Source organism: Fistularia commersonii, chromosome 35, assembly GCF_037954325.1.
Source record: "Fistularia commersonii isolate RoL2024-O1a breed Wild chromosome 35, RoL_Fcom_v1.0, whole genome shotgun sequence".
NCBI classification, from domain to species: Eukaryota; Metazoa; Chordata; class Actinopteri; order Syngnathiformes; family Fistulariidae; genus Fistularia; species Fistularia commersonii.
In genome coordinates, this window is record NC_141318.1 from 4,198,009 (window position 1) to 4,266,970 (window position 68,962).

Consider the following 68,962-nt stretch of genomic DNA (forward strand, 5'->3'; position numbering starts at 1 on the left):
TTGACAGCGGGCCCCGGGCCCCGGGACCCCGGAAAAAACAATCCCGAGATCGCCTGACAATTAAGACCTCAGCCTCGAGTGCCTCACGTGTGCGCGTCTCCCCTGCGTGCCGTCCTTTAAGCCGATCCGGGATGTTTGGGAGAAATGTTCCGATGGCTAGCGCCTTCCCTCGGCGGCCGGGGAGAGGAGGTCTGACTACGACCTTGATAACCATTCCAGAGATCCATAATCGGATAAGAAAGCACTTTACGGTTAATGAGTCGACATGCGAAAGATAAAACGAGACTAGCCTCTCGAGATGGACAGATGTTTTGTTTTGCCGGAGATGTTAAACTAGCGTACTACGCTAAAAGATTTAGCCCGCAAACGGCCAGGACAACGGTTCAATCCGTGGCATGTTTCAAGCAGCAGACAGGAAAATAGAAGAAGTCAAAATAAATTCTCCGGAGCGACGCGAGATCTGAGGGTAATTTTTTTTTTTCTATTTCCACGTCAGGAAAAATGGGTCGACTGTCTTCCAGGTTTTCCAGGACACGTGGGAACCCTGGAATAGGCGCGGACCAATCGAGGCCGCTGTGGGAGAATTGGGAATGACACAGCGGAGTGGAGGGGTGGGGGGGGGGGCGCAGACTGGTGTCAAGAAGTTTTTGTTGTGTTTCTGTTGTTTCCATCTGGAAGCGAACAAAGCGTAATGGCGAGAGACCTGTGGTTTTGTCTCTCGATCCCCCCACCCCACCCCACCCTCCAACCCCCCCTTTTTCGGTTTGGAAAAGTAGGGAAAAATGCATGGAATTAGGCGGATGAAAGAATCTCTTCAGACATATTTTCTTTTTTATTTTTTTTTTTCATTTTACTGCATTTATCCACCTCGGAGCAGAAAGTGAAGACGCTACAGATGTGAAACGCCGACACAACATTTGTGGACCGTTCGGGAAGAGGAGGGGTTTTGGGGTGGGGGAGGGGTTCCTTGCGACGGTCCGCGTTCACGTTCAGCTGGTGTCGGCGGAGTTCGAGCGTCGGAGCACCGAGTCGGAGGGCGAACCTCTTGGGATGGGGGGGGGCGGGGGGCAAACAGGCCCGCTCGGCCTCTGATGCTTCAGTAATGGCTTTCAGGGTGGCCCGCTACATGCAAGGAACATGAAGGTATTCACTCAGCACAAATGGGACGTGCTCGTAACGGTGACCCCGGAACCGACGGGGAACAGGGGGGGAAGGGGGGGGGGGTGCCTTTGTGTGTTTTGAGTGTTTTACAAGGACATCAGTGAAAGGAGGGTAGGGTGGGTTATGTGACCCCCATCGGAGGGGGGGGGGGGGCGTTAGCAGCTTTCTGAAGAAAGACAACGTGGAGCAAGAAGTCAAAACAGGTCTGGGGGGGGGGGGGGAGAGTTACATCTCAAAATATCTCCATCACCTGATATCTTTTCTTTTGTCTTTAATCTTGGCATCACAGCGGCCAACAAATGCAAGAATAATGCATGATTATTTCAGGGGGGAAGGCCTTTTCTTTATGATGCATGACACGTTCCTGTGAACAGTTCTGGAATTTTCAAGATGCCCGGGGTGGGGAGGGGGGCTGACTTGAGACATTTAATGCCAGTCAAACACCTTTTTTTTTCTCAAATCTAACGCCTCTCTTAACTTCAAGGATCTGAGGAAACCCAAAAATGCGGGATTTGTTTTGACTCCAAATCTATTTATCAGATGCAAGCGACAGGGTAAGGGGATAAAAACAAAAGAAAACAAAACAACAACATAGAAGTCACTCAGAAGGCACCGGGTTCTTCTCAAAGATGAAAAAAGGGGTTGGAGCGGGAGCTCACATGTGACTGGAATATGAGGTTCTGCTTTAAATGCGACGCGGAATTATTCTCCCGCTCCCACGGCCGGGATTCACTGGGTTCTGCAGTCGCCGTCCCCTCCGGCGGCCCCCTTCAGTCTCTTCAGCTCCTTCAGCAACTCCTGCTCAAGGGTTAAGATCTCTTTGGGTTTCTTGTACTGGACAGGAGGCAGGAAAAATAATCACTTCCACATCCATGTTGTCCGCCCCCACCTACCACCACCCACCCTGACCGCCCCCACCCCTCGCTGTAATATGCCAAAAGAATGCGCTCAATATAACATATATTAAAATACAATTGTGTAAAGTACGGGAAAAAAATTAAAAGTAATTTTTCAGGTTGCAGTATTACATACAAATATATAAATTGACAGATGTGTCATTTTTCATTACCCAGTGATGAGGACAGCTCTTTGGGGATCTCTTTGAACACTTTCTGTTGACAAATTTAAGGAAAAACTGCAAGACCCGCACAGCTGGACACTTCATGCCACCGAAGCACTCGACATCCTGTCATACTCTGAGGCGTGAACTGAAACGCAAAGCGGGTTTTTCTCCCGATCTTGATTTTGGACCCAGAGGACTGGACGGGGGAGTGACTTTTAGGGGACTTGAAGCGGTGGGTATTTCGGTCGGCTCTGGTTTCCGTAGCGACCGCCATCTTAGAGATCGTCATCTCGCAGTGAAGCGGAGGCTGCACAGACTGGGGGACAGAGACGCCCTGCTTCACGTAACCCTAAAAATGATGTCTTTTAGAATTCCAAAGAAATGTCCAGGCAGTTACATAAAAAAGATTAAAACCTTTGCAGCTGCAGACAAAACTATCTGTGTGTGTGTGTGTGTGTGTGTGTGTGTAGGCCACGGTTCTTATGGTGTGGGCTCGTCAGGAAGAACGTAACACTGTTCGGTCCTGCAGTTCCCTCATGGTCTCGTCTCGTCACGCTGTGAGAATGGCTAACGGTACATCTGAGGCTCCTGGTGCTCGGACTCTTAAGACCCTCTCGGGCCCTGAGACCGTCCCTTAAGCCCAGTGACCAGCAGTTCACGGAGGACGGGGCCTCGGCCCCAAATCAGAATACCATTTACAACTCAGAACCAAAAACTCACTTTCGCACACACAGACCCACACACACACACAGCAAAGGAGATCTTTGGCGAAGACTGTTCTTGGAAAGGCGCAGCCTCTCACTGACCAGTGGAAACTCGCATAAGGCCGATGAGCTGGATGCTCCTGTGCACCCGGTCCCTCTGGGTGGGGATTAGCATCCGTCCTGCTTCTGGACCACTTTTTTTTCTCTTCTTTTTAACAAGATTGAGCGAAAAGAAAGCCTTCCCGGCCACGCAGGTCGAAAAGAAGCCAGCGGGAATGCGTACTGCGTTCGCTGCATGATGGCGGTTAACCGTGACAGACCTGATGAGCTCCTTACCGACGGGGGGGATTCCTTTAGTGGTTCAGAAATCTGACACTCAAACGGGTTTCGTTCAACTCATCTAACACTGAGAAATTTTTTCCCGATTGTACAGAGTCCCCGCTCCCATCACCATTTAGCTACTGCGCATGAAGCGCCGAGACAGCGCGAGCGTGGTACAGAACTCCGGAAGGAGTTGAGGAGCTTCACCATCTTGGTCCTATCTCTGAAACCTCCATCACCACTGCTTGAACAACACTGGCTGCTTTCAATGGATTATTTGAAACGGATATCATGTTTGACTGTGACTGAATATAAGCATGAAATAATATAAAACAGGAGTTCATTAATTCATTCTTTCCTTAAATCCCAGCTATCATTACGCATTTAAACTTTAACCAGCCACCTGTCAATCATTGGGTCCTAACATATGAGACATCCAAGCATTCTCTCTCATTCACGCCAGCTGACATGTTGGTCTTCAATGAACCTGTTGAGTGATTTTTTTTTTTGGACAATGAGTGGAAGACCTTGAGAGGGGAGAACCTGAAGAGAACCCAGGGAAGGAGAACATGGAGAACCAACACAGGGAGAACCCAGTTGGCCACCGGGATGGAAACAAGGATGGCCTTGCGGGAGAGACAGTGCCGTGTCACTATGGCGCTCCAATCGTCCCAAGTTTTTGTTTATGCTAAAAGTGGGCAAAATTCAATACTACTGCATCGTCATGATGCCCCCTCCCACCGATACACACATATTTTAATTTATTCTTCACGTCCACTCGTTGTCACTGACTGTCCGGCCATACAGTCCCATCTTAGCTTGCAATCGTCCCCGTCCTGAATTATTCAAACTGCAGAAATGTGGAAAAAAATAAGCTAAATAGTCAGATGAGTCATCTTGCTCAACAAGTGGGCGTACACCCGGAGAACAGCCTAAACGCTTGACCTGTAAAGTTGGGGGGGGGGGGGGGGGGGGATCGGGTGACTCCTCTAAGCCGTGGGGGCTTTTTTTATTTTATTTTTTAACCAGCATTTCTCCACTTGGAGAGAGAAATGTCACAGCAAATCACTACTCTGATGGAGAGGGGGGGGCACAAAGGGTCGCCGAGGAAAATGATGCGAATCACATGCCGCGGGTTTGCAGTCATCAGATCCCGACCCAATAAAACACCTGTGGAAAATGTGAAATGAACTCTCCGCCACCATCGCCAAGATGACGGTACGTATCGAATGGCCTGCATTTGCAGCGACGCATTCATGATTACGACGCTTACGTCCACACCGAGAGAATAATTGACCATAATTTGGTGACTTTACACAAGTGTTGCCTAAAAATCTGAAAAAATTAAAATCATGAGGAAATTAAAAGCCGTTATTTTTTCCTCTACCTGTTAAGATTATCATTTAAATAAACTACGACGTAACCCGGAGACACAAATTCATTTTACTTGTGACGGCCTATTTAATGTATCACTATAAAATACACTCGTCGTCAAAACAACCAAAGTCCGGAAGCTCCTTTGGAGGAATGCTCTTCATCCCCCTGGCAGGGAACCGGACCATTGCAGAACCTGCAGAGCTCTGGGCCATTACATCCAATACATCTCACTCAGAGACTCAAAAATAGTTTTCCTTAAATTTGCCAACTGAAATCTCGAAACCTCTTGTGTCGCTCTGTTTTTACATTTCGAGCGAGAACAGTTATCGGCCATTTTCACTAAGGGAAATGTCGAAATCGACACCGCACAGTGTGGGACTTACGCTGACAATCAAGGTGTTGTTGGCATGGGTGAAGCCAAGGGCGGAGCCGTCCAGCGGCAGCCGGCTGCGATCTAAATCGGGGATAGTGAACTTCTTATAGTACCTGGGGAGGCACGGAGAGGAGTCACTGGTCTGTCCTGCTGCCGCGCAGACAATTGCATTGTAAACACTGCCATCTATAGGGAGAGCGCCAAGCTTACATGCAACAGAGGACATCAGAATGGCTTACAAAAAACTAGTGCATCCTTGAATTGGTGTGGGTGTGTAGCCAGTGTGTGAAACTCGCGTTTACTTTTTATTCGAAGTCTTTATGACAACGCATCTCTCGGACGGCTCCAGCGAAACGGTAAAGACGTCTTTAGGGAAGGGGAGGTTCCGAATCCTCCACTGAAAACTGGTCTTGGTGTCTTTACGCATAAACACGGGCTGTGGGAATAAATCGTCAACAAACTACTGATAAAACGTGCAAAGGAATTACTTTGAAAAAAAAATGGTCTAAAAATGACGAGTATGCAAGAGTGGAGTGGAATAATGCACAGATTTTTGTACATGTTTGCTGTAGACTTTTAGGTATCTAGATTAAACAAAACTCTTTTTGGGAGAGTCCCTATTGACTGAGCAAAGGTAGAGCCTACGTTGGAGCAGTTCTCCTTAATCAGCGTGGCGTCAGTGGAGGTGACCGGATCTGAGAGCGGCTCCCCGACTTCCACCTCCCACTGGCCCTGCGCCCCCAGCGTGCTCTTATGACGCCATTTCCGCACTGAAAAGTACAACGTGTGCCGTGAGACTCGTTCCGACCGCAGTGTTTCCGCACGTGAAGTGTGACCGTCTGCTTACCGATGAGCTCGTCCGTCACCACATCGTACTCTTCGGCCATTTCTCTTCCATCTGTAAAGAGGTAGTGGATCTTCCTCTTCCCTACGGAGGGAATACACAGGAAGTTAGCATACAATTTACAGAGAGAGCAATGACATCATTATGTTGCTCTATGAGGTCTCACCTCCATGTTAAATTTCTCAGTCATCTCTTGCAAATAACTCCTTACGTTTGAGAGAATTACTGTTTCTTTCTCATTGGAAAGTACCTTTGTGTGTTGCTCTTTAACGGTCGTTGTTCAATAGTGTCTAAAGTGCATGTGTGTTTTGGTTTCCTTTCAGTACAAGTTTATTTACAAGTATGGAGGAAAAATGTAGTTTCTTGGTGGTCTTTAACTGCAAAATAACATGAAAATGAAAGCAAAGTATGTGAAAGAAAAAAAAACAAAACACAGAATAAACATTGCGAGTACAGCTGACTGCACTGCTTGCATCAATTGCTGACTATCACCATAACACTGCATGGAACAGCAATGTCTTACACTTATGCACTAAAGATATATATCGTGGTTAATATGTAATTCCATACATCCTATACGTTATGAAATAAAGGTTACTTTATTTTTCACTTTAAAACAACGAGATCTTTAACGATCAAGATAGAACCACACTTCTAAAACAAGTCTTGCTTTCGCTTTAATTTTCCTTGTCTCTAAAACAACGCGACAGAGAGCGAGAGAGAGTGGGCTTAGTCACCTGCTGATGTTAGTTAGCTAGATTCTGACTAGGCTACCGTTAGCCACCAACGGACAGAAGAAAACTTATTAAGGCAAGTATTTCCTGAAGAAGAAAAGAGCAATTGTTTTAAAACATTGAGGGCTTCTCATTGTACTCACCATCGTATAGCAAAGCGGTTTTCTTTGACGATTTTAAATCGTCAATCCAGCTCTGCACGGCCATGTTTCTATTTCACGGTGCGACTTCCGACTACCGGGACTCGAGCCGTAACCACGGCAACTAAAATAAATAGTAAAAAGGAAAAGGGAAAACGAAAAAATCTTATTAATTATTGGATAAAAATAAAACCGTACACCTAAATTCGTACGATTTGATTTGGGATACAAAAATTTAATAAAAAAAAGGAGAAAAAAAAAAAGAAGAACACTATAATGACCCGGAAATGAAACCTGTTCAACCACTGTCCGTCATAAAGGGTCAGTCGCCTCCTTAGAGGCTCAATTAAGGAGCTCGTCGAATGGTTCTTCTTAGAGGTAAGCGCCAGAATATAACGTTTCCGTGACTATTCAGTTTTAATATCTGGGTTTTATTCCCCAAACTGATATTTGTCTAAAAATATGAGTACTAAACGGGGCATGGGAGCTCTCTGATAGATTACGTTACCTTGTCTTTAGCATTAGCATTAGCACAAGAAACAATAACAATCCCGAAAGTAAAGTTAGCTTATGGCAACCGTAAGCTGAATGGTTTTTATATCTGTTTTACATCGTATCATGTATTTTTAATAATCTGCTTGCTTCTTCGAATGAGTGCTGTGACTGATTCCTTTTAAATCCCTGATATTCGCATTTCTTCTATGTCACCGTTCCCCTTTTACAGTGTTTCCTGTTTGATGCTGTGGTTTCTTCTACATCTGTACGGTTACACGATCATTGAAAACGTAAACCTCGATTACATGCAATGAACAGTTAATATTCTCGTGTCTTTTTGGCGTAGTTACTGCAATTTCCTTCGGGATTGATGAAGTTGTTTTTATTCTTATTCTTATTATTCTAGTATTTGAGTCTTTTAAGGTAGATATATCACCAATAAATAGGAGGCTTGTACAGATCTGCACCCCCGTGAATTTATTCAATCTTATTATGAGATACCCTAAATCATATGCACATGGTTATTGTCATCTCTGTGAGTAAAAGGGATTTGTCCCAGGGCTTTTCAACATTTTCATGACTGAACATTAAATAAAGGATATCTTCTAAGGGGAAAGAGACTGACAGGAATGAATTGTCATTGGCGACAGTCTCACTCACGCGCTCTCTGCAAAATCTAGTTGAAATTGATCACATGGTGTTGCACAATTCTGTCCACAGACAAATAAACAGTGACATTCATGAAATCACAACCTTCTTGCTTGAAAGAAGTAATTACATAGTAATAAAATTCTGTTTTGTTAAGCAATAAAATTATAGTGTTTATTCTGTCTGTATTTGAATGTTAAAAACGTAAGTCCATGTTGCTGATAACTTTCATTCTTTTCAATCTACAAAAAATTGCATGTTTTATATGTAGATTCAGTAAATCATTTCTGGCGTGGTTCTGTTTTTTCTATTGCTATTTGATTTATACGCAAATATGCCTTCTCACCCTCATTACAACCAAGGCTACCCCCTCTAGCACTGAGCGATGGAGCCCGGTCATGGGATCGTGAAGGCTTTCCCTAAAGTTAAAAGGGCCAGAGTTCTTCAAGGCAAAGATGCGCCTCCTTCAAAGAAGAAGCCTGAAGAATACAAGGTCACAGGTTTGTAGTTGATCTAAAATTGTAGTTGATCTAAATATTCTTATTCTTAGATGGTTTCTCAGGTCATGTTGATATATAGCGAGATATGTTTAATATCCTATCAAGATTTTTTTCTCCACATGACCTAGCATGAAAGTGAAAGATAGGAGAAAAAGTGACTTAATAGCAGAGGGCAGATCATGTAGTATTTTTGTTCATCGTGTCTCCCTCAGGAAACATGTTCGACGGTGTCACTGTCTACCTCCTGGCCGCTGGCATAGGAAACACCAGGTGCCAGATCTTCCAAAGACAAATCCAGCAGAACGGGGGACGGCTTGAGAGTTCGCTGTGCCCCAGTGTAACTCATGTTGTTGTGGATGAGGGCATGGAGATTGTCAGGGCCCTGCGCCTGCTGAGGCTGGACCACATGCCCCCTGGGGTCCAGCTGGTAAAGTGCAGTTGGTTGAGCTCCTGCATCAGTGAGAAGAGACAGCTGGACGTGGCCAGTTTCAGCCTTCTTTCCCACCAGAGGTCAATAACACTGCCTCCATCTACATATTTTGTTTAAAATGTATATGTGTATTTTATCAAATATATACTAGAAAAATGAATCGCTATGTTTAAATGGATTCATCAGGAAATTCAATACACCGCTTAAGACTTTGACCTATTCACTTAGGGACTCCGACAAACCACTTAAAAATGTTGAAGAAGACGTGCAAGATGTCCAAGTTGCCGCAGAATCGCTTGTGGAGCCGGACTATAGTGAAACCAATGGGAAGGAGACCACAGACACAGTAGGTTGCCAGAGCACGTGTTGAAAACACAATATTAGAAGTAGCGTTTGATTTCAGCCGTCAGGCGTTCTCCCTTTGAGGGAGCTGCTCGGCAGTGGTCTGGGAAGTAAAAGCCCGAGCGGAGAATAATACTGTAAGGCAGAAGTGGTGTTTGGACTTTAGGTTAGAGGTTAGAATATAACCCATGCAAAAAAACACAGTGGAACAGTGAAAATGTGTAATGTTTAGTTTCAGAGTTTCATGTGTTTTGTCAATTTATAGATACAGGTTAATGTTAATCAAACTTGTCTGTGTGTGAGGCTCACTGTCTGGTAAGAAATGGGAAATATTCCAACATAGAAATGAATAACCATGCTGCTCTTCAAGGGGACCTGAGAAGCATGTCAGATTTGGGTTAACATTGCATACATAATAAAAATTTGAGGGGTTCGACTACACCTGGTGTGGACCCAGTGTTTTTTTTGAATTAGTATGCCTTTCTAGCAGCATCCACCTGGGGGTTCGGTGGGCGTTGAGCTAATATGGTGTTCTACTGCCTTTTCAGGAAGTCCCAGACAGCAACGAGGAAACGCAAGACGCTGGTGTCTCAAAGAGTCACCTAGAAGCTCTCATCACTGGCCAGCAGCCCAAGGGGGAAACACCTGGCTCCAGCCCAGGCACCCTTGATCAGAAGGCGGTCTCGGGAAAGTGGGTCTGCGCCCAGTCATCCCAGTCCAAAAGCAACAACTACAACAAGCACATCACGGACAAGCTGGAAGTGCTGGCCAAGGCCTACACACACCAGGGCGACAGGTGGAGGGCACTGAGCTACTCCAAGGCCGTTAATGCACTGAAGAGCTACCACAAGCCTGTGACCTCATATCAGGTGAAATGATGCTGACGGTGTTACGTGTTCATATACATACAAAACAGGGCTATTCTCCCTTAACTAGTTTGGAGTGTACCTTTTGTTTCAGTTATAGTTAGCATTGTCTATTTCGGGTATTTTTTTTTTACATTTTATTATTTTCATGTTATTTCCAGGTGTCGATTAAAAAGTGGTTTCTTGCGGATCTTTGTTCGATTTGTCGCATTTCCTTCTTATTACTAAGTACAACAAACCAAATTAGCTCTAAAGCCTCAATGACAAAAAAATACCTAATTGAATTGTACAAATAAAACTATTGGATAATGGGCTATTTTTAACAACATAATAATTCTTTTTTAATTTTGAAGAATCATCTCACAATCTTTTGTTCATATCATGTAACATCCCCACTCTTGGAAATCATGGAATATATCAGGATATTGTTTTTATAACCTTACAAACCTATTTTCTTTTCATTTTGATTTACCGGTCCCAGGAGGCTTGTCAAATACCAGGGATTGGCAATCGGATGGCCGACAAAATCGACGAAATCATGGAGAGTGGCCACCTGCGGAAGCTGGATCACATCGGGGAAGCCGTGCCGGTGCTGGAGCTTTTCACCAACATCTGGGGTGCGGGAGCGAAGACGGCCCAGCTTTGGTACCAACAGGTGAGGCCCCGCACTGTCAGAGAAAACACCTTAACATAAGACGATTTTTTTTTTTCTTTTTTTCAAGGACAGTGATACATGTTGAGTACAGTGTGTGTATCCCAATGAACCACTGTTTGGAAGGTGATGGATATGTGATCACTCTAATGTATTGTTATTTTCTTTTGTTTTTCTATCGAAGCCTTTGTTTTTTGCTTTTCTTTCTAAGGAGCAATGCCACATTTAAAGCCGCTGAAAATATCCTAAGTGACGATCTCAAAATAAAAATAAAAAGATCTTAGTTATGAAGGCACAAGATGACTGAGAAAGTATCCAAAAGTTACCAATAAAACATTGTGAAATTTCTCATCATTGAAATGAAGCACATAGAAGGCGACATCAGAGATATAAACAAATAAACTTATATACTAAACTTCGAATTGTTTTTTTCAGTTAAATCATTTATTCTGTGTATATGACATGTAATTGTTAAATATATTAATATGAATTTAATTAATTTTGAGGAACTTTTTGTTGTTTTCTTGCATATGAAATTTGCCCGTCAGGGATTTCGCACCTTGGAGGACCTCCAGCTGAAGGCCAACCTGAGCAGTACTCAAAAGATAGGGCTGAAGCACTACGACGACTTCCTGGACCGAATGCCCAGGGAAGAAGCAGCTGCCATTGAGAAAGTGGTAAACTGTGCTTTTTTTTTTTTCTTTTTTTTTTTTCTTCTTTTTTCTTTCCCAACATGTAATGTGGCGACGATCCAGATGTGTTTCATCGAGCTCAGGTGACCCGCAGAACAAGATTCCCCACTCGGCACTTGGATACTTGTGCTTTGGAAGCAGGAAAGCGTTAGTCATTGTGCCCCGACTGCTTGATGGGGAAACCAGGCTGCGTTCTCGAAAAAGTGGAGCGTCCCACAGTAGGGGGTGGGGGAGGGTTGGAGGAAAAAAGCAATTCCCCAAATTTGCTACCTTCCATGTTAGCCAGATACCTGTTCACACCAGGGCACCTGGCGTTACGCTAGTCGTTTTCGCCTAGTATTCCTTGGATGTTCTTTTCTCTCTTGCTCAGCTGCCAAGGAGAGCGTGCATGTGAGGTAGATGAAATCAAGCATGCGCACCCCCTGCTCCTCGCCCACCCCACACCTACATGGTTGTCAGTGTGATTTGTGATGCATCAGTAATCCAACCACAGGGTTTGGCTCGGTGGTTAGACGGCCTCTTGTTTGCCGTCAGGTAAACGTGCCAAAGCAACCAAACAAAGTGTTGTTTAATCGTTGATATTTACTTGAAAGGGGAATGTAATGCCAGAGTGTCCCAGTGTAGCCGTTTTGGATTCCGGCGCTGATGTTTATTAGCTTGTTTTGAGGTTGCGCTGCTAAATAAGTAGAACTTTTTTTAGCATCAACCTAATTTTTACGTTCTATTAAAATGTTACAGCTGTCTTAAGTTTAAATAGGCATTTAGCGCTGATAAGCTGACATGATTCCATCGGATAATCTGTTGTGATTCCAGTGTTAAAGGACGTATTTCTGAATTTTAATCCAAACACACACATAAGTATATATGTATATATATGGTGACATTCTGCTTTGGCACTTTTTATCATTTCAATATATTCCGACTTGCATGCATAATGCAAAAAGAATATCAGCTGGTTTGTCAATATTGGAATTTTTTTACCCTCCAAACAAATCTGTGATTGTATTTCTGAGAAGCCAAACTCAGACCTGCACAAGTGATCCGTCCTGCGGTGCAGCCCCTGGCTGAAAGCTGAAGATGTTGTTTTTTGGGGGTGCCTGCAGGTGAGAGATGCTGCCCTGGCCGTAGACACAGGTCTGGTCGCGATGGCGTGTGGGTCCTACCGCCGCGGGAAGACCACGTGTGGAGACGTCGACGTCCTCATCACTCACCCCGATGGAAAGTCCCACAAGGGCGTGTTCAGCAAAGTGTTGCAGACCCTCCATGACAGCGGTAAGATTGCACCGCTGGAAAATCAAAAGCATTTTAATACACATCTTCTTTATGTGAAATTTTCTTCTTTTTTTTTTTTTTTCTTCAGGTTTTCTGACGGATGACCTGGTGAGTCACAACGAGAACGGCGAGCAGAAGAAATACATGGGTGTGTGCCGTTTGGCCGGGCCGGGCCACCGTCACCGCAGGCTTGACATCATCGTGGTGCCCCACTGTGAGTTCGCCTGCGCCCTCATGTACTTTACCGGGTCGGCGCACTTCAACCGCTCCATGCGAGCCCTGGCCAAGACGAAAAACATGAGCCTATCGGAGCATTCGCTCAACCAGAACGTGGTGCGTAAAGGCAGCGTCAAGATGTTCACCGGGACTTCCCTCCCCACACCCAAGGAGGAGGATGTATTCAGTCTTTTGGGCATACCATACAGGAAGCCTGAAGAAAGGGACTGGTGACAACACCGCACTACAATCCTGCCTCATGTCCATTTGCGCAAAGTATCCCCCCCGACAGAGATGGGCTTTTCTTTTTGCTATTGACAGTTGCATGTTTGAGCTACACCGGGTTATTTGAAATGTTTTAAGTTGTCCGTAGGTGTGGAATTTCAGGCATTTTAACATATAAATGTTTTTTTTTTTTGTTCTCCACACACCATGCCAGACACATACATTATAATATATTTACTTCTTTTTATATGTATTGAAGGGATTTTTAAGAATTCTTTACTTTATTACACATTACTCTCACTTGAACTTCACCAGTAATGAATAATCTGTTTCTGACATTTCTGTCTCTAACTTTATGGAATAATTTACAAATCACTATGTAATGGAATTGAATTATTTTTTTTAAATAATTGTGGAAAAGGAGTTTTAGTAAATACCATCCAGAGTACGATTGCAGATTTGATCGGTAAGAGTGTCCATTCATCTTCTCATCATGAACTCAAATCCCTTTACAGCTTTACAGACTTTTCTAATGTCCTTACATTACCTTGTTTTTTTTCTGCTTGCCAGACCAGCACATGATTCACATTTTAAATATTTGTAATCTCTTGTACAGATCGATCTTATATTCCCTGCCTGAAAAATGTGCAATCCTGCAAGTCAAAACTTGATGGTCATTTTGGACATCTATATTTTTGACGAATGTATTTATGATCAATTATTTTTTAAAGAAGAAAGAAATGTTTGTCTTCATATACTCTGTGCTTCTTATGCTTTGGACTGACTTAAAAATATCATTTCATCTGTATCCCTGTAGATCATAACTATTTGACTAGAATATGCCTCTAATCATCCCACAATTAGGACATTGCAGTAAAGGTAGTCTAGAAACAATTATCATAAGTTAAAGCAGTGGCTTGCAAAAGTGTTGGAAAAAACTATAAACACTATAAATAGTATAACACTTAAAACACAAAAAAGCAGGAAATCAAATACATATTGGTTTTAGTCAGTGGAAGAGACAGGAAGAATAAAACCCACAGTGATAGAACTAGTAAAATGTGATGGAAAAAGATCACCTTGAGATTAGAATTGAAAATGCGATTGAAGTGAATATGATATGTATCATACTATATTTTAGAAACAGGTAAACGATCTAAGATTGAAAAGAAATATTGATTGTCTTTACCGTGTAAATACTACAACATCGAGGTGGATCACAAACACATACACATAATATTTTTAGATTGCAGGGATTACTTGGAGAAAGGCTTAAGTAGACACTTTCAATGTGTATGTCATTTGGTTAAAGGGCTTTTTAAATACTAGTGTGGCCATTGCTTTCTATGTCTATGGAAGCATATAATGATTATAATTCAACATCAAATGCATTGGCAGAAAGGCTTTTCATTGTCAGTATGTCTCAGCATATTTTGACTCATAACTAAAACGAGTAATAAGTAATCCAAATTGCATTTTAATTTTCTTCTTACAGACTGCTCATTCCGTGACTTAATCCAAATGGAAAAGCAAACCATAACCCAGAAAATCGTTATCAAATCTCCATGAGAAATGTCAAATTTGTAAATTAAACATGCATTAGCAGAAATGCTTTTTCATTGTCAGAATGTTGTAGCATATTTTGACCCAAAATTAAAATGAGTAATAACTAATCCAACCCGCATTTTCTTTGTCTTCCTGACTGCTCATTCCGTGACTCAATCCAAACGGAAAGGCAAAAGATGTTTAAGATTTCAATTTCGAGCAAACTCTCCCTCTGCGACGCAAACATTGCGCGGCTCACTTGTTGATATTCATGAGCTCGTCCCGGCACGAGCCGGAAAGGCGGTGATAATGTAATCTGATTGGTCGACAGTGAGGGTCGAGGCGGCCCAGGAGCCAGATGACGTCACGCATAATCAGCTTTGCCCCGCCCAGCGGAAAAGACGCACCGATCGACGATTGGTCGGCCGGCCGGCCGCCGCCGCGGGCTAGCCAATCGCGCGTCAGTGCGCAAAAAGCGAGGGGCCCGCCGCGCGCGGCGGAACGGCCCTTCACGTTGCGCACATGGATCGGGTCGAGGTGAACACGCCACACCCAGCGGAGCCGCGGCGGAGGAACATCTTGTGTAACAGCTGTAAACCAGCCGCCGCCGACAGCTACAGCGACCGCCACCGCCGTGCCTCCCCCCCGGCTTGCTCCCAATGCAGAGGAGGCGGCGCGTCCAACGGGCGCTCGGCGCGTCGCGGGCCGAGAAATAGCTGCTGATATTCGGACGCGGCGTCTGCGAGGGGTGGGGGGGGAGGCGGCGGGAGACAACAACGACAACAACAACAACAAAAAAAGAGAAAGAAAAACAGAGCTTGCGTGCGTCATGTTTTTGTGCCGTAGCTGGGGCAACTTTCCGGAGGAATGAGAGACGTGTATTGGGCGCTGAAAATGGGACTGTTTTTGCACAATGTTGGCTCTGTCACCCCCACCGAGTCCGCCGCAGACAGGGTAAGACTGAGCGGTCGCACACAAGCCCGTGTTTGTATTTTTATTCCTTTTATTTTCCATGTTTTGCTAGCACTGTTAGCTAGCTAGTAACTTGAGTAGTTAGCCAAGCGTTCGTGCGAGCTTTGTTTCATTCCAAGCTAGCAGCTGTCTTGTCAATGGGGGGGTTGAATGGGAGGGGGGGGCGTTAACACACTTGCTAGCGCTGCTAGCCGCTGTTGCTAGCAGCGCCTAGCATCGCTGGGCCCCAGCCGATGTCCCTGTGTTTATGGTTGGCGCTTGACATTCTAGCCAAGAGGGAGAGCATAAACAACAGAAGCGGGGGAAAGAGACAGAGAGAGACAGAGAAAGCCGTTTTTCAAGTGTGAATGTTTGAATGGAATTGTAATGTTTGCCGGTGAAACTCAGTGCAGCTCGGACGTGAGGCATTGTTATGACTGAGGTCACAGCCATTGGACAGGTGTAATTAAGGTTTAAGGAAGAAAAACACTGCGTTTACACAACTTCTTAAGTATCTAAAACTTCCTATTTTTATGGTTGACACATTGTGGAGAACCTTGTGTTTTTTCCGATAGCTCTCAAGTCTGTTAAATTCAGGTTGCTGTTCTGAGAAAAGTGAGTATCTGCTTTAAAATATGCACTTTTTTTATACAAGATGATGGTAAAGTTGGTGAGAGCCAACAGTGGATTTAGTGTAAGGCAAAGTTTCAGCTTAGCACAGCATCGCTGTACCCGTTGCCGTTGGCAGTCATTGTATTCACTTGGGGAAAGTACAGATAAAATGTGAGCCATTCTTAAAAAAAAATGAAATCTTTGTCTGACGAGGTGCGTTAGAAGCTGCTGAGGTTTAAAGTTCCCCTCATGTCCAAGAATGTCCCAAGATACCAAGGGTCAAAGGTCGGCCGTGTTCAGTAATTCCTGTTGCTGTTGTTTCACAAGTCATTATTTTATTGTACAATCAGTCCCATGTGTGTACAAACTACGGGAGATAATAGGTGCATCACATGGCTCATGCACTTTATCTGCTGTTACTCGCTCAGGCTGCCGCTCACACTTCAAATAACACAGTCAGCCATATTTTATCAGTGTCACAGCGCCGTCATAGCCACGGAGACGATGTCTCTATTGTACTGCATTGAGTGTACTGCACTGACCACACTGTGCCCCATAGAATGGCACAGTATGGAGGATGTTTTGACAGAGACAAATACAGCGTGATTAAGCTATAGCTGTCAGCTCACTTGACGCCAGTGACACACAGCATGAACTGTCCACCCCAGCATTATGGTAAATATTAGGATTAGAACCCCCTTTTGAATGCCAAAGTAGAGGAATTGAGGCTAAGTGCTAATGGCTAATCTGCAGATAATATTTACTCGTGGTAATCTTTTCATGTCAAATGCTGTGATAGACAATAACGAACACTGCCAACATGCATGGACTGTCATTGACAAGGCTCTGCTATTTTCATTTTTGTCTCCTTTTACTTTTTGTTCGGTAATTAATCTTCCAAAATGGTCCCATTTGAAAATAATAAATAGTGAAAATTACTTTCAAAAAATATAAGCTCTACATTCTCAGCAAATTCTTAAAAAAGCAGAAAAAACTATGTGTTGCCATGAATCAAGGTTGTGACTTGCAGAATAGTCTCAGATAGGGCTTTTTTCATCACCCCGTTTCTATGAACTTGTTTCTGCAATTTTTGAAATCTACCTATCTTTGAATGTTTTTTTCTCTCACATGCCAGCATAGCTAAGAGATGGTCAGTGTAAAAACAAAATAATGAAGTTTTTACTTTGTTTACACAGCAGTTTATGTCAGCAGTGAGAAACCGGAGACTACCAAAACGTTCCCCTCGCACAAAATGTTGACGGAGAGCATATAAAGCTGAGTTATCGCCTTCACTCATGTTACAGCTAGAGACGAATAATAGCCAGGCATCAGGCCAAGGACTCATGTCACACTCCACCACACTCACACACACACACACACACACACACACACACTTAGAGCACCAGAATTGTGTTTAGTTTCATTAAGAGAGTCTGAAGAACCACTGCACTGCCTTTACAAAGCCCCGGTGTCACGGCCTCTGGTCTGCCAAAGATGTTTTCTCCCTCTCGTCTTTATCGAGGTAAGCTGACAGGGGATCCGTACCAACCCTGCGCAAGGTCAAGGTCAGATCTTCCTTTTTCTGAAGCAGGGAGCGTAGAAACCTCGACCTCTGGCTAAATGCTGGGATAGAAAAGCTTGTAACCCGAGTGGATCTCATTGTCGCCTTTCGCCGTCAATATTATGAGCCTGGTTTTTGGATGGAACTTCACGGCGTCGAAGCTCGGCTTGAACGGAGGCCGTGGTGTTTTGTTCCATGTAGCCTCCACGTCCGTGAAAGGGCACCTTTCTCCTGCTCTGGACAGGATAATAAATAAGGGGTCAGCAAGGTCTCAACCGTGCATCGGCTAACTTGCCAAAGGCTCCGGCTAAGTGGATCAACTCCGACCATGTAGTCAAGAATGAAGTAATAACCGTCGCCACTTATCTCCAGGAGCAGTATTTCGATAGTCACGGGGGGTTGGGGTGGGGGGATTCTGAGCCGTATCGACTCTTCTTTTCAACAGCTTCTAATTTTTTTCCTTAAAAGTTGATTAGTTTGAAACATGGCAACCTGTTTTTTTCTAGAACAGAAACCAAATCCGCTTTTAATATAGTGGTATAGCATGTTAGGCAATGATTGATGTCCAATGTTGGCTGAATATGAGACCGATGAATCCAGTTTGTCTAGATTCTTTCCTCAGATGACATTTTAGTCTTAGCAATTAATGTAAAAATAAAAAAAACAAACTCAGAAATGCTCCCAGGTGACCTTTGACCCATCACATTGATCCATCAATCTCCGCCTGTGAAATAGTAACCTAGCAAGAGAGTGACCTAGATTATCAATTGTTTTGTTTCAGATTCTGAACAGTTGTGTTTTGAGCACTGGTAAAAGTCTTCTGCTCTGCGAGACATATTTTTTACCCGCCAGTTGAAAAACAGACTTTCACCCATCAGAAATAATCCGAACGATGCTTGGTTCCTAATTTTCTCACACCTTGCTATCAGGCTTTATCGCAGGGTTATTGCCACCCTTTCGATTTTGAGATGATTTTTCTCGCTCATTTCCCAGAGAGACAGATATTTGCATTCAAAATCATAAATTTTATCTTAAAGTTATGAAGGCATTCCGCACGATCCCCTTTTGAAAGATGAATGAAGCTGCGGTGGAATAGAAGACATTAGCACCGAATCGTCAAAAAAAATCAACTGTCGTCATGCAAATGTTAGCGATTTGACACAGCACTACCAGCGGGCCTGTGTGCCTCCCCTTATCGCCTGGCTGTCTTAATGCAACGCCGGCCCAAGACCCCGAACACAGTGGGTGGAGGGGTGGGGTATTGAATTGCAGGAAGGTCTCGGACTGGCCCTGCCAGCAGCGGGGCAAATGGAGAGCCGGCCAGCGAAAAAAACAGCTGAAGGTCTCAGGTACAAAGTGACATGGCGGAACGGCCGGCACATATGCGCGTATTTGAAAATGAGTAATGAGCCGGGTTTCAGTCTGCGGGAGCAAGTGTCAGCGGTTTGGCGTCCGCGCTGATCCGGGGCAACAAGTGTGTGCGCCTCGGCAAGGAGCTCCCTCGCTCAGCCAACACCGAACACTGCCATCGCCACCGCTTGGAAATTTCCGTAAAGCAATCCATGTCCGCTGTTCGGGGCTTGGATTGGAGTCGTGCATGTGAGTGTGAGCGTGTGTGCATGTGCCCGCGAGCGTGCATGTGTGTGTGCGGGAAGGGTGGACAGAGAGAGAGGCTGTGTGTGTGTGTGTGTGTGTGTGTGTGTGTGTGTGTGTGTGTGTGTGTGTGTGTGTGTGTTTGAGAGAGAGAGAGAGAGAGCGAGCTTGAGAACTGTTTGACTTTTTTTCCTGTGGGATAATGACCCGTGAGGTGGCGAGACTAGTCTGGATTTTTGGACCCAGGATCACCATGCCTTTCAATCTGGGACCCGCACTGGTAATCCAGAGAGACGCTCAGATTCTGCACGGCTCGGGGCTAGCTAATCATTAAGCTAATCAAGAAGAAAACATCTGAGGGACCTCCCTGGAAAAATCCATAGAACCTTTCCCGGGAGAGGATTTTGATCGGGGCTCTGTCGTATATCGGTACATGGGATTACCCTCTACGCCAGGGTACTTTTACTGCTTAGCTTTTCATTGATTAGTATGTGAAATACTAGCAGTACTGCGGTTTGCAGGTGGTGATGTCATGACTTCTTAAACGCTAAAAAAACAAAAAGGAAATCCTTAGATTCTCGATCAAAGTGTACTGGTTAAAACCTCGTTTCGTTTTTTCCTTTCTCAAACTCATATGTTTCACTGAGATAAAGGCTGCTAGTCAAAATTGTTTTTTTAGATATTGTGCAACACGCTAAGTGTTTCTTTTTTGTTGTGTGTCGCTGGCTGTATTTCAAAAATTTGCACTCGATACAGGCCCTCGAACGGTGATGAAACCCTAGCAGCTCACCAGCACTAGCGGTTAGCACTTGTTTACTCCACAGCTCAGTATAAAATGTCGAGCAGCGGGTACGCAGCACTGGGGCTGTGGGTTATTATTTTTAAATCAAAGATCGGCGCGCAGCGTGTAAAAATGGCTCTGTCCTCATTCCAGGCTACATGCTCGATGGCAAGCAACATTTTATGTCTTTGCCGAGGGAGGCGAGCGGCGAGTGTTACACTCGTCTGTCAGCTGCTTCACGCGGTGTAAAAAAAACAACTTGGACAATAAGAAGCTTCTTTCATCAAATCAATGTGCATCCTAAAATCTGCTCGCTTGTAGAAATGAGTCAGCTACAATTTTCATTTTGAAAGTAAAGGTGACTCAATTTGCACAAAAGTCACATTTACTTCTGAAAATAGTGGTGCTCATGTATGTGATTTCCTACTGGTTTTTAATTATTTAATCCGTGATCCAGGGCTGCACGGCTCAGCAGTCCACGGTTCGATTTCAACGATGGGGTTTTTTAGTGTGGCGTCTCCAGTGCTCTCCACACTCGTCATTCCACGTTCATTGGAGACAAACCTGGACGTGTGAATGAGAGGATGAATGGTTGTATGTCTCTATATGGCCCTGTAATTGACAGGTAATCGGTCCAGAGTGAACCCTGCTTTTCGCCCAGTGGCAGCAGGGATAGGCTTCAGCAGCCGGGCTTCTGCAGGATAAATGATATAGATAATAATTGAATTGATTTAGTTATTCAATATGCTGCAAACGTGCTCCTGATTTTTGCAGGATATGGCAGTCAGTGATTAACTGTTTCTTCATTTTATTTGAAAAAAATAGCACTACATGATGTCACAGTTTGACCATCTTAACAAATGTGATGCGACATGCAGGTTGCTGTCTGATGTAAAACTGATAAAAGCTGAACGAACGGATGGAGAAGTACCGCTTGCGTCGCCCAGTTGGAGAAAGAAACCCTCGGCGGCAGAGCGGTGCCGATGGGGCCGAGGCTGCAGTTCTCTGATATCCGAGGAAATCGGAGATCGGAATCGGAATCCAAATCTGTTTTGTACGTTAGAGAAGCGGGACGGCGGGCAGTTAATCATAAACTGCACACTCCGGCCGAAGTGACCCAAAGCGCCCCGAACGCATCACAGATTCTCCTAATGACTCACTTTGCCAAAGAAAAACAAACCCTTGCCACAGAAGTGAGCACTTTAAAAGTCATTTAGAGTTTTTGAATAACCAGACCACGGCCTTTTTTCCCCAATTTAATTTTGGACCTCCTGACCGAAAGTTAAGTGTATCATAGGTGTTGCAGCTCCCACCTGGTGTTGGTAAAGGGTCCCTTCTGGTGTCTCTAGATACATTTAAAAAATTGGGAAGTTTCACTCACTGTTGTTTAGAGGGCATGTTTTCAGTGGCAGCGCGGATTTCGTTTTTCTCATGTAAGGAGTTTAACCATGTTCTTTTGTTTTCCTGCCTGCTTGTGTTGCAGAGCCTCCTGCACTGCGAGGGTGTCAACAACCAGAGCTACATGTGCGAGTCGGGCCACTGCTGCGGCGAGTCGCAGTGCTGCAGCTACTACTATGAGCTCTGGTGTAAGTCCCCCGATCCGCTCATCCCTCGGAATAGGACCCTTCTTAAGTACTTTGTCGCGTCCTCGACGCTAGAAGAACAAAACAATCACATCTGTCACTGGTGTCGTCATCGGCGACTCAAATTGGCTGTGAGATACAAACGTACGTCCCGGCTGCAGGTGCTACCTTGCAGTGCTGTGAGACGCCGGCCCATTTGGAAACTTTTGCCTTTTCTGAAACGAGAGTTCTCCCGGTCGCATGACTCAGGTCTGAATTTATTTCATAAATGATAAATGAAGTTCAGGTCCCGTGAAAAAAATCAGACAAAACCCACTGTTGTAACACAGGTATAAAACATTTCTGTATCAAATTGTTCGGATGTATTCAATCTCCTGCCGCTTCTCGATGTCTGACCGAGCTCCACAGTCAACAACCGCTCCGCATGTGTGTGTGTGTGTGTTTGTTTTCCCCCTGTGACCGCAGGGTTTTGGTTGGTGTGGGCCATCATCTTCATCCTGAGCTGCTGCTGCGTGTGTCACCACCGCCGCACCAAACACCGGCTGCAGCAGCAGCAGCGGCAGCACGAGATCAACCTTATCGCCTACCGCGAAGCACACAACTACCCCTCCGTGCCCTTCTACTTCAGTAAGACCCACCGCCATGCGAATCCCCTCCCAAAAACACTCACACACACACACACACACCAGCAGAGCTCACCTTTGCTCTTCATAATGACGCTGAAAATACACAAAAGCACTAACACGGCTACGAGGAACCAGCGGTGACATTAGCCCTCCTCCGCTGTGTTTTTTGGAGTTTTCTTTTTCTCGTTCCCTTAAAAAGAGGCGAGTTCAAACCCAGGCAAAAGTAGCAGTGTCTTTCTTTAAAAGCGCTTTTTTTTTTTTTTTTCATGCCAGAGCCATCCCTGGGCCTCACGCAGCGCTGTGTCGCTCCCCTGTTTGCCTGCCCCAGTTTCAGGAAAGGGCCCGCGTTTCTCTCCTGGTGCCTTGCCAGCGTTGCAAAACTATCAGCCACGGACCTCAGCGTGGAATTGACCTAGAAAATTAGCTTGTTCTGACCTGGAAACACTCAAGCGGTGTTTTGGGAAGTTCAACAAGGTCGGTCCGATTAGGCGGGCAGCCGGTCAGACGGCGGCGTTTGCTAGGGAAAAAAAAAAAAAAAATTGAAATAGATAACATATCTCGCCTGAATTGAAGCCAAAATTGATACATGTATTGTTGAGAGCTGCGCCCTTTTCAGTCTGTGCATCACGTTTTTGTGCTTTTTCCTCCCAAGAGCTGTTTCTTTCTCCTCCTTCCCCCACAGGGTTTCTGCCCAACTACCTCCTGCCTGACTATGAAGAGGTAGTCAACCGGCCACCCACTCCCCCTCCTCCGTACAGTGCCTTGCACGCGGGCCCGGTGGTCTCGGTGGTCCCCGGTCCGCTGTCCCCTGAGCAGCAGGAGGGACACTCTCCGGCCGCGCCGCCCGCCCCGGTGCCCGCCATCGCCGACAGCCTGTGCTGCCGGCCCGGCCTGGAGGAGCCGCAGCCCCCCGCCTTAGATTTTGGCTCCAAGCCGGTGCAGACGGCGCCCGATCCGGCCGTGATCCCGCTGTCGGACGGCCTCGGAAGGGAGGGAATGCCCGGCCAGGAGAAACAAAGCAGAGACGGGGAAGAGTCCTGCAAGGATCCCCTGCTGAGGGACATCTCGGAAGGTTTCCCCGAGGACAAAGATCGGCTCCCCAACGGGAGGAGGAGACGATTTACGGGGGACTCCGGGATCGAGGTGTGCGTCTGCGGCAACCGGGCGATCGGCGTCTGCAGCGGGGTGGGAGGCGGCGGCCAGGAAGGCAAGGAGCTGAGGGAGCTGGAGAGCCTGCTGGGGCGAGGCGGAGAGGAGGACGAGGCGGAGGAGGCCGGTGACTTCTGCGACAGCTGCATCCACCGCGTGTCCTTCGCCGTGGAGGAGGAGCAAGCGCCGAGTGGGCAGGAGAGGCGGGCCGCACGCGGGCCGTCGGGAAACTCCCCGTCGGCGCAGCAGACGGGCGTCGCCTCGCTCCACCCTCCGGTGTGCCTCCTCCTCCACACCATCAGCGAGCAGGAGGTGCCGCACCACAGCGCCAGCACCGAGTCCCAGGGCTGAGACGGCGGCACGGAGGGAGGCCAGGAAGAGGAGGCTAATTTATCTGAGCATGTCTTTTGTGTCTGAATGCTTTCTTTGTCCAGTATTTTGTTGTGAACGTGTGCGTCGTATACACGGCAGGTATCGGGGCAGGAAGTGGAGGAAAGCTGCCCCCTCCCCCCTCACGCTTGCCGGAACCGTGGCCTTAGCCGGTGTGTTTTGGGTTCCTGTCGGGCACTGCCGGCCCTCGAAGCAGCCGGCGTACACGGAGGAGGCGGACTCGTTGTCCTTCTCACGCCACAGCAGACGCCGACACGCGTCAGGGACTCGGTAGCCGAAGCTGCGAGGGCGGGACGGGCTAGACGGGACGTTCACTGCCTTGGAGGATTGCTGTTTTCACCAGGTGCCTAGCATTTGCTAGGTAGTTTAAAAAAAAAAAAAAAAAAAAGACAAACAGCAGGAACCTTTTGAATGAGTGCTGTGCGTGCGTGTGTGTTTATATATGGTGATAACAACAGGGACACCAGAAACAAGTGGAACGTCCCGTCAACAGCGACGGGTTTTTCCATAAGTGTGTTCTGAAGAAGAATGTCTCTGACCGGCGCGTGTGTGTATGTGTCGGTCGCTATCGCTCTTACACACCAGTTATGTAAAAACTACAAGTGCTTTAATGAGTCTCCATGTGAACCCCCTCCTATTTTGCACAACGTGAACCAATGTTTTCTAACTGAAGGTTTCCGCGAAGAGGAAACCACCTCCGCGAACATGAGGTTTTTTTTCCCCCCGAACGCGACAAATTCTTTGGTTCGTATCCGACTTTTTGATGAATGTTTGTTGTATGTGCCTATCACCCCCTACAATCCCCCTGAAAATGTTAAGCTTGAGTGAGAGCAGGTTAGAAGTAAATGAAGAAAAACAGCAAAGAAACGGTTAAGATTCAGAGATTAGGACAGACTCGGGCAACATCAGACCTCAGTAGATCTTTCGCCGTCACTAGTACACTCTCTCTGCGTCGTTTTTCATCGTAGCAAGTTGTCCTACTGCATCAGTCCTGGAAATGTAGTAGTATTACAATGTAAAGATTCTTAGATTAGCATCTTAAACCTGAGATTCATGGGATTAACGCTCCAACTGATACCAGTTTGGCCTGTTAAGCTCCCACCCTAGAAACCAGCAAGACATGGATGTGGAAGATGTTGAAGCGGCCAGCGGACACGGGGACGTCGCAGTCCGTTCCTAAATCACATTTGCCTGAGACACATCTGATGCTGTGTCAACGCTCAAACAACCTCAGAATGTAGAAACTGATTATCTTATCAGTAAATGTTAATCGGAGGAGGTTTTTTTTGTGATTTTTTTTTAAACAATCTTAGGACTAATCTATAATAACCTGAGGGATTAAATGTGCCTTTTAGGCTAAAAAAACAAGATATCCTTTACATGAGTGTATGTTTATTTGCCTTTTACTGTTAAAGTAGCCATCCCTCCTTCAACCTTACATGACGGCCATCGATTGCGTGATGGTGCTTGTTTCAGAGCAAACAGCCAAGGTGTCTGCACAGATTCTTTTGAGGGAGGGTTTAAAGTTGAGCCGGCTGAGCTGCACCACTAGTTCATCTCGTCTTCGGCACAAACGCTTCAGCCCGTTACAATGGATGCCTTCGGTGTCTTTTCAGTCGACGCAACCTGGATTCTGAACGTTCTGACGTGAAACTAGTCAGTGCAACTTTGGACCTTTTCATATATATATATATATATATATATATATATATATATCAATGGACTTTTTTCGTAGAAAACTTTTAAGTAACCCCTGCTCAAAAAGCACAGGTTCAGTTCAATCACAGATTTTCAGTGTGGGAGTGCAAAGATCTCCCGGCCACTGCTCTTCAAGCACAGGTTGGATTAAAACATGTCAACTGATGTTTTTTGGAATAAACCCTGACTGAGTCTAAACACATTCTTAAGTGCTTTAAATTTATATGCTATTTTTTTTGTGAAGTAGAAAATAATATTCTGTTATTGTGGTCCGTGTGTGAGGAATGAGCTATTTTTTAATATCAGCCGAATCTATTAAAACGTGTGGGAGCATGTATAATCTCAGAACCACTTTATATTTTTCAAAACGCGTTTGGTAATGAGTGAGATGTTTGTGAACCACATGTACTGATTTAGTTCAAATTAGGTGTATTTGCTTATCTTCCATCAGTGCTTTTTGTTTTTTGTCTACGGTGAATGATATATATATAAATATATATATACAAAAAAAGCTGTAAAATTTCAGACTCCTCCTGAAGTTGTATAAAATGGTACCTTTGACTAACATACTTGTTAACAAAATCAGGGGCATCTTGCCAAAGACACTGTTCTTTCCTCACCGGTGTTTTGTTGTTATTGTTTTTGTTGTTTGTTTTTTTTTTTTGCACATGTTCTTTGAATGTCTTGATCATAATAAGCCATTGATTACAACAGCCCTGATGGACGTATGTTCAATAAACATACCCTTTGAAATTCAAATCTCCCTTTTATTTATTCATTCATTCTCTATAGCCCTTATCCAGCACTCGCTGTGATGCAGGGAGCCGATAACAGCCATCATTTGGTCCACATGTAGACATACAACCATTCACTCACTCATTCACACGTGATAAAGACATAGGAGCATTCACTCTCACATGTCGTATAGACATAAAACCATCCACTCAAGAGACAGACTGGAGATAGAAAACCACACAAAATCCTCACAGAAAGGCCCTTCTGTCAGACTTGAACCAGGGACCTCCATGCTGTGAGGTGAACCAATCAAAGTGCCTCTGTGCTGCTTGGCTTTTTCCATTTCTATTTAATGGATTTTTTTTTTGAGAGTTATTCCTCCAGGGAGGCGCTTTGCAACACTATGGCTTCTTAATAACATGATAAACAAACATTTGTTTTTATTTTTTTGACAAACAAACATAAACAGAATAACTTTCTGTCCGCATCCGGGTCCTCGTGACCCCAGGCGGGGCGCCAAACAGGAAGTGAACTTTGCACCGCATCGCCTTCCAGTCCCGCTGCGGGAAGGCAAACCCACGCACACGTCTCTGTCCCGCCACGGACCGCAGACGATGGCCGAGAAAACGAGGTGAGGTGATGGGATGCGCTCATACGCACATACACACACACACACGCACACACACACACACACGACTGCCTGCTGCGACGCGGACGTGTTGCCAGATTGGAGAACAGTCAGCTAAAAACCCACATCGCGATTTATCAATTTATTGAAATGAAAGAGCAGGAGACGACTCTGCAATGTAGACGCTGTGTTTAAATTTAACTCTACTAACTTTTAGATGTAGTTTTGTGTTTTTTTGTTGTCTTTTTGTGTGTTTTTACCGCTTGAAAGGTTAGTTTAGCTAGCGGCTAACGCTGTGGGTAAGCGAAGCTAACACTGCGGTGATTTGTTGTTTTGCTAGCTGCTGCCTGGACACCGCTGTTCACCTGGACGTTAAGGTAACACACACACACACACACACACACACACACACACACACACTGCAGACAGCCGTACATGGGTCTAGCATACTGTATTGACAGTGTGTACAAATCCTGCAGCCCTGGAAAGACATCAGCCGAAATGACATTGTTTAATTTGCATGATATGTAACAAAATAAAGGATATCTGAAAGGGTTAGACTCTAAAAAGCAAATACATTTTTTAATAAATCTCTGATGTTTCCAGGCAGCTTTAAAAAATTCTGGCACTGAATAGCCAGAGTTAAAAATATAAGTTAATATAACTGTCAGTCTTAAGCTTTGTTTATGATTTTAATAACTCCATTCCATATCATTTGGCCAAGGGATTAAAAAGATCTGTCTGGATGAAGATAGTAAAGCTGGACATCACTGTATTTAATTAAAAAAAAACAAAAAAAAACATGTTGCAATTATACTAATGACTTTTTATCCCCTAACTGAGGATTTCTTGCCTTTTTCTTTATTTCCCAAAGGTTTTTTTTCTTCTTTTCAAAATTAGGATAAAGCCGTCAGCTTTTACATTGCAGCCTGGATGTGAGGTTTTGTTTGTATGTTATTTGAACAAGTCATTCAATTTCTCAGTGCAGTCGTTTTACACACTCTAAGTTATTATAGTCACGTTAACCGCCCTTGTCAATAAAATGAACTGCTAGTTTTTATGGCAAAATTATTGTATTTATGGTTCCGCTATAAGGGCAGAGCCACAATTCCAGATGTGTGTTCAGCCATTCGTTATATAGCGTGGAAATTGTACTTTGAGTGTAGCTGATAGTGACCACGTGCTCAAAGAGGTACCCAACAAGTGACGTACTTTGCTGTGCACGTGCAGGATTACTATGGGAAGAAGCTGAAGAAGTCCTCGGACCTTCAGACCAACGCCTGCGTGGCTCCGGCCACGCCCGCCCCCGCCTATGTCCGCCATGCACTGAAGAAGGTGCATCCCGACGTTGCCGACAGGTGGCTGAGCTCGCTCCCGTCTCTGTCAGCCAAAAATATATACCATTTCAATTGTATGCATGTGGTGGGTTTCTGCCTCAGGTACTACGGCTGTGGTCTGGTGGTGCCGGAGTGCTTGGAGGGCTGCAGGATTCTGGACCTGGGCAGCGGGAGCGGGAGGGACTGCTACATGCTGAGCCAGCTGGTGGGTGAGATGGGCCACGTCACCGGCATCGACATGACGGAGGACCAGGTAACACGGTGAAAATGCTCCTCCCCCCGAGCCGGTTAGACTTCATCGTGCACATCTCATTTTCTCCTCTAGCTTGAGGTGGCCAGGAAATACGTGGACTATCACACGGAGCAGTTTGGCTACAAGAAACCCAACTTAGCCTTCGTTCAGGGTTACATCGAGGCTTTGACAGAGGCGGGTCTGCGGGAGAGCTCCTTCGACATCGTCATGTAAGACATTGTCGTCTCTGTTTGCTTCACCGGCCCAGCGAGACACGATTTTGTAATGAGAATGTGATTGTTGCCGTCACCCAGTTCCAACTGTGTGGTGAATCTTTCTCCAGACAAGAAGCGGGTACTGACCGAAGCTCACCGCGTTCTCAAGGTACGTGGCCTTTCGGCCCCAGTGCTACTGCGTTCTTCTTTTATCGAATCTCAAGTCACAAATGCGTCGATACTCCGTGCTGATCTCGCAGGATGGCGGTGAGTTTTACTTCAGCGACGTCTACAGCAACGGGAGACTAACAGACGAAATCAGGCAACACAAAGTCCTGTGGGGTGAGTCATATGATTGTCCCCGCCGCCACTGCCTCTGCTTACGGACACGCACCTCAGAGGGGGTCTGCCTGTCTCGGCAGGTGAGTGTCTTGGCGGCGCGCTCTGGTGGCAGGATCTGCTGCGAATGGCCGAAGAGGCAGGCTTCAGCCCCCCGCGGCTCGTCACGGCCGACCCCATCACTGTCGACAACAAGGAACTGCAGGACATTCTGGGTTTGTTTATTTTTGCTGCGTGTCTTATCCCACTTTATCACTTCTACATGCAGTAATACCTTGACTTACAAGTTTAATTGGAATCTGTGACAAAGCTTGGAACTCAATATGCTTGTATATAAAATTAAAGTCCCCATTGAAATTAATTGAAACATTGTTAATCCAATCCAGCTCCCCGGTTTTGTTGTGTTTTTACAGGAAAATGCACTTTATCAATAACAAATAATGTAGAAAAATATATAATTCGTATTAAAAGAGAATGTAGAGAAATAGATGGGTTTATGAAGTGTATTTAAAGTGAAGATCGGACAAAGATGGAGGGGGTTGGGTGTGTTTTTCATTAGATGCTGTATTGCTTAACTTACTGGCTACACACCTAATGTTACAATGTGTTGCTCAATGTTACTTGCTCACTTTGCTACACTTTATGGTTAAGGATACTTTACTGAACGCCGATCCTCTTTTTAAAAAGATCAAACCGACTGGCTTTGAATGACGCCGCCCCGTAAATGTACGCCTCCTTAGAGATGATGCTCTCGGTCATACTATCTCAATACCACCAACAACAACAACAGCAACTTCTCCATCTCTTTACGGACAAGTTGACAACACACACACCTTGCTCAATTTTTTCCATAATATACACTGGACTAGTTATTGTCGGGTAGTGCGCCTGACTTTGCTGGCTATGTCTGTGTCAAACACTCATCCCGCTGGTTCCTAACTCAGATCTCTGCTTGTATCATAAAGCCAAAAATCAACTGCGACGGCTCTGATTTTGGAAAATTTGTAAGTTGATGCACTCGTGTGTCATGGTTGCACTGTATATATATTCTGTTGACACTTGGTTAATTTCCCTCTTCTCCACAGGTGACTTCAAGTTTGTTTCTGCCACGTACCGCCTTTTTAAGGTGCCAAAAGGTGTCTCAAGGCCCCGTCAGGTGATCTACAACGGGGGCATCACGGGGGCGGAGGACAGCCTCCGCTTCGACTGTCACTACACCTTCCAGGTCCGTAGCCCCACTGCGGCTTCTTTTTGCCCTGTACTCGCCAACCCACCCGCCGTTTGTCAAATGTTGTTGTGTCCGGCAGGCCAACGAAGTGGCCGAGGTTGACGGGGAAGTAGCCGCCATCCTGGCCAACTCCAGATTCTCGCAGGACTTCACTCTGCGGCCACCGGGTGGCCCCGGCGGGGTCGAGCCTAAGGTCAGCATCTCGGGCCAGTCGTCCGCGCCGAATTCCTGGATGTGAGAAAGTCTTTGTTTGATTTCTTTGCGGCCCTAGAGGTCAGCGTGTGTTTTCACTATGACTTTGAAATGGATCGACACACCCAGAGAGGCCCACTGTCCAGCTCTGCACTTAGTCACACACACATGCACAGTGTGTGTGCTTGCGTACAGAGAATCATGCCGCACTGTCTTGTACACACACACACACACACATACAAGTGCTTACACACACACACACACACACACACACACACACACAGCCACTCAACACATATGCACACATTCACTAGCACAAGGTCAGGCAGCTGTCTTGGAGTCATAACTCGACTGCGGAGTCCTGCTGGGAACCTTGAACAGGAAGGAATGTTCTCTTCTCAGCTAATGGAATGCCATCTTATCAGCCCTCGTGGCCTCTCTCTGCACACACACACACACACACACACACACACACACACGTACAGAAACGTTGCCATACAATATGTACCTCCCTGATTATTCAAAATCATAAATCAAACGGGCAACGCTCTCGGGTTGTCCGGGACAAGAGCAGTTGCAAATTAACACATTTTTAGCGTCCGGTGTGGTGGCTTGACCTTTGGAGCATCTGGTAACGCCACTGGGCTAATGGACGCCGCCCCGCCATGGACGGAGCAATAAAGAGCCTTTGATCCCGCTCTCGATGGCGCATAGATGGATAGATTTTGATGTCGATCGATGGCACGCCGCCTGTAAAAGTACGACAGAGTCACAGCAAAACTCCCGCTGGTGCGCTGGCATCCCTGAGATTCTTTGCTGTATTTCTTTCTAGGAAATAAGAAAAAAAAAAACCAACCTGTTTTCCTTATTTTCTGAACCCACTTCTTTTTAAATAATCCTGGTTTCTCTGGCATGTCGCTGTCCACCGCTGATAATCCAATATATGACTGATCACACAGGCGCCCACGGTGGACCCTTTCCTGCTGGCCGAGCGGGTGGCGGTGCAGTGCCCGGCCCTGGCCACCAGAGCGTGCTGCAGCACACAGTCCCCATCCTGCTGCAAGTGACTGGTGAAGAGTGAGCATCATCATCCTCACGTGTGTGTGTGTGTGTGTGTGTGTGTGTGCGCGTGATCCACAGTGATTGGGATAATAAATGATCACCTCCACCTATCCCGCCCTGCACACGGTGCCACTCTGTTTGTCTTTGCCGCGATTGCAATAAAGTTTCACGCAAGTTGCCTGAGTGGCGGCGCAATGGGGGCACGAGGGACGACGAGGCCCCGGTTTTGACATTGGCATCATTTTGTTTCAGGAGCCTGCAGACGGATCGCGGCGTTTGTTCCTTTGAAGACTTTTTTACACAACTTCTTATCATGTGCTATTAACAAATGAGCCCACGGTTAAATGATCACCCGTCGACCAGTGAACTCTGTGACTCTGCTGTGTATCAAGGCAACATCTAAATCACTTCAAATGTCGCTTTAATAATTGCGGCGGGGCAGGCGTTTGAGACTCAGAGCCATCGCCTTCCACACCTGTGACCTGCTTATCAACGCTTTGCCTTGCAGATGATGTTTGATCCATTGTACAAATCCTGAGTCAGGAAGGAAAAAAAAAAGACCGTACTCTGCACATTTTGGGAGACATTTGTCTCCCAGCAAGGGCCAGCAGTAAAGCGAATGTATTGTAATCAGAAGCAGCAGAAAGTGCATTTTGCACTCCACCCAGGAGATGGATAGCCCTGGTCAGACTGGGGTCAAAGGTCACGATGCTCAAAAACTGAGTAGAGATTTGTGTGACAACGAAAATCTCTTCCGGAGAAGTCAATCAGGTATCAAAACAATAATTTTGATAGTGGCAAATCACAGAAGAATGTGGAACAGGCCCAGGGTGTACTCTTGAGTTTTATTATTGTTATTATTGTGTAGCGAGAGGCATAAATGCAGGAGTGTATGAGTATTTTCCATGTGCTTCCGCAGTGTCAAAGGGAATCAGCAGATGGTGAACCGTTTTCTCTTCGTATTTAATACGTCATATTTCAACAGGACTCATTTAGGTTGTGACAACTCACAGCAAAAGTAATCTGCAGGCACTTTTTTTGTGGAGAAGGACCAGGCCATACTCTTAACTCCATTATGATGGAGCAAGACGTATGTGCTTCTGCAACGGAGTCGGCTGATGGTTAAGATGCCAAAAAGATCACGACATAATGTGCACAGTCAGGAAACTTGTCTCCATGTACAACGAAATGGCAATTTTGCCGTCCGCAGTGAAGCCAGATAGGTATTGATAAAAAAATTATAATTAGCTAGAGGCAAACAGTGGGAGGGAAATGTAAAGAGTATTAGCCGGGTGAAAAAATGTAATCGTACTCTCAATAAAAGATAGAAATAAAAAGTGACACTTCTGGTGAAGTTGTCTCAGCGGCAGCCGGTGACGCTGTGCTTTGGTGGTGGGGGGGTGATGACGTCACATCTGCACGCAAACGCGGAAATCGGTGGTGGCTGGAAGTTTTATAGTTGTTTATTTTTAATAAAAAAAAATAAGGTTAAAATGAACGGGAAACGATTTGGGACATTACGAATAGAAATTAAATTTAAAAAAAAAAAAAAAAGATGTGGTAAAGTTACAAGTGCGCTTAAGGGCGCACTTGTTTTGGAAGTTGATTCGCCGAGGGGAGCCCCGCCCCCTCTCCACCACCCACTCCCCCCCCACCCCACGCGATTGGTCGCCGCCGCGGTCCGTCTCTCTCTCACCAGCCTCAGGCACGAGTTTGCGCCCCCCCCACACCTCCACACACACACACACACACACACACACACACACACACACACACACCACTCCCCCCCCACCCCCGTCAAGCCTGCGCTCAGGAGTCGTCAGTGTCGGACACGTCGCGGGAACGAGTGAGCGAGTGGGTCCCCCCCCACACCCACCCACCCCTCCCCCCTCACGCCGTCCCCTCCCTTTCCCCTCCGAACCCCCCACCCCCCCCACCCTCCCACCCTCCTTCCCTCCCCCCCTCCCCCAGCGCCCGGATGCACCGGCGGAGATGACGGCGGAGCCCGGCCGCCTGTGAGCGCTCCACTGCCCGCTTCCAGTGAGCCGGCCCGCCCGCCGATTGGTTATCGATATGGCCGCGGCGTCGGCCCGCGCCCCCGCCGCTGCAAACATGGCGTCACTCGACCGGGTCCGAGCTCTGGCGATGATTGTGCTGACTGTCACCGGCTGCTGCGTCGCGCCGGCCAGCGGCAAGGACGGGTCCGAGGAGACCGTCATCATCGGGCTGCGGCTGGAGGACACGGACGACATTTCCTTCATGGACCGCGGCTACCTGCGCGTCAGCGAGCGCTCCCGGGTCAAGCTGCGTGTGTACGGGCAGAACATCAACAACGAGACGTGGTCCAAGATCGCCTTCACGGAACACGAGAGGAGCCGCGCCGTGGGCGGCGTCGGCAGCTCCTCCAGGGACAACCAGAGCCAGGAGGACGCGTCCGGCTCGCATCCGTGCGGGATCAGGACTTCGGACATCATCATCCTGCCGCAGATCCTGCTCACCAGGAAGACCTCCGGCATCGTGGAGATCGAGGTGAAGCCCCTGCGCAAGACGGAGAGGAGCAAGGCGTACTATCTGTGCGTCGCCACGTCCGCGCCGGCCGCGGGCGTCACGCACGACCCGTGGACGGAGAACACCTGGATCTACCACGACGGCGACGACACGCGGGTCATCGTGGTGGAGGAGAAGAAGTTCCTGCTGCCCTTCTGGCTGCAGGTCATCTTCATCTCCATGCTGCTGTGCCTGTCGGGCATGTTCAGCGGCCTGAACCTGGGGCTGATGGCCCTGGACCCCATGGAGCTGCAGATCGTCCAGAACTGCGGCACCGAGCGCGAGAAGAACTACGCCAAGAAGATCGAGCCGGTCCGCAGCCAGGGGAACTACCTGCTCTGCTCGCTGCTGCTGGGGAACGTGCTGGTGAACACCACGCTCACCATCCTGCTGGACGACATCGCCGGCTCGGGCCTCATCGCCGTGGTCATGTCCACCATCGGCATCGTGATCTTCGGCGAGATCGTCCCCCAGGCCATCTGCTCCAGGCACGGCCTGGCCGTGGGCGCCAACACCATCTTCCTGACCAAGTTCTTCATGCTGCTCACCTTCCCGGCCTCCTACCCGGTGAGCAAGCTGCTCGACTACCTGCTGGGCCAGGAGATCGGCACCGTGTACAACCGCGAGAAGCTGCTGGAGATGCTGCGCGTCACCGACCCCTACAACGACCTGGTCAAGGAGGAGCTCAACATCATCCAGGGCGCCCTGGAGCTGCGGACCAAGACGGTGGAGGACGTGATGACGCCGCTCAGGGACTGCTTCATGATCCCCGCCGACGCCACGCTGGACTTCAACACCATGTCCGAGATCATGAGGAGCGGCTACACGCGTATCCCCGTCTTCGAGGGCGAGCGCTCCAACATCGTGGACCTGCTCTTCGTCAAGGACCTGGCCTTCGTCGACCCCGACGACTGCACGCCGCTCAAGACCATCACCAAGTTCTACAGCCACCCGCTGCACTTCGTCTTCAACGACACCAAGCTGGACGCCATGCTGGAGGAGTTCAAGAAAGGTGAGGTCACACACACACGCACGCACGCACACACACGATCACACACACACACACACACACACACACACCGATCCAGGGCTTTGTGGATCCTAAATATCCCCCCCAAAAAAAGAAAAAAACCTGATATTCAAGAATGAATGGTGGAGGGGGTGCAGAGAGCTTACAAGGAATTCCAGGTGTTGAAGTTTTGGAGGAGGCGGTGCAGGAACCAGGAAGTGGATGACGCTTGTTGTTGTTGTTGTTGTTGTTGTTGCTGCTTTGGTGCATCTTATCTGGAACCCCGGCTGGAAGGAGGCACACTTCCTGCAAAGGAGGAGGAGGAGGCGTCCTTATCTCCCTCCATCGCTTCCATTCCTCGTTAATGTTCACACCGTTTCTCTCTCTCTCTCTCTCTCTCTTTCTCTCTCTCCTCCCCCCATCCGTGAACGCACCAGGACATGTGGAAATGGTGTGACGGCAAGGCGCTTGGGGGACGGAGGGTGGGAGGAGGTTGGTTATCAGGCGGTGGCATCTCCTTCGAGAACCTGCTTAAATCCACCTCCGCCTCCTTTTTTTTTTTTTTTTTTTTTTTTTTTCTTCTTAACTTCTCCGAGATGATGGCGGTGAGAACTCCTATTGTCCAGCTCTGGAATGCAGTTGTGTGGATAATGAATAACAGCCTCTAACGCCCCCCCCCCAGTCCTCCTCCTTCTCATACGCATGTTGTTTGGGAAAAGATGTTTACTCCATTCACGGTTTACCTGGTGTTTTGCATAGCCGCCGCCGCCACCGCCGCCGCCTCCACCCTCTTTTACCCCCCCCTTCCCTTCCCTCCCCTCCCTTCCTCTCCCTGGTGCCACTTCTGAGTAAGTTATTCCTGGCCCGTGTTTGAAGATTTGCTAAATCTTCCCTGTAATCCCAAATTTTGCAGCGGCCCAGCGATGCACGAGCCCACCTGGTCAGCAGCATTCGAGATTTGGTGTGTATGTGTGTGTGTGTGTGTGTGTGTGTGGAGGTGCTGGTGGCTATTGATGCATTGTGTGCTCATTAGAATATTCACTTTAAGAGGATTTATCAGGGAGGGAAAAACAGAAAAATAATTGGGCTCCATTACCAGAAATTAGGGGTTGCTCTCCATGCCAAATTACATAATATACTTGGGGAAAGAGGGTGGTAATGTGTGTGTGTGTGTGAGGGGGGGGGGGGTCTTTTTATTTTTTTTTCATCCCAGCTGACATGCACTAGCAGCGGGAAAACACACTTCCATTCATTTGAACCGACTTCCCACCGGCACAGCTAGAGAACTTGTTGAATTTGTAACGCGTTATTACGGCGGCGTTACGCCGTTACTCATCCGACGCGTCAAAAAAGTAAAACGTTTTAACAAGATGTTCCAGGAGGCTTTTTACAATGACATCATTGTCATGCTGATTTTTTTTTTGAGGGGGTTAAAATAAGATACGGCAAGTCGATTCATGTCTTGCAGCTTATTTGGTTTTGGTCCCTCTCATGTGAATCAATTTCACAGGGAAAAAAAAAAATTGCTCATCATTTCGTTGACATCAGCTGACTCCCCGCAGCCATGGAGTTATCCTAAATGTAGCGGCGTCCTGCGGATATTACCGCGTAATTGCCGTAGCATCCTCAGAGTGGACCCGGTGGCCCTGACTCTGCATCCCGATGCTGCAAAATCCGACGGCTGACAGACAGGCGGGCGTCATCAGCACCCTGACGGCCAGGCCTGTGCGCTGGTTGTGTCTTGGGGAAGTTAAGGGGTGAAGTTGTTGGTGATAACGGATGGACGGCGTGCGGCCGAACACGCCGGCGTCTGTGTTTTCCGAGCCGACGCGTGCCCGTCGGTGATGGGCAGCGGCGGCGGGAGTGTGTGTGTGTGTCTGCGCCGATCCCCCCCACCCCCCCCACCCACCTCCACGCCACAGGGAGCGCGCCCGTCAGGCCTCTCATAAGCCGGGGTCAAAGTTTCCCGTCAATCTGGCTCTGCCCGCCGTGCACGCTCAGTTCAAAGTGCTTTGTATTGTAAGTCATTGTTAATTAATTTTTATGCCGCTTGCGGAGCCTGCACAAAACACTCACACACACACACACACACACACAGTATCACACCAAAGGGGGGGTGTGAGCCGCTGAAGGCATGACACTGAACTTCCTGTCCGACAGGAGGGATGGAAAAAGATGAATATTTTCATCTTTTTCTTTATTTTTTTTCTATATTTGAATTTTTAACGTGTAGTGACAGAATATTACTACACAACGCGTTATTTATAGTAACTTATAATAATTTCAATATTAAAAAGTGAAAAAAAAGGGGTTTTGAATTCTTATTATTTTCTTCTCCCTTTCTTTTACGTTTTATTTTTGAATTTTGAGAGAAAATTGTGTTGATTTTTTTTTTTTTGCAAATTCATCTGGTATTTTTGTGCCTTTTTTCAATTAATTTATTTGTTGCCATTTGTAAATTCTTTAGGATTTTCACTCCATTTTCTTCCAGTTAAATTGATTTTTGACTATTGATGCGTCGCCCCGGCGTTAGATTACATAACGCCTTCCTGGCGGAAGGATACGGCGCAGGTGCGAGTGACGGGACGACGCAGAGGAGGTCAAACGCTGGAATGTGTCCCGGGCGGTTTACCTGTTTCACCTGAGCCGAAGCGGGGGCCCCGGCGCCGGTGCCACGGTCACATCTCAAAGCTTTTAAATTGAAACGGACACCCTACTGGAAATTTTTGACCTCCCGTCCCTCCGTCCTCCCTCCTTAATCGCGCGATTGCAACAATTACTGTCATCCGACGGGGGGGCTGCCTGTCACGCCGGGTTTGCAGGTTAATGAGGGGGTCGGGTCGCGCCATGTGGGGCCGAACTCAGCAGCTGAGCGAGTCGGGAGCAGGAATTTAACCCACCCGACTTCAGTTGATGTGAGATCTTCCCAAAAGTGAAAGTGACTCACATGCAGTTGGACCGGCCTCGTGACGGAGCAGAAACTTCCGGATGTTTGAGAGGGTCGGGGGTCGGCGGGGCTCGGATTCAGGTTATGCACGTTGCTTCCTCGCCCATCGCGCCGCCCGTGGCCGTTCCCGGGAGGCGACTCGACGGACCAGATTTCAGGGGTCGGGAAGGGACTCGATCCGGCGCTAGCTAGCATGCTAGCGCGGCGACCTATTTTCCCCAAATTCTCCTTCCTTTCCTTGCGTTTCGGTGCTCGTGCTCTTGTCGAGCGGTGGCCAGGGTCCACTGACAGAAAAAAAAAGTTTAAAAAAGGAAAGGGAAGGTTGCCAGAGCAAGGCTGCAGATGAGGAAGCACTGCCAACCCCAAAACAAGCACTTTAAGGCATTAAAAACAGCAAAATATATACATATCGGATAATATAATTGCATATATACATATATAAAAAACAACTTGACCTGGTTATTTCAAGTGAATGTAACAACGTAGATGTCGTCAGTAATAGCAGGATTGGTTGTAATGGGATTACCCTTCAGTCGAATGTAATGTGATTACAATGAAGTACTCACTCCAGGGGTTCTGCAGGGAACCTTCTTTCGAAGAGGCGAAGGGTGTGACGTTGCCGCGGTGTTCAGTGCAGGCTGACGTGCACACACACACACACACACACATGATAAAAAAAGAGCCAACATGAGGCCTGGCACGTCCCCCCCCCCACACACAAACACACACACACACACACACACACTCCTCTTGGTGCCGCAATATAGGCCAATCTATGCTTAATTCGGATTCTGCAGCTTCACAGGCTCCACAAGCACTTTGTTGAAAAGTGAGACTCCTGTTTTGTTTTTGTTTTTTTCACACACCCCTCCCCAAACACACACACACACACACACACACACACACCAGCCCCCTCCCCCATCGAACCAAGCTGACAGCGGCACCGATTCGGCCCCCTCGGACGTTTTTTATGCCCGGCGCCGGGGGCTCGTCACACAAAATCCGAAGAAAGAAAGAAAGAAAGAAAGAAAGAAGGGAGAAAAAGCACAGGATGAGGACATCCCTTTGAAGTTGGCGGGACGCCCCCCCCCCCCATTTTGCCCCCCCCTCTCCTCGCCAGCCGCTCCGCCCTCCTCGGGATCGAGCGGCGGTCAGGAGGGAGCCCGGGGTCCGGACGGGGCGACGGAGTTTATAGAGAACATGGAGGGACGTGAAGGTAACACGTCTTCAGAACAAACCTTCTTCTGTCAGGCTGTTAATTCAGATTTTTTTTTTTTTAAGTTGTTTTATATTCTGATCTTATTTTCTGTGTCGCTTTAGGGGTATGTGTTATTATATGTAAATTTCCAAAAACCTTCTAACATTAAATGCTTCCAAAGGTAGCTATTACATGTAATTACACATTTATATATGTTTGGGTGATCACAACTACATTAAAGTAATAACACTTGAATAATCCAATACCGAATAATCCAATACCGAATAATAATAATTATCATTATAATAATATTGATGTCTGATTTTTGGGTTTTGGACTTTTTGTCGAGGTCTTTCTTTGCCGGGAAGTAGAATGTGGAGAATTTTATTCATTTTTTTTTTGAATGTCAATTTTCTTTATCAACGGAGAGATTAGTCTAGTAGAAAATGACTACGAGCGACATGTTTTTTCTATGTGTGGCATCGTGGCACGTGTATGACGGATGGTGTAAGCGGCATGTAATCTATTACAGAGTTATTACATAGTAATGACTATGTAATAAGCCTCCGTGACAGGATGGTTCCCCCTGAGAACGAACTCGAGGCGAATGAGGTGATTCGGTGTTGTCATCCGGCGCCGACCTCTCGGCCCCGGGGGAAGACCGAGTGCGTGTCGCGTTAAAGGACCGGCTCTCTGAATTGGCCTACATTCTTGAGATTCTGGTACAACATGGAGTAGAATTTTAAGACCCGATTAACGCGGCGAGTTGTGGAGTGTGAATCCGGGGGGCACGGTGCATTCCCCGAGCCTGTCTGATCTGGCATTATGACCTTTCCTTCTTTTTTTTTTTTTTTTTTTTTTGGAAGAAAACATATGTTTATATGTGCCGGCGCTCGCCAACACGCTCGCTCCCAGATTGCTCTGTTTTGGCTGCGAAAAATCAATTTGTCTCAACATTTTCCCCACGTGGAGGAAAGTCATTATAAACCAGGCGTTTAAGTAACCCAGTTACTCCTGTGAAGAAATGTAGATTTAAAAATAAAAAATTGAATTCTAATTTTGACCTTTCCGCTGCATCACCCCGACTCAATAACAACCAGATAGACTGTTTTAAATATATTATTTATTACCCCAAGTTGTCAAATTATGGACAGTATGTCGGTGCATCGAGCAAATGACCACTCAGAGTCCGCGCTATTTTTTTTTGTTTTGTTTTCTTCCGGCCGAGACCCCGGGTGTCAGATCGCATCTCGTCCTGTTACCTGGAGCGCAGGCTCATTAGCGACTCATTAGCAGCAGCGGCTGCATGAGGCTTTCACCTTGCGTGCATGTGTGTGTGTGTGTGTGTGTGTGGGCATGTTGACGTGGGCGAGGGCGCCCCACGCCCCGAAGTGTTTCAAGTTTTTCCAAGAAGCTGCCTCATTGTCGAGCTCCATGATCTGAAATTTTCCTTTAGTTGCCATGACGACAGCTAGCTTCACATTGTTGCACTGAGGTGTTTGTTGGTGTGTCTTTGTGAAATTAACATAAAACATTGCAATGATCCTCTCAAGCTCATCTATGTAGTAGGTCGTCCTGTGTATTCATTTAATAACTAATTAATACACGTGTAATGACGGCGTAATTACGACCGTGCACTCATTTTTATACACACGGCGGCCAACATCATCACGTTGTCCTGCGGCCTCAGGTCCCCACCCCGGTCTGATCATCCACCTCGGTTCCAAGTGGAACGTGACGAGCGATCAACTGATGATTGGAATTTTTTTTTTAATATTTTCATTGTCTGGTTTATGTCGGCGGTGTGGTTGGTTTTGCCGCGGTGAGGCTTTAGCGACACGGTTGCTAACGTGTGGACCTTTAGCACATCCACGAGTTAGCAGGTCGGTGGAGATGATGTCACGTGGAGGGAGGTCTCGCTGCACCTCCGTCACAAGCGGCGAAGGATGCCGGCGTGTATTTGGCGGTGACTCTTCAGAGGCGCGGGGGCGGGAACGCGCGGCCATTTTTGTTTTTGTTTAGACCCGACTGTCGCTAGGCGTTAGCTGTAAATACAACAATGCTAAGGCTTGTGTAAATACGATGCAGCTTTTCTCCACGAATGAAGTCTAAAACTGACCGGACGCATCACTTTTGGAGTTACAAAATAAGAAATGAGATAATGTGGCCTAGTGGTGACGGCCGCGGCCCCCGATGAAGACCCCCCGCCCGCCTCCCGGCTGCTTTGTGTTGTGGCTGTAGTTAAGGAGCCGAGCTGCATGTTGCTTAGGATCTGTGGCCGCGCACCGCCGAGAACATTTGTTATTACGCAATCCAGAATGCAGCCGCCCCCGTGTTCCTTTCTAATAAGCCCTTTTGCCCAAAACACACACACCGAACTGAAACCGCCCCACGCAACCACCCGTCCATGGGGGGGGGGGGTGTCGGTGCAATAAAGAAATATCTTTATTGTCAAATTCAGTCATACATAGAGCACAACATCAGGGAAATGTGACCAATGCATTTAACGCGGATCATGGATGAGCTGGAAGGAGGAGCGGTTAGGGCTGTTATTTGGGCTGGTGGGACACTTTTTTTTTTTTTTTTTAAGAAAAATGTCAACTAGGTGGACAAAATGACAATTGAAATATTTCATTGTTTTTGGGCATTTTATTTCAATTTTAAATCAGTAGTAATAATATAAATGTACAGACCGACTTTATTTTGCATTTAATCATCCATATCAAATTAAACAAAAGGAAAAAATAAGTTTCTAGATTCAATATTGATATTAAATATTGATGTGTGTCCCACGTCTGAGTTCGGGGTTCGCCGTCTGGCTCAATAGCACCGGTTAGGAGCAATCTTTTTTGGAACCGATCATTCGTGCTACGATTCCCTTCCCAGCAAGACACCGAAACCCTAACTTCCGCTTCTTTCAGCTCCTGGTTCATCCATTCAATGCAGAGAAGGAATTTCCCCACGAGCGATTAATAAAGAATAAATTATTATTATTAATCAAACCAGGAACTTTCGGCTCCGAGGTCAACCGGTCTGAGCCACGCCACAAATAACCGAGGAGGCTGAAGCCGCGTCACGGCTTATCACGTACGGCAAGATGGTTTTTTTTTCGCTGCGACGGCGGCGGATTTCCGAAGGCCGTCAAAAAGAACGAATCCCGGGCCCCCCCGCCCTGTCCCGCCCTGGGTTTATAGTTTCTAATGGTGGCTGGTCGCCGGGTGTCGAGTCATTCTTATGAAAAGTGAGAACACTTCCTGCCGTTAGCTGAAGGAAGACGATGAGGATAAGGAGGAGGAGGAGGCCGTGACAACATCTTCCTCACCGCAGGTCAAAAACACGGCGGAAACGGTGATGCTTGTCCGCGCTCGGCGGAAGAAAAAAAAAACAAAAAAACGCCTCCCTCCTCGCTTTTTAGCTGATGCGACCAACACGAGAGCGGGGAGAATAAGAACCCCCGCATCCACGCAACCCGGGCTTGCAGAGCCTCGGGGCTGGACTGTTTGCAGCACACTCATGCAGGCAGGGCCGCCAGCCTCTGCGGCGACTCCCTCCTCCGCCACCGCCACCCTCCACATTCCCTCTCTCTCCCTCTCCCTCTCCTCATATTGTCCTCCTGCCCGTTTCCCTCGGTGTTATAAATTACAAACGACACAAACCTCCAGGCCTAATGCCCTACCGTGGATCCCGTCCAAGGCCGACTTCTTTTTTTTTTTTTTTTTTTTCCTTTTTTTTTGTGGTGGTGGATGGGGGTTGGGGGGGGGGGTGGGGGGGGTCGGGGTAGAGGCTGCCTTCATTGATAACACCGGGCACACTGTCCGTCTCTCCATTTACTGGCAAGAGGCGACTGGGGGTGGAGGGGTGGAGGGGAGGGGGGCGGCCGAGACGGGCCCTTCTCAGGCCCAAAAGACACCGGCGCTTTTTTGCAATCAGCTGATGGAGCCTACTTTCTTCCCCCCCTGAGAAAAGCGAGAGAGAGAGAGAGAGAGAGTGCAGCAGTGTTTTCTTCCAGCCGGGGGCCGTGGTGAATGCATCAATAATGAATTTAAAAAAGAAAAGTTATTTAGCATCAGGACTTGGGGCTTTAATTATTAAGATGATGGGATCTGGACACCCCCCCCCACACACACACACACACCCACACACACACACACATACACACTGATTTCCAGCCCTAAAGATGACAATCACATGGAGGTGAGAATGATCGCTAATGAAAGATGATGACATCATAGGGGACGTGATGGAGCGAACGTTACCTCAAAATGTTGTATTTTTTCCGGAAAAAAATCATCAGTTTGCTTTAATAAATTCATCCATCCATTCATCAATCTATCATCCATCCATCCATCCATCCATCCATCCATCCATCCATCCATCCATCCAACCTCTACATTTCATTATGAGAATCAAAACGTCTTGATGTGTTTACATTTGTCGAGTGTTTCTAAAGGTGCCTGTCCCGCATGTCGTCATTGTGTAATCGATCAGTCAGTAATCAAGCGATTGATTGATTGATTGGTTTAGATGACAGAACCGATCTCTATCCTCCATCTTTTTTGGGAGGTCAGCATGACTCAGGGAGTAACTGTCAATCAGGAACGGAAACCAGACGGGCGGCTGATTTTGTTCGGCGGAGGAAAGGCAGGGGAACCCTTGAGCAAGGATACACACTTTCCCTCACCCAGTGAATGCATTTGATCATATTGTCGCGTGTGTGGAGTCAATATTCAGCCAATCAGAGGTCTCGAAGACCTTCCCTTGCATCCTCAAAACAATCCCAACTTCTTTTTTCTTTTTTTTTACTTCCAGAGCAGCAGGGGGGCTTCCATTTTTGCTTCCCTGACCTGCAGTTGACCCTCGGTGGACTTCATTTGGGGTGAGGGTTAGTTTAGTATTTTTGGATTCAGAGTCAGAGATGCAGAAGATAGGGATAAAAAAAAAAAAAAGGCCTCTTTTTTTTCGCAGGATCCCCTCCCCAACCCCCCTGTTAAATTGATTCCTGGCTTGTGACACCCCTACTTCCAGCGACCCGTGTTGGATTATTGGCCTGAGGGGTGGCGGGGGGGGGGGGGGGGGGGGGGCATGTTGTGAGTCATCTTTTAAAAAGTAGGCCACCAAAACAGGAAGTCCGCGATCCCCCTGCATGGCTCCCTGAACCTCTGCGGCAGGCGCGCTGCAGGTGGGCCCGGCTTGACCTGGGGCCGGGCTTCTTTCGTGGGAGGCGGGGGCCGAGTGGTGGAGGGTGGGGGAAGGGGGAAGGGGGGGGGGTTAAATATCTGGATCGAGAGATTTCATTCATAAAAAAGCATTTACAAGTTACATGAATCGATTGGATGAGAAGCCCAGATTCTGCAAGCTGGTGCAAGATGCCCCCTGGGCGGGCCAGCTGTCAATCACATGGCCGAACATCCACTCTCTCATTGGCGCCTATGGATGATTTTGAGTCTTCAGTGAACCTACTGGCTGTTTATGGACTGCGGGAGAGACCCCTCCCCTCCCCCGCCAACCTCTCAGCGACATTTTGTTACTCGCTCCGCTCTGATCTCCGACGCCCGTCCGCATAATCCGCTATTCCCGACATAACAACATGGTAATAACTACCAATAACTGAGGTATTAGTCCCGGTGTTTACCGGAATGCCCGGGGATCATTTGTCATTACACCCTCGCCATTCAGCAGCTGCACGCCAGCGCAGCGGCGCGTCACCTGACCCCCGGGCCCATTCACTTATCCCCGTCGGTTTCCCATTGACGCCCCGCCTCATGACTGAGGCCCGAAGGAATCTCCGCTCCGGGGACCTTCGGAAAACAAACGCAACCAGCTACGACAGCAAGCTGCTCCTCTGAATGAACAACAATGTCATTCCAGCGGCGTGCGGGGGGCGCGCGTGCACGTTTGGCCGTACTGTACTTGCGTGCGTGTCCGTGTCTGTGTGTGTGTGTGTGTGTGTGTGTGTGTGTGTGTAGTGGAACACCACTGGCTAGTAGCAGCGTTAGATCTCAGCGATGGCCGGGAGCTGTGATCAGTTATAGGTTCTGCAAAATGTTCTGTCAGACCCAAAGCATTGGAGTGACGCATTAATGACCGAGTTGTCGGTAACCTGGTAATCTTTGCTAGTTAGTTTATAATCTCTGTCTCCAGCGTGCTCCCTCTGCGCGCACAACACGTCCACAATGGCTCAATTTGTTCCCTAGAGTTTCTGCAATGATCAGAAATACATAATCGGGGTTAGCTTGCTCGCTAGCTAGCTTGCTAGCTAGCCACCTGATGCTACGGGTGGGAAGTCCAGACGGAGATGTGGAACTCGGTTGTGCGGATGTACGGCGGTTCTATGTATGTTTGTGGCCTGAATTGGGTTTTTGGAAGGAGCGGGGGTTGCGTCTAACCTTACTCAACCTTGTTTACAAATCATCAATCCAAGATGAATAATACACATGATGGTAAACATGTAATCACCAGTAAATAAACCCCACCGGTGCACTACCTGCATTCTAGCACATTTCAGCAGAAAGTACAAATAATGACGCTGTAGACAACTGCATTTTTTTTCCCAAAGGCTCTTGCAGGTCGTCAGTTTTGCGACACTTCCTGTCCGTCACATGAACTGGCAGTCACACATATCACATCCCTATATAAGCGTTACTGAAATATGGGGAGGTTGGTGTTTCCAAAATCAGATGGTCAAGAATAGCAAAGGTAAAGACACACTAATTTAAACCAAAAGATATCGCTAGAAATATCTATTAGCGAAAGTAGCCTCAAATGGCGGTGTTTGTAGCTCATTAGCATATAGGCATTAGCCAACGATAGCACGCTAGCGCGCCGGCACGTGGAGGAAAGGCACGCTCGATCCAAGCACTAAACGTCAGCGCGTGTTTACGGTACAAATGTTGGTCATAAACCAGGAATTAGTCAACAAACTCGAGAGTCAAGCTAACGTTGTTGTCCGTGTCAATGGAAAATAGGGTCGGGAGAACTGGAAAATATGCTGGGATTTTTTTTTTTTTTTTTTGGTTTTGTTTTAATTTTCACAAGAGATAGACGTCGGAGAAAGAATACCCGACGGTTTCCCATCTCCCATCCATTGCACTATATTTGTCAGAGCTCAAATATTTGGGAAAAAAATAGCAGGAGAACAAGTTAGGGAGGATGAGGAGGAGGAGGAGGAGGGGTGGAGGGGCGGCAACGATGAGCGTCCACAACAGATACTGACCCCTCGGACTCCCACCCCAACTCCTCAAGCCGTACGTGACTATTTATAGGACAAAAATTGTGCTATGGAAAAATATGACAAAGCTGCATTCCATAAATACACTGGGAATGGTGGAGCAGAGCGGCTCGGTCTCCGAAGGCCCGAGTGGACGTTCTCAGGCCCGGCTCCGGGGTCGACGACGGACGCCCACCCCTTTGTAGTTACCAACAACCGCGCCGCTCCATGTTACGGCCCGCGTCCAATCGCAAGGCGGACGGGGTATTTTCGTAGTCCTTATTCGGCGCGAGACGGAGCTCTCCCGCCGGCGGCGCTAGCGCGTTAGCGGTGTGTCACGCCTACGGTTGTTTGCGTTTTTCCATGACGGGATTTAGATCTTTTGTTTTCATACAGTATTTGTCTGTTTAACTTCCTGTCAGGGTCAAGAGGGAAAAATATGTATCTGTATTTTTAGCAACTAGTTTACGACCGGTAATTTCAAAAATCAGGCGCTGGCGCTTCGTTGCTCCGCAGCGTCGATTTCGAAGAGACGCCCAAATGAACTCGTGTGTTGCAAGCGCCCGGCGGGCCTGCTCGGCGCCGCCGAGCACTTCCTGGTGTCGCGGTCATCTGCCGCTTTTGTCTCCTCCGCTTTTTTTTTAAGGGGGCGAAACTGAAAGTGGACGGACACGGGCGTGCATCTCGCCGCCAGGTCAAACCCGGCGTGGCTCCGGGCCTCGGGGCCTCCCAGACGACTGCCAAGTTAGAGGCTCCGGAGGCTCCGACGGGTCAGCCGGGCCCTCTTTGCTTCTAGTTAACCCGCCCCACTTAAAGAAAAAAAAAACGGCGTCGGAGCCGTGACCAAACAAGCCGTCGTTGTCTCGTAATGTTTAGTATTTATAGTTATGTTTTGTTTTTCTCCTCTTGCCTGTGTGGTATTTTGTCTTTGTGGGAAACTGGAAAGTATGTAGTCATCTTGTGGGACAGTGAGACAAAACAATTTGGAGTGGGGCTACTGTGCACGCATGTGCATGTGTGTGTGTGTGTGTGTGTGTGTGTGTGGATTTGTCGTTATTCCTGTTGCAGTGAAATATCTGAAACCAGCTTTGGGCATCAGTGGGTCACGACAGTGCTAACGTGCTGGTAGGGGAAAAATGTGTTGTTTACTAGAAAAAAAATAAAATAACCGGTGTTTTGTGGCGACACGGCGGCGAACCTTCACAGCACGAAGGTTCGATTCCAACAAGGGGGCCTCACGGTTCTCTGGTTTTCTCCACAGTTCAAAAAAATGCAGCAGGTTAACAGGAAAAAATTGGGAAAATTGTCCAGAATGAGTGAGTGAATGGTTGTCTGTCTGTATACGTGGCCCTGCGATTGACTGGCGAGCGGTCCAAGGTGTACCTCGCCTCTCGTCCGATGCCGGCCGGGATAGGCTGCAGCATCCCCTGCGACCCCGAGTGCAGGATTAGCGGCAGACGATGGATGGGTGGATGGATGGATGGATGGAGAGAGGGACTGAATATTTTGACTAATTGTGAAAATATTATCATAAACTACAAATGCAAGACAGATTCTCCTGCATTTCTTCTTTCCCAGTGACCTGGAGTAAAGATTTAATGCAGATATATCGCTGGTTTGCAGCGATGGCCATGAAAAAAAAGTTGGGCCCATATATACAAATATATATATATATATATGTACACTGCTCCAAAAAATAAAGGGAACATTGAAATGACACATCCTAGATCTGAATGAATGAAATAGTCCTATCAAATACTTTGTTCTTTATATAGTTGAATGTGCTGACAACAAAATCACACAAAAATGATCAATGGAAATCAAATGTATTAATCCATGGTCTGGATTTGGTGTCACACTCAAAAGTGTAAAAACACACTCCAGGCTGATCCAACATTGATGTAATGTCCTTAAAACATGTCAAAATGAATCAGTGTTGCTTCCTATGGTGACAGTTTGATTTTACGGAATTGCGATTGACTTGGAGTGTTACCTTTATTTTTTTGAGCAGGATATATATATATATATGTATGTATGTATAATATTTCTCTCTATTTTTTTGAATGATTATTAATTTTTTAATTTATTTTCTTCAAATATAGTTAGATATGTATTTTTATATATTTTATGTATACATCAGACATACAGGGGAAAGCAGTGGACACTTGGTATTTGCATTATATCACAGTATGACTATGTACATAGTAGGAGTCCTCTGGTACTGATGGTGTGTAATGTAGAAACTGATGTTATTTTACCTGAATTACGATGGAAGGTTTTTGTCCCGCCGTCATGGTTACGGTCACGGTCCGGAGGGGCGACGTCCTCACAAGGGTGGCTGTGTAAACGTGGGAGAGGTTACGGGTTGACCTGCCGCCACTTTGAGCCATATTTGGGTCTCCTTGCACGCAAAGCTGTCTGTCTGTTACGTGCCAAAGTGAAACCTACGTGAACGTATTATTTTTTCTCTTCAAATTTGGACGCCAACGTCAACCTGGATTCCCCGATTTGAGAACCCGAATCGGGGACTGAAGAAAGGGGACGGTTATTATCCGGCAGACAAAGGTCAAAGGTCAAGGTTGCTCCCACCTTGAGTCCTCCCCGCTTCTCATACATTTATTGTGACAGAACGTCCTCAGAACGTCTGACCGGTCAGAGGTCACCTTCAATCTGATGTTCGGCGAAGCCTAATGAGCACGTCGTCAGCTGATGTCGGAGACCCGCGATCACATGACCCTGTGAAGGTTTCGCAGTTTCACCCCACGTTTTCTGAATTCCTGGCGTGCTTGGACGTCGCGCCGCCGTCCTGTGCGTCGGGGACCCCTGGCTCGGGGGCGGGGTTGTTGGGGGCTCCATTAAAAGTTCTAAATCTCACGTGCACGGTCCACAGCGCACGCTGGAATCTGTGAAATGCCTCTCTCCTTGCACTGTAGCCCAGGGGACGGGGCCCCAGGATAAACAACGCTCAATTTTGCATAAACATGCTTTTATCTGTCATGTCTACAGAATAGTTATCCGGTTAATGTTTTCTCGTGTGTGTGTGTGTGTGTGTGTGTGTGTTAATGCTTGCTGTTATGACGGATCATCTCCTAATAGTTAACCCCGAGTAAACTCCTCAAGGAGGAAGTTGATGGAAAGTCTTCCTGATGAGATGACTCCTCAAACAAAGCGTGCACTCAAAGTGATGTGTGAGTGTGTGTGCATTTGTCGCATGTAAGTGTGTGCATGTGTGTGTGTGTGTGTGTGCGTGGATTTTTTAGTATTGACCTTTGCAGGTTCTTTTAAAGCTATTACAACAGGTCATCTCTAATAGTTAACCCCAAGTAAACCAGAGGAGGTGTTGGAACGTTAGATGTGGCGAAAGTGTGTGTGTGTGTGTGTGTGTGTGTGTGTGTGTGTGTGTGTGTGTGTGTGTGTGTGTGTGTGTGTGTGTGTGTGTGTGTGTGTGTGTGTGTGTGTGTGTGCGCGCGCGTTGGCATCTACGTGGTTTTTGTGGAGCAGAGCGAGTCGCACATGATCTCAGCGATGACCCCCACCTCTTATCAGTGGGTTTTCACAAAGGTCAAAAGTCACCGCTGGTTTTACGACAGGAAGACGAGGTTATGTTGACACATATCCCGAGACCCCCCCACCCTCCGTCCGAGACCCCCCCTCCCCAGCTGATAAATCCCATCCTGCTGCCTCCATACCCCTCTCCGCCCTCCAGGAGGGTGGGAGCAGGCACAGGACCGCAATCTGATACAACCCACTTGTGAATAAAACATCGTATCTCAAAGAAGGCTAATAACTGTTAGCTTTGTAGAGGAATATATGTTTTCACTCCTTCATTTTACTTCTTCCTTCACATGTTCATATATTTACTTGTATTCGTAAATGTAGACTAGTAGAGTCGAGAGTAGAGATACTTAATTAATCCCGAAGGAAATGAATACACATTGCACAGATCAAACATGTTGCACACATCGGCATACATACAACCAGTCACTTAGCAGGAAAAAAAAAGATAATAATAATAATAATAACAATCCAAGGAGGTAAGAAAATTGTCTGGATAAGGTGCCTTGCAGTAAACCATGTAGAAAATATGTATATATATATATATATATATATATATATATATATATATATATATATGTGCATATGAATATATGTAAATATGTACAAATACATGAGAATTTATTTTCATATAAATGGGTGTATGCATGTGTATGCATATATATGTGCACATACATATTGAAATGAGTATGCATATACATACATGTACATTTACCTAGCCACATGTAAATCTTTATATATGTATACATATCATACATGTGTGTATATTTACGTGTTGATTTGCATATGTGTATGTACATATACGTATGTATGCATGCATGTCATTTTACGTATATATGGATGTGTATATGTACATTTACAATCATATTTCCCCAAAACAGGTGTTTTCGCAATTTCAACTAGTTTGTTGAAATTTGTGCACAAAACGAAACGAAACAAAACAAAGCAAGAAGTCCACTTTAGAAGAGGAGTACTAAAACAACAGGTAGTATTTGATGATATTCCGTCAATAAAAATAAGTGTTATTAGTGTTTTTTTCCCGGTGGAACCCAAAACATCCAGGAAGCAGTCGCACCTTGATTTTCGCCTTGTTTTAATTTCATTTTTTGAAGTTTCCATCTTCCATCCCGGGGGATCCCCCCACCCCTACCACTGCCCCCTGGTAGAGTAGCCAGAGTTCTTATACAGAGTGTCACCTCTGCACACACACACACACACACACACACACACACACACACACACACACACGCACGCTGACCCTCGGGCCCTGACATGATGGCCAACCCGGTGAGGAAGCAGGAACAGGCGGCGTAACCCTGCCGCGCTCCTGTGGACTGCACGGACGCGTGCCCCCGCCGGGGGCCGTGCGAGCCGCACACACTCACACACACACACACACACACACACACACTCATATACACACACAGCCGCGCTCGCCGCCCTCCATTATTTACAACCAGGCATATCTGCATGCAAACGGCCCATTCGGAGACAATCTGATCACACAGCGGAGGCTTCGGCCGGTCTGTTCCTCTCGCTCGGTGAGAATATCGCCGGGGCGGAATGGAAACTTCATTTTGCAGGGGCTAATATTAGCCCGGGCCTCTGGAAAATTCCTTTTAAATGATCACAAGCTGAGAAAAGGCAAAGAATTTGTTTAGCGTTTTGCCTGACAGTATTCTCTGCATATGCGGCAGTTTATTTCTTTTTTTTTTTTTTTTTCAGATGGGCACACAGGAGGGTCCTGGGAACACAGATGTGGAGGGAGGGAGGGAGGATGGGGGGGTAAATGATGAAATTCAGGGCTGTGTGACTATCCTAGATTTTACACACTTGAACTGCCCTGTCCTGCATCCCCTGGTACCCTCACTGATACATAGACCAGTGTGTGTGTGTTTGTGTGTGTGTGTGTCACTTGTGTCCGTCACCACTCACTTGTGTTTTTTGTGTCATTGCATCTAAAACCCAGGTTCTATATTACACAGTCCTTATCGGTATATGACCCTAACTTTGCAACTCTGTGTGTGTTTGCATGTGTGTGTGTGTGTGTGTGTGTGTGTGTGTGTGTGTGTGTGTGTGTGTGTGTGTGTGTGATTTTGCTAGGAAAATCCCACCTGGCCATAGTTCAGAGGGTGAACAATGAGGGTGAGGGAGACCCCTTCTACGAGGTCCTGGGTATCGTCACCCTGGAGGACGTTATCGAAGAAATCATCAAGTCAGAGATCCTGGACGAGACGGACCTGTACAGTAGGTTCCCACTTCCGTGTTTATTGCGCTTCTATCACCCCTTAAATGTTGAATTAATCTGAAATTAATTCCGTCTTTTTACCGCTCAATATACATGTATATGTTAGGATAGCGGCAGCCGCTGATGTGATCTTCTCTTGCAAGCTTTCGAAATAAATCCAGAGTCCCCGTCCAGAGACCGGATGTTCAAATTACATTTTTAATTACTCCACTTCTAGGGATTTGCGCTAATCCAGCTGTGAGACGTTTCGGCCTCCCGACGTCGACGCGCACATCTGGAGATTCGGCTTCTGGCTCGCGGCCGTTTCTGATCTTTTTTGGGGAAACAAAATGTCAAGAGGCGCCGCTGCCGTCTGCCGCGGATGCCAAATGCTCAGCGCTAACACGCCGCTCTGGTGGTAGCATGCTAGCAAACAGGGAAATAAGAAAGCGCATGGTGTGAAACCACCCAAAAGTCACCAAAAAAAGAGTTTCGTGCAATGCGTCGGATTTAGCGGATTATGTCGGCCATGATGGCGGATTTAAAAAGTGATCATTTTAATCTCTGGAGATTACGACTCCCGGTTTTCGGGGGAGCCGCATCCGCTTCTTTGTGACAGAGTTCCTCACATGGGTGATGTCAGTTGACATGCTAAGCTAATCATAACATTGACGCTTTTTGCTAACACAACCCGGTCACCTGATAAATCAGCTGCAGGACGTCCAAGATTTGATGGACGGCAAATATTATAAACCCTCAAGAGGCTGTGTTTTATCTATATATTCATTTATTCATTTATTCATTATAAAAACAACAGCCTGGACTGGGCAGCTGTCAATCAGAGAGCCATCAACCAATCACATCTGGCCGTTGCATGAGCATAGTTCCGAAATTTGAGATTATCTATGGTTTCCACTCGTGCGTGTGGCGTTCAGGTGGAATCTAAGAACAAAATAGTTGTTTTTTTTTATAATCCGTATTTTTTTTAACGCGACTAATTCACCTTTAACACCTCTCCTAACAACTTCCTAATGTCTCCAAACAATGCATCCTCCCCCAATTTTTTTTTTAAATCCATATTTGTTCAAACCCGAGGAAAAAACAGAAATGGAATATCTTGAAATTAAACTCATTTATGCTTTACATTCGTAAAAAGGTGTGTCCTTCCCATGCGGCCTTTACATTGCCGTGGTTGTTGAGCAATATGTCCACTAGAGGGCAGTGCAGAGGTCAGAGTTCACTGTCAGACCGCAGAAAGAGACGCAAACAGAGGCAGCGAATGCGTATTTACTGTTATAGATGAGCCCTAATATGTGCCGTTTTGCCTCCCAAGTAGCCGAGCTACGCTAACCATCCGGTTGATCGCAAACGCACCTTTTTATCAATTCATTTAAAGACATCAGGTTTGCGCTCAGGACATCTTTCCCGGGAAAGAGCTAGCGCCGTTAGCTAATCGCTCGCTTCCTGCAGGAAGCAAACCACGTTATTATTGTGAAAACAACACATTCTGTCTTTTTCCAACGCCAGAATCACCCCAAAATTTTGATCGGAATAACCAACGAATGACTTAATGAATGAACATTTTTCCTAATGCGCCTGCAATCCTGCATCGCTGTCAGCAAAGCCGACACACACACACACAGAGTGTGTACTCGCCACTTTATTTGTCGCCCCAATACATATGGCTTGAAGTAATGCTAAGAATGTGATAAGCTAACAGTGTAGCCCCCTATAGCTCCCTTTTACTTCTGAGAAAGTCACCGCGGCTACGTTCTCTGGAAAAAGCAATAAGCTCCGGGTAACTCCAGTTTAGTCACCCCGCGACCCGAGACGGCTCTCTCGCCGTCGTGGACGTGGACGTGGACGCTTTCGCCGGCGGCCCGGAGTTTGTCTCACACTCTCACTTTCATTTTCCCGTCCCCAGCTGACAACAAGACGAAGAAGAAAATCACCCATCGGGAAAGGAAGCAGGACTTCTCTGCCTTCAAGCACACCGACAATGAAATGAAGGTTAAAATATCACCTCAGCTTCTGCTGGCTACCCTGCGTTTCTTAGCAACAGGCAAGTGGGCTGTGTTGCTGCTTGACTTCCCCCAGTGTGCCCTGAGCCCCTCGCTGTGGGGAAACAGTGTGTGTATGTGTGTGTGTGTGTGTGTGTGTGCTTTGAGTTTTGGGGCAAGCAAGTGTAGAGAGGACTGAGTATGTGTGTAGAATGAGTATCCGCTGTGTATGTGTGTGTGTGTGTGTGTGTGTGTGTTAGAGGGCGCGCAAGGGAATGAGTTGTGTGAGGACTCACAACCAGCGTGTTGGTATGCATGTGTGTGTGTGTGTGTGTGTTTGTGAAGAGGTGGAAGGCCTCTCGGGAGCGCGGCACGGGATGGTCGCGCACGCCCCGTGCACGGGAACCCAAAGCCCGGCGTCTATTTGCTTGCGTGTCATGCTCGCCGAGGGGGGGGGCGGAGCTGAGGGATGGGGAGGGAGCGGGGTATTACACACTTGTGATCTCGGCCTACAGCTTTAAAAACACCGAACCACCCCGTTCGCTCACGCCCGCCGCTCGGTGACATCACTTCCGGGCCCGGCCGTCCGCCCCGACACCGCCACCCGACAACAGGAAGTAAACTTCCTAATGGGCAGAGCGAGCGTCCTGGCGCCGGTGGGCCCCTCGCGGGCCCGCCGCCGGATTTGCCTCGGAACTTTGACCCGGCAGCTCAGCGTCGATGTAAGGCCTTCTCGGAAGGCTCTTAAGGAGGCGGCGCAGCCCCGAGCGCCGCCTGTCGCCGTGGAGCTAACCGGCCTCGCAAACGCTCCCGTAATAAAATCGCTTCACCTGTAATCCAGTTGATCCTTTAAAAAAAAAAAAAAACATTCTGTTAAATTGAGGGGAAATTCATTCAGAGCCGGAGGAAACACAGGATAGCTGCACTTCAGGGGAAATTGTTACAGCGAATTCTCACGGAAGTTTTCTTTTCATGGTGACAGGCTTCTTCAGCTCTCGATGAGGACTGAAATGTCCTCAAGTGAAGAAATTCAAGTCTAGTTGCCACGACAAGAATTGTGTCGCCATTGCATTGTTATTACATTGCCATTGCATTGTTATTACATTGTTATTACGTTGCTGTTGCATTGTTATTACATTGCTATTACATTGTTATTACTTTATTATTATATTGCTATTGCATTCTAATTATCACAGTGCTATTACATCATTATTTTTGTTTATATTGGTATTGGGTGAGCTGTAGTTTTTGCATATCAAATATGGTGGTAAGCCTTAGGAAGTGGAAATAATATCAGACACGCGTAAATGGGGGGGACGTGTTACTTCCTGTGTGGTTGGCGTGCTAGAATTATCCACTTCCTGTTTGGTTTGGGCAACAAAATCCACGTCTTAGAGGAAATCTTAACAGTTCACGCAGGAAAAGACGCTCGGCGTATTTGAAGGCATTTTACCAAAGTGGATCACCCCGTGACCTCTGACCTTGCGTCTCCGCAGAGGTGGAGCCCTTTGCGCCGGTTCAGATGTCGGAGAAAATCCTGCTGCGCCTGCTGAAGCATCCCAACGTCATCCAGGAGCTCAAGTACGACGAGAAGAACAAGCGGGCGGCGGAGCACTACCTCTTCCACAGGAACAAGCCTGTGGACTATTTCATCCTCATCCTGCAGGTGGGCCGGGATGCGGGATTCGGGCGGCGCACGGATAGATTATCACGGATTTTCACGACAAAGATTCATTCGCGTCAATTGGAGACGATAAGGAGTCCAATAACCGACGGGGGAAAATGTTTAGAAACAAACCAGGAATTGATTTTTCTCACTTCAGTCTAAATACCTGTAAATCAGCTTCCAATCCGCCCCAGAAAAAAATGCAAAATAGACGACTTTTAAAAAGACAAAACGGATCACATAATTGCATGAAATATATTTGTTATAAAATCGCTATCAGGAGCTGAAACTCAACTTTTCACTTGAATTTTTTTTTTTTAATCTAAATTTTTTTTTTTTTAAACCTCTGTTTGATTTCTTGCCGTGTTTTTGACTTTGTTTTGACTCTGATTTTCTACATGCCGCTAAAAATGAAAAAAAAAACAGCGAGACAGAACGAAAGAATGGAGGGGAAGGCTGGACGGATATGTATATTTACACAGGAAATGTTTAGAGATGAGCTGGTAATAATGCACAGGGGGACGTTCACAGTGTAATGAAGAGGTTATACCAGTGTAATAAACAATTATACAATACACACATACACACACTCACACACACATGCGCGTGCGCTGTGTTTGGAGTGACGCGTTGTGTTGCTTCTCACAGGGGAAGGTGGAGGTGGAGGCGGGAAAGGAGGGGATGAAGTTCGAAGCGGGACCGTTCTCCTTCTACGGGATGATGGCCCTGACGGCATCGCCAGGTGAGAGGAGGGAATAAAAAAAAAGGATTTAAGCCTCTTGGGACGACACGTAGGGGCCCGAGCGGGCCGCACCTGGACCGGGATGAGGGGCCCCGGCCGGCTTCTCGCCCAGATGGGTTAGCGAGGAGCCCTCGGACGCCCACTGGGGGCCCATCTGGTCTTATCCAAAGCCCCTCGGGGCCACATCTGCTGTGCACGGGGCACGGGGGCCGAAGACCGACCCGGTTAACTTTTGTTCCTTTTAAAAGTAGAATCGGCGAAATCTGTGGTTCCTTAAAAAAAAAAAAAAAAAAAAAAACGGGTGGGGAAGAAATCCACGGCGGGCCGCTTTCCAGCTCCCATCTCTATTCACATCCACGGCGGTAACTGGCGCCCCCTCGCCGCCGCCGCCACCCCACCCCCGCCCTGTCTCGGGGTGGATGATGCAAACATATGCAACAGTTGAGATTTTTTTTTTTTTTTCTGATTTTTTTTAATTATTTCTTTGGATAAATATTTAACACACGTGCATACCTTTTAAAGTGTTTTTTACATATTTTTAAATTTGATTTTTTTTTTTTTTTTTGTATATTATTTTCCACTCCCCCCCCACACCTCCAGCCAATGACTTCACTCGGTCGTTTCAAAACAACGCGAAGATACTGTTTTAGTATTGGTTTTGGTCACCCTTGTTTTTTTTTTTTTTAATAATTCTAGTTTAAAAAATTTGATAAAATAAATAAAAATGTATTATTGTATTATTGTCTTTTTTTCAGATCAATTTTAATTTTTAAAAAATTACTTTTTTCCTTTCCAGACACCAAACCAGATCTTCATGCATAAATAAATGTTATATTACTTCAAGTATCGATCTCAACCTCAAAAAAGTAACGCATTCATTGAATTTTTGATATTTTAGGGTGTCTTGAGACGCCGTTTGACCTCTGGTCCGCCCGGCTACGGAGGAGGGGGAAATAAATGACAGCGAAAACAAAACGATTGAAATCAAATAAACCATTAGAGCTGCCGCTGGCATTTGATAGCATTCCTGGGCTGTTTTTTTAATTTGCTTTCACCAGACGAGACCTAAAAATAACACGTTCCCGGTCCTTTCGGTCCCTGTAAGAAAATCCAACGCATTTCGGTTCCGCAGGAGCCCCGCCGTTCCAAGCATCGCCGGGGCCTCGATTCGGGGAGCGACGGCAATCCGGCGATGTTTTTAAAAAAATAAAAAAAAATACAAAAAATACAAAAATACAAAAAAACGTTCCTTTTTATTTCAAAAAAAACAAAAAGGAAACTTTTTTTGTATTTTTTCGGAGTGGCAACTTCCGGTGGCGACAGCAAGACTCACACAGAGATTCACTCAGTTCATTCATAAACTGAACCGCCATTCTTTAATCCACGGAGTTGATAGGAGATGAGAGACACCTAGTGGTGGGGAAAGGTACTGCAGCAGCCTACCTCACCTTCAGGTGTTCTGATAATCTCAGTTTTATTTATTCTAAATGCATCACAAGGATTATTCATCCACTTTTGATTGACAGGTGTCCTCTCCCTCTTTTTCTTTCTCTCACAGTTCCCCTGTCCCTATCCCGCACCTTTGTGGTCAGCAGGGCCGAGTCCTTAGCTGGGTCACCAGGTACGTCGGACCCCACGCGCACTTTTACACACCCCTCACACACACCGCGGGTCAAGGAAGTAGCCGCCTTGAGCCGGCTTCCGGGAGCGGCGGCTTTTCTTTTCTGCGCATGAAAAGTCCAACTGCACCCGAACGCATCGTTTTCATCCGCCCGGCGGCGGCGGCGGCGGTGGTGGTGGTGATGGGAGCGAGGGGGTTAGAAGCAAAACAGATTTAGACGCTAACACCCTTTTCCTCCGAGCCATTAGTCAAGTGGCTGAATGGCGATGCGGACTGGAGGCCCCCGAGTGGACCCCCACCCCACTCCCACTCCCACCCGCCCTACCCTTTAACCCCCCCATCTACATAAACAAGGCCCGCAGCTTCGGCCCCCTGCCGGACACGCACACACATGTTTGCACGCAAGGGAGGGAGGGCACCCGGACGACTTGGTGCATGTGTTTGCATGTGCGGATGCATTATGTGTGTATTCTTGACATGCATTTACTGTTTGTTTTGTGTATGTGTGTGTCGTGGAGGGGGGGGTCGTAATGATCTGGTCCCTGCGGCCTCAAGAAAGTAGAGTACTAATCCGCAAGAGTTCACATGCCAGGTCTTTGGCCCACTGTGCTCAGTGCACGCACACGTACACACACACATGCACACGCACACGTATACACACACATATTCCTACATGGGATTACATACATTCCAGACGGCGTAGTAGCATTAGCATCGGCCAAGCCGTTTCCACTTTGTTGTGTGTGATTTTGCACTAGGCTTCTTTAAGAAGTGGAAAACATAATCTGGCTTTAATTAAAAAAAACACACACACACACACACCTGCAGAATAAGACTTCTGTGTGTTCGGAGGCAGAAAGAATCTCTGCTGCATCACCGGGGGCCGATGACTCATTACCTGCTTTGTGTAAAAGCCCACTCCCCTTCCCGACAGAGAGATAAACAGATTACATTCCCAGCAGCATCTCGCCCGGCTCATGCTAACAACACAAACTTAATCGGGAATAATGTCATCTTTGACAAGACCCCCACTTCGTCCATCCGCCCCGTATTACCCCCCAAGGGTCTTATATAAGTGGGGAGACGTCAAAGGCCGTCGAGCACTTGAAAAATGGCACCTTGTTTATGACTTTATCAGAGGAAAATGAGATTAAGTTGCCTGAGTTGCCCCCTTTGGTCGGGTCAGCTACCTCGCATGACTGCGCCGCCACCGCCAGGAAAGGAAAAAAACAGCCTCAAGCTCAGTTTTACCCGTTTCTTGCATCGGCCTGGTGAGATGGCCGGATGTCCTTGTCTTCTCTGTCGGGGCATCACGGACCCCCCCCCCCACCCTTTCCCTTCCATCCTATTTCTGCAAAAACTCATCAAACATGCATTCCAAAATGCTCCTTGTGCACACATGAAGTGGAAAATATGGTTTGGAGCGAATCCATGCCGGGGTGTCATTCCTCAACTGACCACTAGGGGGCACTGTGACAACCTCGTTTTGCCTGGGAGAAAAGTCAGGGGAAAAAAATTGGAGATAAAAATGGAGCAGAAGTGATCCCAGCGTGACGGCGGCGCACCTGAAATGCTTCACATAGCTCTGCCGCGCATGTATGCCGTGTGACGGGCAAGACTTTTAAAAGGCCGGTTTTCTGAATGGAGTTCTGCTAACGAACATTGGATCAGTAAGGGATGTGGACTGTGGGTGTACATCAGCGTGTAACTTGTGTCTTGTTTCCTGTCACCATGTAAACGTGTCACCCCTCCGCCTCCCATCTCGCCTCTTTGCAGAGAATAAATCCCCGCCGCGGCCGTTCGGACTCAACCACTCCGACTCCCTGAACCGGAGCGATCGGATAGACGCCATCACCCCGACCCTCGGCAGCAGCAACAACCAGCTCAACTCCTTTCTGCAGATCTACGTGCCCGACTATTCCGTCAGGGCGCGCTCGGACCTGCAGTACATCAAGGTGAAAACACACACCTAAGCACGCACACACACGGTGTGTATTCTCTGTACCTCCATCACACGCGACCTCGTCGTCTCCTAGGTAACGCGACAGCAGTACCAGAACGCGGTGATGGCCTCGCGCATGGACAAGACGCCGCAGTCCACGGACAGCGAGTTCACGAAGATCGAGCTCACGCTGACGGAGCTCCACGACGGCGTGGAAGCCCCCGCCGTGGTGGTCACCACCGCGGCGGGCCCCGCCGGCCCCACCCCGACGGTGACCGTCGCCGTGGCCAACGAGACGTCCCACCTGCTCAGCCAGCAGCTGAACTGTGTCGGCCTCAGCAGGAGCAACCACAGCGCTCACAACGAGGGACCTATCTAGCCCCCCGCCGAGCGCCGGTGGAGCCCCGGACCCTCCACCCCGTCTCGTGGACACGCTGAGAAGATGGAGATGAGGGAAAGTGGGGGTGCGCGGGGAGGGGGTGGGGGGTTCGCTCCGAGCGGTAGCCGCCACCCTCCCGTCGGTGTGATCCTTTCACGGCGGCGGCGGCGGCGGAGGGGGAGGGGGGAGGTCGGGGTGCGGTGACACCCACGGAGCGCCTCCACCCGAGCCCTGTCGGAAACCCCTGCAGTACCACACCCCGCCACAGGGGGCGCCATCGGGGCGCACCTGTGACTGAGTTTCTATTCGGGACAATCTGACACTTTCTCATGGAGGTGACCCTGGACCAGAAGACACCAGAGTGCATGCAACCAGCATCCCTTTACACACACACACACACACACACACACACACACACACACACACACACAGATGCACGTCCATCACTGTAATCTCTCCTCAGGCCAAAGACATTGGTCCCCATTTCGTACACTGGACAGACTGCTTTACATACACACACACACACACACACACATTCAAACACACACACGCACTCACACACACACACACACACACACACACACACACACACACTCTCCCCCACCCCCACCCCCGCAGCATCTTTCAGGGAAACTCAGTCGACTGTTGACCCCCATCAGGACGGACTCACACACGCAGAGAGCAGCGTTTTTACTTTTTATTTTTATTTGTTTTCCCTTTTTTTTTTTTTTTTTTTTTTTTTTTTTGAGTTTTCCGTCAAAAAAAAGACTGCACCAAAAACTGCTATCGAGAGAAAAAAAAACAACGAACCAAGAATGTTTTTTTTTCCCGTATTTATTTATTTTATAGTAATGTATGTGTATATATATATACATATATATACATATACATATATGTATATGTATATATATATATGCGGCGTGTGGAAGACGCGGCGTGTGTGCGTGTGCGTGTGTGTGCGCGGGACTGGAAACTGTCACGGGAGTGCGCGTGTCACATCAGGAAGCACACGCGGAAACGAACATCCGGTCTGTGAGCGGGACGGTCTTCTGCAGATCCAGTGTGTATATTACAGATCTCCTTATTTTTACTATTATTCTAAAATCAGGCGGATGGAACTCTTTTATCTTTTTCACCTTTTAAAAGAAAAAAAAGCAAACGAAAAAAAAAAACAAATTATAAAAAAAAAAAAAAAAAAAAAATCACACTATTGCCTTTAAGAGAAATCATATCATTAATTATTTTAACAAAGTGCAATGAGCTGAGATTTATTTAAGAGATGATTATGAATAAAAGAGAGAAAATCACTGTATTTTAAATCGACAGATATATTTGTATGTATGTTCCGTGTGTGTATATTTGTTTGTGCGACAGATGCTAAAAAAAAAAAAAAAAAACCCGCAGCCATCGTCATCGTCATCTTCATCGTCATCTAGCGGCGTTTATTTTTTTTCCCTTCTCTGTCCCTTTCATTTTTAATTTTTATTTTATTTTTTTTTGCATCCGTTGACCTCAAAAACACGACGCCTGCTGTACGTTACGACGCGGAGGTGTGTCAACCGCGCTGTAGTGACGTGGGAGTGGGAGTGGGAGTGGGTTCGGGGTGGGTGGGTGGGTGGGGGGGTCAGAGCACCTATGCATGTGGAATGTTCGATGTCTTTCTATTTTGTTGCCAATTTTACGCGTAATCAAACTTGACAATTGCACAGTATTAATGACCTCATCTAACATGTTGAGCGCCATCAAGGTCACGAAAAGCAAGCTCGACATTAAACGTGTCCACGAATGAAATGCACTTCTGACTTTTTGCACCTGTGTGTGTGTGTGTGTGTGTGTGTGTGTGTGTGTGTGTGTGTGTGTGTGTGTGTGTGTGTGTGTGTGTGTGTGTGTGCGTGTGTGTGTGCCGTCCGGGTCAGAATCTGAAACGTCGCTGCTGTTGGTGATGAAAGGTCGACTATTATTATTATTATTATTACTATAGTACTGTTATGATTATAATATAATAATGATAATGTTATTATGAGCATGTGTTTTCTGGTCTATCATTTTTTATTTCTCTTTTATTTACTTATTAGATTTTAAAAAACGAATCTCAATATTTCTTTGTATTATTTTATTTTTATTTTATCTCTATTTCTATTATATTTTTATTGTCTTCATTGTCATCTTTTTCGTGATTATTAATAATGTTATGATAATAGCAGTAATTACAACACTGATAAATAAAAGGTAAATATTTGAAAATAGATAAATAATAAATAAATTCAACAATTCATAAACCTGCAAATACATTTTCAGGTCTATAAATGGTTTACTAATGCGTGTTTTGAAAAAATTGTAACCTGTAATTTTAAGTTACCTAGATGATTATTAGATCATATTTCAATATTCAATTCAATCTTTATATTTCAACTTGGTGTTACTGCACTCATTGTTTTTAAACTATTTTCAGTACTCGTGGCAGTATTATTGATAATAAGAGAAATAATGAATAATGATGATATTAAATTGGATGTGAGTATTTGAAACTAAATAAATTAATTATAGACAAGAAAATCACCTTTAAAAAGCCCAGCGATTGACACACAAGCCTCACCTGAAGTCCAGGAAATTCCCTCAGGTGTCAAATACGACTGCTTTCACGACCCCGTGACGTCACAGAGTGTGGCTTCCTTTTTAAACGCTTGAAATATATATATTTTTTATGTACATTTTCATCTTTCAATACTTCTGCTAAATCTGGAATTTGATGATTTCGAAAAACGAACCCGTCCTCGCCAGTGACGTCACCGCGATGACAAGAAACATTTCCTGTCAGTTCTGTTCGTGGCCACTAGAGGGCGCTGTTTCACGGTTTTCACACAGCCTGCGCTCCGGAGGCAGGCGGAGAAAAGCCACCAAACACTAAGAATAGTGTAAAAAGTCAGTGATGGTTGAATCCAACACTCAACATAAAAACATTGGAAAATAGATCACGAAATGAAAAGTAACTTTACACGGTTTGCAGTTGTAACCTCCTGGAGAAAGTCATTCCAGACCCTTCGGCTCTCCCAACCCCATGCACAGCAAGAGGTCGTGCACTGGCATAATAGGATTAATTTACATTTTAAATCAGACGCTTTGAAACCCAACTGGATTTAATCGTTTGTAACGTCGATAGCTGGCTATGGGTCTTTAATAAAACCTGCTCATTATGGACGACTTCAGCCTTATTTTGGGGAATTTCATTATTATAATTTATGTTTTCTTGCTCTTTTTACAGTAATCAGAAGGCAGCTCACGTATCAATGTACAAACGTATTATGCAAATGGATTCTTGCGGTGATTAAAATAGTAAATATTGAATTCCATATTATTTATGATTGTTTTCAGGGGTTGGGCTGGATCCAATCAGAGTTGTTATTGTTGGACGGGCGGCGGCCTGTCAATCACAAGACCAGCTGTCCTCTCATTCACACCTGTAGATTTAGCCTTTAATTAACCCACTGAAAGAAGAAGGGGAACCTGGAAGGAACGAGAAGAGGATTAAAAAACCCAGATTGGAACCAGAAGAACATAAAGAACCCAGGTAGGAATCTGCAGAACTCAGAGAGAAGCCAGGCAGACAGTCTGATTCCAGACCTGTTTTGTTCGTACAAAAATACACAATTGGAAACCTCAGTTGTCACTTCAGTCCAGTTCCCTTCTACACCATATTTTAAAAGTAAACTATTTCTGCATGTGACTGGCATACTTTGTTTGGAATTAGAAAATGTATATGAATCTTAGGGTTTTAATCAAATATTTTATTCATTCATGTATTTTCACATATCTTGTGGGATACTATTGCAAAATCACTTTTTTTTCGTGATATCTGGTAATTCCGGTGACTCCAGCAGAGGTCCCAAGCACTTTGCTCGTCAGTTGTGTACTCTCTTGGTATTCAGAGGTTTGCAGTTACACACACACACACCTCGGTTCATGTAGTATTTTCAACCACACACACACACACACACAGAGGCCCAAACACGGATGAACAAACACACCGTGGCGACACAATTATTAAAAACTAGTATTTATTGTACTGTCATTTGCATCAACGTACAGTCTGTGGAGTTATTTCTGAAAACAAACACGTTTGGAGGTACACGGGGAATTACTAATAATTTTTTATGCATAAAAACAGAAAAAAAAACAGATTAGCATAGTTTATAGGCGCTGACACGGAGGCTCTCTGGGCGTTGGGACTATTTATTTGATATCTGTATAAAGAAGTGGTTCACGTTGCGGAGCGACGGATCTCTGAGGGCTTTGGAGAAAAACTTCATTTGGGAAAAAAAACATAAGGTGGGAGGTGTGGAGGAGGGTCAAAAAAAAAAAAAAAGAAATACAAGGCTCACATTTCACTTCGCCGGCCGGCTCTTAGCTTCCTCTCCCGGTGCGAAAAGTGTCGACGGCGGAACCCGAGGGGCCCCCGGGGGCCCGCGGTGGCCCCCCGAGGGGCGGACGTGGCCCCTCCGGGTCCGCGATCAGGACGCAAAATCTGAGAACACAAACGTGACGTTAGTAAAGAATGAGAAAGTCAGTTGCGGGGCTCCTCGGCTGAAAGACGCAACGCCGATGGTTCAATTCCTGCCAAATCAAATTTAATCCCAGACTTTATCTGATGCTTTTTTATATCCGAAAAGAAAACGAACGTGAGGAGCCAAAAAACACTTACAAGGCTATTTTTAGTTAAACGAGCTCATCCTTTTCTGATCTTTGAACACACACGCACACACAACACAGAAATCCGAAGGTCACAGTGATCAATGTTTGAATACTACTCACACACACACACACACACACCGTCGTCACGAAGAATCCCGCAAAACAAGTCGTCGCAGTAATACGACTCCCAAGTCCACCTGAAACCGAAGCTTGCCCCCCCATCACACACACGCACACACACACACCTAACAGACAAACCCGCGTTCTGCAACCAGCAGCTCTTCCCGTGCACGGACACACACACACACACACAAACTTTCCTGGTGGAAAGAGTGACACGCTCCGGTTACTTTCCTTTAAAATCCACGCTGAGAATAAAACTAGGCAGAGGAGGACCCCCTGCTTTGACTGTTGTCATGGAGACTATCGGCAGTAGATACAGTACGGTGTCCTCGCCGTTGCCTGGTAACCAGATATCAGTCCGGCACGGCCCCCGCCGGCCGGCCCACGGTGCGCTCCGGGGCCGGCTTGTGCTTCGGTGCTCCCCCGCCGCGGCCGGAGGAGGGGAGAGAGGGACGGGATGGGACGGTAGGGTGGGAGGGGAGGGCGAACGGACACGCGGGGCCGCTTCCACGGAGCGTCAAATTAAAAACATGTTTCCCTTTAGCACCGTCAGGACGAAGGAGCTTCCTTCAGCCATGAACAGGGAAACGACGGAGAAGCCCAGGTTACATTCATCTGCCAACGGCTCTCACAGCAGTAAAGAAAGATTGTTATGTTTATTAGTGGGTGTTTGAGCGGGAGTTTAAAAAAAAAAAATCAATTAATAAAAGAAAAAGCATAAAATGTCAGTTGAAAAAAATTAAATGAAGGGAGGAAAAGCTTGGGTTTTTAAGGGACTGTCTGATTGTCTGTCTGTCATACGATCCCTCATTCTACTGGCCCTTTCCTCAGAAATCTCCACTGTGTGTGTGTGTGTGTGTGTGTCTGTGTGAGTGTGTGTGTGTGTGTGTGCATACAGTATTGATTAACACACACACACACAACGGACAGATTTTCTTTGCCGACTCAGCCGAAGAGCTCAACCGGAACTGTGGAACGTAAGGCGGCAGGAAAGGAACATTGCACTTTGTAAAGTAGAGCTCTTCACTCTTCTTCTTCTTCTTCTTCTTCTTCCTCTTCCTCCTCTTCGTCGTCGTCCTCGTCGTGGCAGTGCGTGATCTCCTGCGGCGTCTGAGGGAACAGGTTGGGGGGTTTGATCTCGCTGAAGGAGCGGGTCAGCTGGTTCCGCTTGCAGTCCAGGTCCTTGCAGTCGCTGCAGTGGGTGCGGTTGCGCGTGGCCAGCGGCGACTCGGCGTCGATGTCCACGTGCGTGTGCTCCACCGTCGACTCGTGGGGCATCTGGGTGGGCGGCGGGACGGGTGAGAGGGTCGCTCGTCGCAACCTCAGAGAGAGAAGCGATCGGAAGAGGCGGAGTTCTTCCGGCTTACCAGCACGTGCGCGGCTCTGAAGAGGTAGCTGAAGGGGTAGTATAGCAGGTTGATGAAGGAGGCGGCGTACAGGTCGGCGTAGCGCATCACCTGCGAGGCGAACAGCGTCTGTCTGGAGCCGCTGCGGAAAAGGCTTCCCATCATGCCGTAGCACATGTCCATGTCGTGCGTGACTTTCTGAACAGGAGACGAATGTCATATTTCAAGATAACACATCCTAAAGCAAACAGGCATTCTCTCTCACGCACACATAATAATAACAATAATCATAAAACAGGATTTTGTGTCAACAGCTTGACTCTCCCCGCTGTCTGTAAGGGGGCGTCATAGCTTAGTGAGCAGCCGTGCTCAGTCATGCCGGTTATAGTGGGCGAGGTCTTGTGGTGCAAAGGCTGATTTACACACACACACACACACACACAGAGTACTGCGTGTGATAAAGTTGTCAAGTGGGCCGAGATCAATTAGTGACTCTTCCTACTGTGCCTGAGCGTTTTAACTGTTGCCATAGAAACAGGGGCGATTAAAGTTGTACCTTGACTCGTCTCTGAATAGCGCTGATATCCGGCCTCTCGTTGCTGCTGCTGTCCAGATGTCTGAGGGCGGGGAGGGGAGAGCGATGATTAGACATGACAAGACCTCTTGATATCAGTTTGCAGAGCGCAGTGGTGCAACACCGAGCCACGTGGGGTTATAAATAACGCCATTTATCAGGCGAGCGCAGCGCCCGCTGACCCCGGCGATCACTCTGGCACGCTCACATGCAGGCAAACAGACGCCACCGCTACGAGGAGCAAAGGGTGGCCCGGCGGCCGGAGGCGGAAACCACGCAGTTTGAGAAAAGGGAGCGGCTGAAAGGTTGCAGATCTTACTTGTAGAGCTCCGCCAAGAAAATGTCCAGGCCTTGCAGCTCCTCAAATAAAGCTGAAAAAAGAACAGTGGAAATGTCGGTGTCTTATCGCTCATCTACCACTCAATGTTCACTTGCTAGACTTTCACTTTGTATCTATTGAGCACGAGCATTAGTAAATTTAGCTTATGCGCAAATTTCTCTGGAAATTTTTTTTTCTATTGTAAGTCGCTTTGGATAAAAGCGTCTGCCAAATGTAATGTAATGTAATGTAATAATGTAAAAGTTTGACATTGCAGCAGCTGCTGTCGGTCAGGTTCCCGTCGAGCGTTATTTAATGCCGGTGGGACGGTGGACCTCGGAAAAACAACCTCTTGCAGCGCAGAGGGACCACAGGATGTAACCGCATTCGTGTGACGCAAGCGAAAGGCAACCGGCTCCCACTCATGTCTGTTTTTGGTGTTTTGTTCTGCAGGCTCACAGCTCTTGTCCGTCCACACGTGCAGCTCCTGGGCCAGCTCGGGGATGACCAGGAACGTCCTCCAGCCCTGACGCTTCTTGGACTTGAGGATGTCCCCGAAGATGTGGTCCCCGATGTACACGATGTCCTTCCCCTTCGCCCCCAGCAGGTCGCACACTATGTCTGAGGAACCTGAGAGGAGGTGAGGCGGCGTTAACACAGAAACAAGCAGCTCTAGCGACGGTGGACAATGAAAGCGTGAATCAAAGGTCTGACCTCCGGAGTAGACGATACCGTGCTGCAGAGGTCCGGTGTAGGTTCCGATTTTTAGACGGCCCGTTGTCTGAAATTGGAAATCATACTTTCTCTATGTGTTGTGTGTGTGTGGAGAAGAATCATTTTCGAATCAAGACTACCAGACATAATCAGCTATGCAAATATGCCCTGACTGCACCTGAGCTGTCGTAAGCTCTGCGAGCTGTTTACTTGAGGAACAATGTGGGCCATGACTGCAGCAGGTCTGTAAAAATTCACCACAAAATGCCAGAAAGAACTAACACAGAGGTGAAGAATGTTTGGTCTTCTGTTGGACAGCTGTTTGTTTAGTCCACTTGCAGTTTAGAGAGTACACGCAATCCCCTCGGGGGCCCCTGATTGACTCGAGGCCTCGAGTCACAGCACAACTCTAGCCCTTTGCTAGAAGCTGTGGCAGTACGCTGAAGCCCACGGTTATAATGGGCTTCAAAGCAGAACGAGGGGGTTCGACTAAATCTAAACCGACACAGTATAAACGTACACTGGGGATTCCTGAGGCCACTAACTGTCCTGATCCAGGTCTTTCTTACCGTGTCTACTTGTCTGAGCACTGTCCCTTCACCAAAGAACAGGGGCTTCCTGGCGTCCACGAGGATGAGGTCGAAG

General features: G+C 47.0%; 6 protein-coding genes across 10 annotated transcripts in view; 4 read left to right on the forward strand and 2 right to left on the reverse strand.

Annotated features, from left to right (window-relative positions):
• Positions 1-781: 781 nt before the first annotated feature.
• Positions 782-6,913, reverse strand: dpcd (deleted in primary ciliary dyskinesia homolog (mouse)). Its single transcript, XM_086142604.1, has 6 exons — positions 6,721-6,913; positions 5,847-5,927; positions 5,645-5,769; positions 5,302-5,435; positions 5,010-5,112; positions 782-1,995 (listed from the first exon to the last, which is right to left on the reverse strand). Exons 1-6 carry the CDS (start codon positions 6,782-6,784, stop codon positions 1,891-1,893), a joined length of 612 nt encoding a protein of 203 aa, XP_085998730.1. The 5' UTR covers positions 6,785-6,913; the 3' UTR covers positions 782-1,890.
• Positions 6,914-7,031: 118 nt separating this feature from the next.
• Positions 7,032-13,812, forward strand: poll (polymerase (DNA directed), lambda). The gene is made up of 9 exons (XM_086142603.1): positions 7,032-7,095; positions 8,223-8,360; positions 8,573-8,870; positions 9,019-9,136; positions 9,681-10,001; positions 10,480-10,653; positions 11,199-11,327; positions 12,446-12,614; positions 12,703-13,812. Exons 2-9 carry the CDS (start codon positions 8,246-8,248, stop codon positions 13,062-13,064), a joined length of 1,686 nt encoding a protein of 561 aa, XP_085998729.1. The 5' UTR covers positions 7,032-7,095; positions 8,223-8,245; the 3' UTR covers positions 13,065-13,812.
• Positions 13,813-15,123: 1,311 nt separating this feature from the next.
• Positions 15,124-26,303, forward strand: wbp1lb (WW domain binding protein 1-like b). Of its 4 annotated transcripts, none has more exons than XM_086142473.1 (4): positions 15,124-15,554; positions 21,582-21,684; positions 22,147-22,308; positions 22,990-26,303. In XM_086142473.1, the coding sequence occupies exons 1-4, from the start codon at positions 15,468-15,470 to the stop codon at positions 23,805-23,807; spliced, it is 1,170 nt and encodes a 389-aa protein (XP_085998599.1). In that variant the 5' UTR covers positions 15,124-15,467; the 3' UTR covers positions 23,808-26,303. The 4 variants fall into 4 exon arrangements, with proteins under 4 accessions (XP_085998599.1, XP_085998600.1, XP_085998598.1 ...); XM_086142474.1 differs by lacking the exon at positions 15,124-15,554 and adding an exon at positions 19,201-19,323; XM_086142472.1 differs by lacking the exon at positions 15,124-15,554 and adding an exon at positions 19,361-19,597.
• Positions 26,304-26,802: 499 nt separating this feature from the next.
• Positions 26,803-31,622, forward strand: as3mt (arsenite methyltransferase). The gene is made up of 11 exons (XM_086142476.1): positions 26,803-26,910; positions 27,248-27,284; positions 28,138-28,265; positions 28,347-28,497; positions 28,570-28,706; positions 28,791-28,860; positions 28,952-29,033; positions 29,114-29,245; positions 30,116-30,255; positions 30,338-30,451; positions 31,410-31,622. The coding sequence occupies exons 1-11, from the start codon at positions 26,894-26,896 to the stop codon at positions 31,515-31,517; spliced, it is 1,116 nt and encodes a 371-aa protein (XP_085998602.1). The 5' UTR covers positions 26,803-26,893; the 3' UTR covers positions 31,518-31,622.
• A 1,870-nt stretch (positions 31,623-33,492) lies between these two features.
• Positions 33,493-60,641, forward strand: cnnm2b (cyclin and CBS domain divalent metal cation transport mediator 2b). 2 transcript variants are annotated; one of them, XM_086142477.1, is made up of 8 exons: positions 33,493-35,071; positions 52,079-52,222; positions 54,127-54,264; positions 55,699-55,868; positions 56,517-56,610; positions 58,169-58,231; positions 60,008-60,186; positions 60,268-60,641. In XM_086142477.1, the coding sequence occupies exons 1-8, from the start codon at positions 33,586-33,588 to the stop codon at positions 60,550-60,552; spliced, it is 2,559 nt and encodes an 852-aa protein (XP_085998603.1). In that variant the 5' UTR covers positions 33,493-33,585; the 3' UTR covers positions 60,553-60,641. The 2 variants fall into 2 exon arrangements, with proteins under 2 accessions (XP_085998603.1, XP_085998604.1); XM_086142478.1 differs by lacking the exons at positions 52,079-52,222; positions 54,127-54,264.
• A 3,949-nt stretch (positions 60,642-64,590) lies between these two features.
• Positions 64,591-68,962, reverse strand: part of nt5c2b (5'-nucleotidase, cytosolic IIb) — a 19,429-nt gene continuing 15,057 nt past the window's right edge. The window contains exons 13-19 of the mRNA XM_086142309.1: positions 68,887-68,962; positions 68,318-68,384; positions 68,063-68,233; positions 67,604-67,655; positions 67,267-67,327; positions 66,732-66,908; positions 64,591-66,642 (exon numbers count right to left, since the gene is read on the reverse strand). The exon at positions 68,887-68,962 is cut by the window's right edge and continues 32 nt beyond it. Coding sequence (XP_085998435.1) covers positions 66,388-66,642; positions 66,732-66,908; positions 67,267-67,327; positions 67,604-67,655; positions 68,063-68,233; positions 68,318-68,384; positions 68,887-68,962 — 859 coding nt within the window. The 3' untranslated portion in view covers positions 64,591-66,387. The remainder of the gene's footprint in view (positions 66,643-66,731; positions 66,909-67,266; positions 67,328-67,603; positions 67,656-68,062; positions 68,234-68,317; positions 68,385-68,886) is intronic.

What these genes read in the sequence shown, in the direction of transcription:
- dpcd (XM_086142604.1), bottom strand. Translation starts at nt 6,784, where the DNA reads ATGGCCGTGCAGAGCTGGATTGACGATTTAAAATCGTCAAAGAAAACC. An exon ending in TTAAGGAGAACTGCTCCAAC is followed by an intron (nt 5,436 to 5,644) that starts GTAGGCTCTACC and finishes TTATTCCCACAG; the next exon opens with CCCGTGTTTATGCGTAAAGA. An exon ending in ACAACACCTTGATTGTCAGC is followed by an intron (nt 1,996 to 5,009) that starts GTAAGTCCCACA and finishes CCTCCTGTCCAG; the next exon opens with TACAAGAAACCCAAAGAGAT.
- poll (XM_086142603.1), top strand. Translation starts at nt 8,246, where the DNA reads ATGGAGCCCGGTCATGGGATCGTGAAGGCTTTCCCTAAAGTTAAAAGG. An exon ending in GGAAGGAGACCACAGACACA is followed by an intron (nt 9,137 to 9,680) that starts GTAGGTTGCCAG and finishes CTGCCTTTTCAG; the next exon opens with GAAGTCCCAGACAGCAACGA. An exon ending in GCAGACCCTCCATGACAGCG is followed by an intron (nt 12,615 to 12,702) that starts GTAAGATTGCAC and finishes TTTTTTCTTCAG; the next exon opens with GTTTTCTGACGGATGACCTG.
- wbp1lb (XM_086142473.1), top strand. Translation starts at nt 15,468, where the DNA reads ATGAGAGACGTGTATTGGGCGCTGAAAATGGGACTGTTTTTGCACAAT. An exon ending in CCGAGTCCGCCGCAGACAGG is followed by an intron (nt 15,555 to 21,581) that starts GTAAGACTGAGC and finishes CTTGTGTTGCAG; the next exon opens with AGCCTCCTGCACTGCGAGGG. An exon ending in CTCCGTGCCCTTCTACTTCA is followed by an intron (nt 22,309 to 22,989) that starts GTAAGACCCACC and finishes CTTCCCCCACAG; the next exon opens with GGTTTCTGCCCAACTACCTC.
- as3mt (XM_086142476.1), top strand. An exon ending in CATCCCGACGTTGCCGACAG is followed by an intron (nt 28,266 to 28,346) that starts GTGGCTGAGCTC and finishes TTTCTGCCTCAG; the next exon opens with GTACTACGGCTGTGGTCTGG. An exon ending in AGCTCCTTCGACATCGTCAT is followed by an intron (nt 28,707 to 28,790) that starts GTAAGACATTGT and finishes GCCGTCACCCAG; the next exon opens with TTCCAACTGTGTGGTGAATC.
- cnnm2b (XM_086142477.1), top strand. Translation starts at nt 33,586, where the DNA reads ATGGCCGCGGCGTCGGCCCGCGCCCCCGCCGCTGCAAACATGGCGTCA. An exon ending in GCTGGAGGAGTTCAAGAAAG is followed by an intron (nt 35,072 to 52,078) that starts GTGAGGTCACAC and finishes TGATTTTGCTAG; the next exon opens with GAAAATCCCACCTGGCCATA. An exon ending in CGGACCTGCAGTACATCAAG is followed by an intron (nt 60,187 to 60,267) that starts GTGAAAACACAC and finishes GTCGTCTCCTAG; the next exon opens with GTAACGCGACAGCAGTACCA.